This window comes from Lagenorhynchus albirostris, chromosome 10 (genome assembly GCF_949774975.1).
Source record: "Lagenorhynchus albirostris chromosome 10, mLagAlb1.1, whole genome shotgun sequence".
In the NCBI taxonomy this organism is placed as follows: Eukaryota; Metazoa; Chordata; class Mammalia; order Artiodactyla; family Delphinidae; genus Lagenorhynchus; species Lagenorhynchus albirostris.
Genome location: NC_083104.1, coordinates 10,096,521 through 10,168,609, shown reverse-complemented (window position 1 = coordinate 10,168,609; position 72,089 = coordinate 10,096,521). Strand labels below are relative to the sequence as shown.

Genomic DNA, 72,089 nt, shown 5'->3' with positions numbered 1-72,089 from the left:
ATTTTCTTTCTTTTTTATTAAATTTGTAAGTCATTGGAAAATATACAAGACCACACTTCTTTGCTCATATCCCGTTCATCTGTGAGAGAGGGTGAAAATAATGGCTCAAAATGTTTCCCATCTTTGTCAGAGTCATATATCCTATTGATTGCTTGTTTCCAACAAATGGTGATGAGCCATAAACTCTAAAGCCCTCTATGCCCCATCTCCTTAACATTCTCCTCATAACAACCAGAATCAGGTCCATTCTATCTGCTTTTGTGATTTTAATCATTAGTTTGTAACTTTAATACCATCCATTTTGCTATCAACACGGTATGTAAGGGTTTTTTTGGATGAAGAAAAATGAACATTTTGCATTTTAAAATTGCATTTAATAATTTAGAACCACCATGGGTTTCTGTTCTTAGAAACTGCAATCAGATCTCATATCAGCAGATTTGATTATTGAAAGCACAGAGTAAAAGTTGCGTTATAATGTATAAAAATGCTGATGAAGAGCAATGGAGTGCTGTGTGGTACAGCTTTGATTTACAGATCAACTAGGGTGGCCAGTTATTGATCATTACCTGTGAATTATTGATACCCTGAATTCAGTGAAATGGTGTCTTTTCAGCTTGTCTCAATTTACACTTCCTTCGAAGAATGCAGGTTTTGTTTGTAGGACTGTCTTTGTTTGACTTCCCTGAAACCTAATGGTTCACAGTACTTGGTAGAAGAGGATTCTATTGCATCTTGATATTTTAGGTAAATAAAAGTGTCTCCTTGGAAGGAAAGTCTTTCTGTTCAGTGTAGTAGTATTACCCCTTTGTATCAGATTCTTGTAGGGTCCTGGTTCTTTTAATATGAATTTGCCTTAATCATGTAACTACCTTTCCCACTTTTCTTGACCAAGTGACATTAGAGGTATTCTTTTCTTTTCTTTTCTTCCTTCCTTCCTCCCTCCCTCCTTCCTTCCTTCCTTCCTTCCTTCCTTCCTTCCTTCCTTCCTTCCTTCCTTCCTTCCTTCCTTCCTTCCTTCCTTCCTTTCTTTCTTTCTTTCTTTCTTTCTTTCTTTCTTTCTTTCTTTCCCTTTCTCCTCCCTCCCTTCCTTCCTCCTTCCCTCCCTCCCTCCCTTCCTCCCACCCTTCCTTCCTTTTCCTGTCTTTCTGTCTTTCTTTCTATCTTCTTTCTGATGTGAAAAAGTTGTCAAGTGACAATTAAAACCATCATTATTTCACCCCAAATCAGAACCTTGAAACCACTTTTGAGTATACACTCCCCTTTACTCTTCTTGTGCAATTAGTTATCAAGCTGTATTGATAGTTTTCCTTGATATCTCATCAGTCTTTTCCCCCTTATTCTAATTGTTGCTACCATAATTAAGCACTTGCAATAATCAGCTATTTTCACTATCTGCAGTCCTGGCTCTCTATAATACATGATGTTCTCCACTTATAAATTTCAAAGGTTCAGCCCCTGAAGTTGAATGCAAAATACTACAATCAGATTTTGATCTGATTTTTAGAGGAAATCTATGATTAGAAAAAAGTTAAAGATTCCTTCCGTAAATCATCTTCTGGCACATTGCTTTAAATTTTTAATGTTATTCTATACAAGTCTGTATGGATGTTCAGAGTGGACAGCTCATCTGTGCAATAGGATGTTTTATTCTAGATCAAAGAACAAAGATCAAAGATCAAAGTATGTGAGATATTTTAATGGTTATATTTAAACAGTTTCTTTTCTTTAAAGTTTTTGTTGTCTATTCAAAATCATCAGTGAACTCAAATGCCAATCAACAGGGGCTTGGTTGAATCAATAATGCTATATCTGCAAAGTAGAATACTATGTAACTATTAAAAGAGATAAATCTATCTGGCTTAACATAGAAAAATCCCCAAGATGGATTGTCAAATAAGAAAGCAAGCTATGAGGGATTTTAGAGTAGATACACAATTTAGTTGAGAAAATAAGTATGTGTTTACATATGTACATGTGTATGTACAGACAAAGTTTGGAAGGCTATGCCCTATTTTATTAAAACAGTTACCTCTTAGAAATAAATGTAAATAGATTTTTAAAAATTTATACATTTAATTACTGATTGAAATTTTCATTAGGAGCTTGTATCACTTTTATATGCAAAGTTGAAAGAAAAAAATGACATATACCATGAGCGTTTGTAACTATATAAGCAAGTCTAAAGTTAATATTCAAAGCTCCTCATAATTTAGCCTCTGCTGATATTTCCACCATTACTGTTCACTTTGTTAGGATCAGTTGCAGTTTGCTTCTGGTTTACTAACTCTGTTTTGGTCAAAGCAATCTCCCTTTTCCTGAATATGCCTCATGTGAATGTATAGTAATGTCTCTGAACAGCTCCATTCACAGGGATGAATCCTGGCCTCCTTTACATGCTGGCATGTGTTCTTCCATCATGTTTTCACATACCTAACACTCCTGCCTACCGATACCAAGAGCAGAATTGTCTGAAAGACAGGGATTGTGTACCACTGCCATTGTTTTCTCCAAATCCCTGTGCAACCTGTAATTTACATAATTTATTTAGATTGCCCCATATTTTCTTTTTTTTCCACATGTTTATTGGAGTATAAATGCTTTACAATGTTGTGTTAGTTTCTGCTGTACAACAAAGTGAATCATCTATATGTATACATATATCCCCATATCCCCTCCCTCTTGAGCCTCCCTCCCACCCTCCCTATCCCACCCCTCTAGGTCGTCACAAAACACCAAGCTGACCTCCTTGTGCTATGCAGCAGCTTCCTACTAGCCATCACTTTACGTTTGGTAGTGTATATATATGTCAGTGCTACTCTTTCACTTCATCCCAGCATCGCCTTCCCCCTCCCCTGTGCCCTCAAATCCGTTCTCTATGTCTACGTCTTTATTCCTGCCCTGCCACTAGGTTCATCAGTACAGCTTTTTAAAATTCCATATATATGTGTTAGCGTATGGTATTTGTTTTTCTCTTTCTGACTTGCTTCACTCTGCGTGACGGATTCTAGGTCCATCCACCTCACTACAAATAACTCAATTTCGTTCCTTTTTATGGTGGAGTAATATTCCATGTATATATATATGCGCCACATCTTCTGTATCCATTCATCTGTTGATGGACACTTAGGTTGCTTCCATATCCTGACTATTGTAAATAGAGCTGCAATGAACATTTTGGTACATGACTCTCTTTGAATTACGGCTTTCTCAGGGTATATACCCAGTAGTGGGATTGCTGGGTCATATGGTAGTTCTATTTTTAGTTTTTTAGGAACCTCCATACTGTTCTCCGTAGTGGCTGTATCAATTTACATTCCCACCAACAGTACAAGAGGATTCCCTTTTCTGCACACCCTCTCCAGCATTTATTGTTTGTAGATTTTTTGATGATGGCCGTTCTGACCAGTGTGATGTGATACCTCCTTGTGGTTTTGATTTGCATTTCTCTAGTGATTAGTGATGTTGAGCATTCTTTCATGTGTTTGTTGGCAATCTGTATATCTTCTTTGGAGAAATGTCTATTTAGGTCTTCTGCCTATTTTTGGACTGGGTTGCTTGTTTTTTTGATATTGAGCTGCATGAGTTATTTGTATGTTTTGGAGATTAATCCTTTGTCAGTTGCTTCATTTGCAAATATTTTCTCCCATTCTGAGGGTTGTCTTTTTGTCTTGTTTATGGTTTCCTTTGCTATGCAAAAGCTTTTAAGTTTCATTAGGCCCCATTTGTTTATTTTTGGTTTTACTTCCATTTCTCTAGGAGGTGAGTCAAAAGAGATCTTGCTGTGATTTGTGTCACAGAGTGTTCTGCCTATGTTTTCCTCTAAGAGTTTGATGGTGTCTGGCCTTACATTTAGGTTTTTAATCCATTTTGAGTTTATTTTTGTGTATGTTTTTTTTTTTTTTTTTTTTTTTTTTTGCGGTGTGCGGGCCTCTCACCGTTGTGGCCTCTCCCGTTGCAGAGCACAGGCTCCGGACACGCAGGCTCAGTGGCCATGGCACACAGGCCCAGCTGCTCCATAGCATGTGGGATCTTCCCGGACTGGGGCACGAACCTGTGTCCCCTGCATCGGCAGGCAGACTCTCAACCACTGCGCCACCAGGGAAGCCCATTGTGTATGGTTTTAGGGAGTGTTCTAATTTCATTCATTTACATGTAGGTTGTTTACCTGAGATGTTTCTTGTTTCTTAAGGTAGGATTATATTGATAGAAACTTCCCTCTTAGAACTGATTTTGCTGTATCCCATAGGTTTTGTGTCATCATGTTTTCATTGTCATTTGTTTCTAGGTATTTTTTTATTTCCTCTTTGATTTCTTCAGTGATATCTTGGTTATTTAGTAGTGCATTGTTTAGCATCCATGTGTCTGTATTTTTTGCACTTTTTTTCCTGCAATTGATATTTAGTCTCATAGCGTTGTGGTTGGAAAAGATACTTGATACAATTTGAATGTTCTTAAATTTACCAAGGCTCGATTTGTGACCCAAGATATGATCTATCCTGGAGAATGTTCCATGAGCACCTGAGAAGAATGTTTATTCTCTTGTTTTTGAATGGAATGTCCTATAAATATCAATTAAGTCCATCTTGTTTAATGTATCATTTAAAGCTTGCATTTCCTTATTTATTTTCATTTTGGATGATCTGTCCATTGGTGAAAGTGGAGTGTTAAAGTCCCCTACTATGAATGTATTACTGTCGATTTCCCCTTTTATGGCTGTTAGTATTTGCTTTATGTATTGAGGTGCTCCTTTGTTGGGTGCATAAATATTTACAATTGTTATATCTTTTACTTGGGTTGATCCCTTGATCATTATGTAGTGTCCTTCTTTGTCTCTTGTCTTTGTTTTAAAGTCTCTTTTGTCTCATATGAGAATTGCTATTCCAGCTTTCTTTTGATTTCCATTTGCATGGAATATCTTTTTCCATTCCCTCACTTTCAGTCTGTATGTGTCCCTAGGTCTGAAGTGGGTCTCTTGTAGACAGCATATATATGGGTCTTGTTTTTGTATCCATTCAGCCAGTCTGTGTCTTTTGGTTGAAACATTTAATCCATTTACATTTATGGTAATTATTGATATGTATATTGCTATTACAATTTTCTTAATTGATTTGGGTTTGTTTTTGTGGGTGTTTTTCTTCTTTTGTTTCTCCCATTTAGAGAAGTTCCTTTAGCATTTGTTGTAAAGCTGGTTTGCTGGTGCTGAATTCTCATAGCTTTTGCTGTTCTGTAAAGATTTTGATTTCTTCTTCAAATCTGAATGAGATCCTTGCTGGGTAGAGTAATCTTGGTTGTAGGTTTTTCCCTTTCATCACTTTAAATATGTCCTGCCATTCGCTTCTGGCTTGCAGAGTTTCTGCTGAAAGATCAGCTGTTAACCTTATGGGTATTCCCTTGTGTTTTATTTGTTGCTTTTCCATTGCTGCTTTTAATATTTTTCTTTGTATTTAATTTTTGATAGTTTGATTATTATGTGTCTTGGTGTGTTTCTCTTTGGGTTTGTCCTGTATGGGACGCTTTGCGCTTCCTGGACTTGATTGACTATTTCCTTTCCCTTGTTAGGGAAGTTTTTGACTATAATCTCTTCAAATATTTTCTCAGACCCTTTCTTTTTCTCTTCTTCTTCTGGGACCACTATAATTCGAATGTTGGTGCGTTTAATGTTGTCCCAGAGGTCTCTGAGACTGTTCTCAGTTCTTTTCATTTTTTTTTTCTTTATTCTGCTCCCTGGCAGTTGTTTTCACCATTTTATCTTCCAGCTCATTTATCCGTTCTTCTGCCTCAGTTATTCTGCTATTGATTCCTTCTATAGTATTTTTAATATCAGTTATTACATTGTTCATCACTGTTTGTTTGCTCTTTAGTTCCTTTAGATCCTTGTTAAATGTTTCTTGTTTTTTTCTCCATTCTGTTTCTGAGATTTGAGATCATCTTTACTGTCATTACTCTGAATTCCTTTTCAGGTAGGTTGCATATTTTGTCTTCATTTATTTGGTCTTGTAGGTTTTTACCTTGCTCATTCGTCTGTAACATATTTTTTTGTCGTTTCATTTTTTTTATTTTTGATGGGAGGGACTATATTCCTGTCTTACTGGTTGTTTGGCCTGAGGCTTCCTGCAATTGAGTTTGCAGGAAGTTAGGTAGAGCCAGACCTTGGTGCTGAGATGAGGACCTCCAGGAGGCCTCACCTCAATTAATATTTCCTGGCATCTGAGGTTCTTTGTTAGTCCAGCGGTTTGGACTTGGTGCTCCTACCATAGGAGCTCGGGCCTGACCTCCGGCCTGGGAACCAAGAACCCGCAAGCTGCATGGCATCATTAAAAAAAAAGAATAAAAAAGAATAAAAGGAGCAGTACAATAACAAAGAATAAAAATAAAATTAGAACATTAAAAAATGTATTAGGAAAAATAAAAATATAATTGAAACAACTGCAACTGCAACAAGGGAAAACAAAACCACACCATAAAAAAGAAAAAAAAGTGGTGGGGGGGAACAACCCAAAAGGAGCAGAACAATAACAAAGTATAGAGAATAAAATAAAATTAGAAAAATAAAAGGTTTATTAGAAAAAATAATTATATTAATGAATTAACAAGAAGAAGGTAAAACAGCACCCTGACCTAAAAGAAGAGAAAAGGAAAAAAAAAAAAAGGCCTTGGCTATTTGGGTGGAGTTTAGGTGGGGGGGTGGAGCTTAGGCAGGGGCAGGGTTTAGGGTTGCGCGGGGCCTAGCCAGGGTGGTGCCATTTGAGTGTGGGGCGGGGCCTAGGCTCAGGACCCACACAGCCAGAAAAGGCCTTGGGTGTGGGGCCTAGGCTGGGCAACATTCAAGTGTGGGGCACGGCCTCTGCCTAGGACCTACAAGGAATGGGAGAGGCAGCACATCCAAAGGGGTTCTCTGGAGTGTGGATTTCGGGAGTTTGGAGGTAGGGCCATGGGTGAGGGTGTGTATGCGGGGTTTAGGCCCAGGGTGTTTGGAGGGGGTCTCAGAAGGGGTCTCCGAGTGTAGAGGTGGGGCCCTGGGTGCAGGTGTAGGGGCAGGGCTTGGGCTCCACCTGGTAGGAGGGAGGCTCCCAGGGCAGAGGATTAGGCCTGGGAGCCCAACAGGCTCCCCGGTGCCTAAGTGGGCAGGGAAAGCGCTGGCTGTGTTCCTTTCTGTTCCTCTACGCCCTCCCCCATGGTCTCCCCCAGAGTCTCCGCAGTTGCTGCTGGACCCCTAACCGTGGGTTGGTCCCACTGAGTGTAGGAACTCCTCCCCTGCCCCAGCTGCCCCTCAGGGGTGCAGGTCCCAGAGGTCTGGCCTTTACTTTTGCTCCCCCTTTCCTCCCTCCCACTCCCTCAGGACCCACGCAGCTGGAGGGGGCTTAGGTGGGCAGAGGATCAGGTCCGGGATCTCATCAGGCTCCGGGGCCCAAGAGGGTAGGGGAAACCTAGCCACCCTCCCTTTTGATCCTCTGCCCTCCCAATGGTCCCCCAATTTCCCCCTCCAGGTGTAGAATCCCTTCTTCTCCCCCAGCTGCCCCTCAGGGGCACCGGTCCAGTCCCACCTCCACTTCTCCTCCCCACTCACTCTCCCCACGTCCCATGTCATACTCGGTTGCTGAAGGGTCCTCCTGTCCCCTTAGGCGTCCATGGTCCCCCACCGGTGCCTGGTAGGTGCCCTAATTGTGCCAAGATGCGAATTCCACGCCCTCCTAGTCTGCCATCTTGACTCCCCCATATTTTCTTTAGTGCTTTATAAGGGTAACTGTGTAATTAGCTATGAAAAATGAAACCACTGATATAAGTCAGTTCTGTATTCACTTTAATAACTGTTAGAACAAACTAGCTGTTAAAATATCTTACACACTGAAAGTGGTAATTGTTTTTTGATCTATGATTATGTATCTTTTGGTCAGAGCTGTCCACTCTGGCCATTCATGTAGCCCTGTTTGGAATAACTTTAAAATGCTTATCTCAGATTTCTAAGTGCTTAAGGCCAATGTCCCGTTTAAAAAACATTCTTCCATACAGGTCCAGTGACCCCTTTTCAGCACCTTACTTATCTTTCTATGCCTTAGTTCTTCATTTGGTGATAACAGTAGTTCCTACCTGATAGAGTTGTTATGTGATTATATGAGGTAATGATATTTCGAATGTGCTTAAAATAGTTGTTTGGCATGTATTAGTGATGTTTCATTTAATCATCACTTGGGACTTATCTTGAGAGCTTAGTAAAACACCATTCAAATATAGCACTTAAAACAGTGCCTGGCACACAGTAAGTATTCAGAATAATTTATGGAAATAATTCTTAATTTTTTTCTCCTCGTCTGGATCCTCCCCAGCCACATTTCACAAAAGTATCTTAGCACCTTCTATGCTTTTTTGTCTCAGGGCAGGGTTGTATTTCAGTGCTAACTTGCAGAAATTTCCTGGAAGATATATTCCTCTCCTGGGTTTTGATCTTTAAAGGCTGAACATCCTGAAGAGATGATACTAAGTGCCTATGTTTAGGGTTGGAATTTTGGAGGATGCACATTGATGGTGACAGGATTTTGGAAGGAATGGGAAGCAGTTTGAAGGTGAGCTTCTAGAGGCTCCTAGGCTCAGCATACATCCCCAGGTACATACATGGCGTAAAATCAAATAGCTTTTAGATTATAGACTTGCATAATGAGGATTTCCGCTGTGGCCATAGAAGACTGCAAGATGAAGCTCTTTCTCTAGAATGTCCTAAATTATGGGTGAACCCTGAAGGTGATACACCCAGCAATGGCAGAGATCAGAATTTCCTAACAGCCCAATAGGCTTTTGAGGCTGAATATAATTTGATTAAATGAAAATAAAATCATCGATCATTCTTGCATACCCTATAAAATGAGATTCACAGCCCTTAACCAGAGAAATTGGGTCCTTTTATAGGCTAACTTTGTCCCTGTCAAACTGGGGTATGCACCTCCTGATGATCCAGAAGGACAGTTGAGTATTTAATAATCTGAGCTCCAGGATCCATTACCCATCTAATAGCTGTTCTTTGGAGGAAATGCAAATGACTTTTTCCTAATCTTTATTCAAGAATGAGTCTTAAAAAGCTCTGGAAACATAAACAGCATGAGCTCCATCGAGAATAGTGCAGAACAAACACATTAAGCAGTAAACTAGAAGTAATCTGAAAGAGTGAACGGTGGTCATTTTGAAGTAAAAATTCTAAACCCAGTGGTGGATGGTAGGACAGATAATGACACATCTAGTCACCACAGACTCCCTAATAAAGCATAAACCTTAGCCTTGTTGCAAGGATGAAAGTAAGAATAATCTCCCTTAATGGGAGCAGCAGACCAGAGGTGTTTAATCACCTAAAATCACTGATGGTAAAATCACCTCATCGTGCTTATGGAGGCGAGGATCATTTACACACACTTCAAGTCACCCTTGACAAACAGGCTGTTTGTTGATTTCATTAAGTGCCGAACTTTTCTCACCCAGCTCGCCTCAGTATGCACACATTTCATTTCCATGCGTGTTCTGGGAGGACAGTCCATGTCATCTGCCAGCATTTCGGTCAACATATACATAATCAGATGCAGCCACCATGGAACATGGGCTGAGAAACAATCCATCCAGAGTTTAATGAGTAACATTAGCATGCTCTTAAAAGCACTAATAGCAAGTTTCATTACTGTTCATTTTAGTGTGGATGGCAGCTATCCAAAACCTAACTATGTACTAAATTCATTTTAGTAAAAGCAGAAAATAATAAATAAATGATTGTAATTACAAGTTACTTCCAGAAGTTAGACTTATATTAACATGACATTAACTCAGATAAGAAACACTTTCTTCTTTTTTTTTTTCCAGATTACAATTGTCTTTTAGGGAACCCTTTCTCTCCTACAGTGACTTTCAATCTAATATTGTCTTCAAATTAATTTTCATTATTTTATTATAAAAGTGACGTTATTATACTTTTTGGGATTTTGATCCTGAGGATCAGAAATTGTTCAGAAGGCATTTGGAGTTTTCTATAAATTTGTTTATTTGACTTTTGCAGTATCCACTCCACCTGCTTTCTTGTGTGCCTTCCTATACTTCTTCCCTTTCCAGTCTCTTCAGGATGTTCCCCAGATCCTTTACAGCTATGGTTCTGGATGTGATTTTAGTTCTGCAAGTCACACATTCTCACGGGGACATGGATTTGGAATTTTCTGGTGTAGATGGTGGCAGAGGTTCTCAGTTGCTGGAGTCACCAGCTTCAGCGGTGTTTTCTGATTTGAGAATCTGCTTCCTCACCATTGCAGAGGCAGTAGCTGTTGTGGTAGCCTGGTATGGCCAGAACCTCAGTCTAGGGTCTGTTGCTTCCCTTCTCTCTAATTATAAGCTTTTCTACTTCAGGTATCTAGGAAAGATTCTGTGCTCTACAGCTGAACTCTGAGTAAGTCTGCCTTGGTGCCTACTTCATAGATTGCAAACATTTTGGTGATTAAATGGGATACTTGCATATAGTTTCCTTAGCCAAATGCCTGGCACTGAGTGGATAATAAATATTAGCTTCTATTTTTCCCCTCATGATGCCTAGGGTGGTTCATTGTGAACCTACCTGATAGAAAAATTAAATCCTCGGTATACTTTTTAGTTACATGGTGGCTACATATGACACAGTAGAGAAAGACATAGAGACAGTGTGTTATAATGGTAGGGCCAGAGAGTGGTGAACAATATTTAGAGTAAAATGATCTAGGTTCAACTCTCAGACCTACTTATTGTTTGGCCTTGAGCAAAGTTTTCTGGGATTTATTTGTTCCATCTACAGTGGGAGATGAACTGGGTTATCTTTAATGTTTCTCAAGTTTTTAAAATTCTGAGACTTATATTCTAGCTTCATTTGCTTCTAATTTTCAGTAATGATTTGAAATAACAAGAATGTTCACTTCTTTAGATGACTCATTGTTTAAGGCGTATGATAGCAAACGATGAAGTTGTTTGTTGTTTTCTTTAAGACTTGCCTGATGCTTGCCATCATAAAAGGTGAATTAAGCAATGCAAGGAAGAAAAAAATAGAGGTGAGGATAGTACATTTAATGCATTTGGGAGGGTAAAGAAAAAAGTCCTCTTAGTTTAGTTTGTCTTATCAGTGACAAACTGAAACTGGTTTTTCATAGTAACGCCTGGTCATTGTTCTAAAAATATGAAACTTGAGGCCTGTTTGTTTTTGTGTTTTTGTTTTTTTACAGTTAGAAACCTTGATTGCAGTGCTACAATTTAGAAAATTTAGAAAAGGCACTCTGAGGAACTGAAAAATGTAGAAGAAAATAGAATCTCTTAAGGGTGTAGGAAGTAAATACAATCTCTGGCAGAGAAAAGCAGTTTTCACGAAAATATAATAGAGAAAGATAACTGAAGTTATTATAAATGCACCTAACTAAAAGGGAAAAATTAGTAGAGGAAAGGAAGTTATCTCCTAGTCTTAAGCTGTTTAAGGTCTTGGTGGTTGCCAGGAAAGATGCAAAATGCCATGTATTCTTTTTTTCTCTCTCTCAAAACTGCTTTAAAAATCCACGAAAAAATCAAGCCTGCCTTTTAGCTATTAAAATTGAATTTAAGAAAATGACATGGGTTCAGATTTGGATTGACATTATTGACTAGTCACTCTTCTTTTCATACAAATGATAGCAGTATCAGTGTTTGAATCTGGCCTATTTGGTTACAAGGAAGAATTCAGTCAGATTATTGCAGTGGACAAATGGTTGTTATAATTACATATGGACTCTCACTGGACCTGGAAGCTTAGGTGTAGAGAGAAATATTTTGCTCCCTCTCTGAGTCTTTGGTGCTCTGTGTCCATCTGCTGTATTCCCCATGCCAACCTCTGGAACTGATCTGCTGATGCTGGTTTTCTACATCTTCATTGTCCAGCTTGCCTATTTGCGTAGGTTACTTCTTCTAGATTATCTTTGTCCCCTTTCTACAGCACACATTTTTTTCTCTAACTTGTATTTTAATCTCATGTATAACATAGGAAGCCTTGCCTCTGTTGGGGTAAGGGAAGCATTTTCCTCTTTTCTCCTCAGAGTAACTCCTTCATTTGTAACTAATATGATTGAGGGATTTGGACCTGGGCTGCCAAGAATTTTACCACTCGTTCTTATTCTCATTCTCTTGTTCTTTCTGTTTCTCACTAGTTTCAGTTCAGAGGGAAAGAAAGAAATCCTTTTTTTTTTTTTGGCCGCACCGTGCCGCATGGGGGATCTTAGTTCCCCAACCAGGGATTGAACCCACAGTGGAAGTGCATAGTCTTAACTGCTGGACCACCAGGAAAGTCCTGAAAGAAGTCTTGATTTTAAATTCCAAGCTGTATTCTGGCTTTACCAGAATGACAGCTATTAAACTTTCCCTTTTGATTTCTATGTATATTGATCTACTGGTTCAAGATCCATAGGGCAGTGATTCTCAGCTGAAGTGATTTTGATAGGGGACATTTGACAATGTCAGAAAACATTTGTGATTGTCAGGACTGAAGAAGGAGATTCTACTGGCTTCAGTCATTAGAGTTCAAGGGTGCTGCCAAACATCATTCAATGCACCAGGTAACAACCCGCGTTAAAAATAACAATAATAAAGCTCAGTGGAGGCCAGTCTTGGCCAATGAACTTCTGAGTGTCGGAAGTGTGCTATATTAATGGCAGGATTTTCACTAACACCAGTAGAGCTTGCCTCTATGACTGGAGTTTGATAGTACTCGCTGCCACATGCATAAAAAAAAAAAAACAATAATAATACTGCTATATTTAAAATAGATAACCAACAAGGAGCTACTGCATAGCACCAGGAACTCTGCTCAGTACTCTGTAATAACTTATATGGGAAAAAAAATTTTGATAAAGAGTAGATACATGTATACATATAATTGAGTCACTTTCCTGTACACCTGAAGCTAACACAGCATTGTTAATCAACTATACTCCAATATAAAGTAAAAATTAAAAAAAAAATTCTAGCCCCAAATATCAGTAGTGCCAAAGTTGAAAAATTCTGCCATACGAGAAGTAAAGGGTTTGAGATTAATTATTGCCTTTATATTCAAAAACTATTTTATTACCATTTCTAACTATGTAATCTCTCAATTATACCCTTCCAGATTCCCAGGGAAAGATATGAATGGTGAAGCCTATTTTTGAACTAGGCTCCACAAAGCACAGACTTCTGCCAGTCCAAGGGTTCAAGTTCCTTAGTCCAACCCGAACAACTATGACTCACAAGGTATCAGCTATGATTATAAAATAAAACATGGACATGTTAGCTCTTGTCTCTAAAAAAGGTAGATAATTTTTTTAGAAGGAGATGTGATTAGGTAGAAATCATAAAACATGTTCAGAACAAAAAGTAAAATATAATTTCCTTAATACTTAATAACTTTTAATTGATGACAAAAATCAAGTGAGTCTTCTATCATGTATATTTTAAGCCAATATGATTCAGTAATATTGTTTTGGATATTCAGTTACAGTATTTGTGAGAACACTTAATTTTTATTAACTCTGAGAAAAAGGAAAAAACTAATTACACATTGGATTAATTTGTGAGTTTCCTATTCCTTAGGTACCCTGGGGGTCCATAATTCTTACTTCCAGGAACTCTTTGTTAGCCTTTTTTCCAGAAAAGAGTTTCAGACCAGGAATGCAGAGGCAAAGCAGAACACATTGTAGATGCTAATATTCACTAGAAGAGGAGCAAGGGAGCTGTTTTCGAGGGAGTGAGAAGGAGTGTTGTACACAGATTCTGTTATGACTTTAATGGAAACAGTGCGTGTCATTCCCACACAGCTTGCTGAGTACTTGCCCCTGAGAATATAGTGATTAGAATGAAAGATGTGCTGGGATTAAAACACTTTACTGTTTAGTTCTATTTGTTGGGAAACATTTACTGATTCTAGCCCTGGTTTCCCTTATGATATGATTAGGCAGAGAGGAGTCACTTTCCTGAGGAAACTGAGGTCACAGTGTTCTCTCACGATATAAAAGCTCATGAGGTATGTGGAAGAGCTGAGATCATGGATTTGGAAAGGATCGCCGTAGAGCTGTTAAAATAAAATTTTCCACAGATAACTTACTGATCTAGTTGACTTTTATTCAGTGATTCATGACTTGGGTACTGTTTAATCTAGCAGGTAGAAAGGAGCTCTGAAGAGCAGTACAAGGTGAGAGCTTTTTATAGACCAAAGTGAGCAGGGTCAAGGAAGATGTACTGGGCATTTGCTAATGGATTAAAGGAGAGTTCCTTTCCTTATATGGAACAGGGAGCTGGATAAGGGTTTGGTAAGCAGGCAAGCATGATTGCTTGGTTGACCTGGGCCTTCCTTTGCTTGGAGAGCCCAGGTAGGGAAACAGATAAATTCTGGTTTGCTGATGTGGGACTTAGCATGAGTGATTCCATCTTGGACCTAATCTGGTTACTTTGATAGAGTCCTTGGTCTATCACATAGTCTTTACTATGCAAATAGGGCCAGTCACTTCAGAATTTTGAGAATTGATCTCAGTATCTTTCTACTGAAGACAATAACTCTTCCAGCATTGTGGCAAGACATTTAAGAGCTTCCGTCACAGCTTCAGTGCAACTTAACCACTTAACCACTTCTGTGAATGCTGTCATGTTCTGGAATATTATCGTGCCTCAGTTTTCTCTTTTGTAAATTTGGGAAGATTATATCTGCTTCACAGGGTTTTTTGATAAAGAAATGAGTTACTAATAATGACTGCAAAGCACTTGTAACAGTGTCTGTCTCAAATGTTATTATCATTGTTAATGCACGTTGAGCTTTGAGCTCAGTGCTTGAAAACCTGGCAGTCATTCAGTCAATGGTAGCTAGTTTTTATACAATGCCCGGTATTATTATTGCTAGCAACAAAGAAAAATAACAATTTACAGCAAGGGAGAATTCAGTAAACGATCTATGAAGGTCTGTTGTAGCCTAAACCAACATATGCTTTGTGATAGTGATTAGGCTGGGTGGGAGCCATCAGTCAAGCCAGAAGGATGAGGCAAATGAGGAAACCTTTTCAGAAGACATGTGGATGATTCTAGGGAACTGGATGACATTTTGGTTGGGGGCATAGCTTCACAGTAATTGAACACTCCCCAAATACCATTTTTAAAGTAAACTTACCTTATTACTGTTAGTTGGAGGCATAAATTTCCACTCTGTGAATGCCCTGTACATTTGTGGATCCCATTGCAGGATTAAACAAAGTCAACAGAGTCCTTCCATCCCATTCATTTCTAATGCAACCTGTATTGCTACCATAAGCAGCAAAATAAATTTTTTTCCATTTACCTCTGACTCAAAAAGCAGAGGGAGAGGTATTTTGAGATAGTTTAGGTAGGGAAATGGAGATTTAGAGGTTAAGTGATGGGTTTAATGGCAGTGGTGCTTCATGTTAGTACAGTATTTCATTTTTCAAAGTATATCCTCAGAAATAATCTCCTTGGATCTATACAACTAAATAGAATATAAACAAGAATATAAGACTGTTATCTCCATATAACAAATTAGAAAGCTGACGTTTCTCTATCAGATGTATAATCAGGCTAAACTGGGACACTGATTCCAGCTCTCACTGTTATGTAGGGGAGCTTCTCTTGCTACCATTGTAAAGCCTACAGCATTTCCCCAGCATTGACTTTATTCTGATTTCTTTAAAAATAAACTCCTGGGCTTCCCTGGTGGCGCAGTGGTTGAGAGTCCGCCTGTCGATGCAGGGGACACGGATTCGTGCCCCGGTCCGGGAAGATCCCACGTGCCGCGGAGCGGCTGGATCCGTGAGCCATGGCCGCTGAGCCTGCACGTCCGGAGCCTGTGCTCCGCAACGGGAGAGGCCGCAACAGTGAGAGAGGCCCGCGTATCGCAAAAAAAAATATATAAATAAACTCCTGCTAGTCTTTCTTGAATTAGATGCTGATAGATCTAAGAAAATGAGTCTAATTCCTCTTCCCCATTAGCCCTAAAGCTAACATACCTGCAGATCTTCTAAGTTACTCTTTTCTGTAAATCAGACTTCCCTCAGTAGTCTGAACTTATCTATCACAAATTCTAAAACTTTCATCATACTTCAGAAAAATGTACTTTATCCACTTCCCTGAAGAAAGAAAAAAAGTATAATTCACTCAGCTAATATTGACTGATGGCAAACAGTATTAGAATCTTATTGTGTGTTTATGTACAGTCATGAACAAAAAAGATACAGTCCCTGAAATTAGGTAATTTGCTTATTAGGGCAGGGACATAGGTGAAATTCATGAAGTAATTTAAAATTTTATTCAGCAGTAAGTTGCCATGAAAAAAATAAAATAAAAAACAGTGTTCTTGAGTATTATATTACATTGAATGGAGCAAGAAGTTATCCCTGAGGAAATTGCCTTTGAAAGACAAAAAAGGAACCAGGCATTCAAAAATCTGGGACAAGAGAGAGCCAAATAAAGGAAAATGTTAGTGCAAAGATGGGAGCCAGGCTGGTGTGGTCAAAGGATCAAGAGGATTCCAATAAATAAGGACTAAGTTGAATAAGGGGGCAAATGAGAAGAATTGAAGTTAGGGACATAGGCAGGGACAGATATTATGGGGCCTTAGGATGCCCCATAAAAGGGATTTGGATTTTATTCTAAATCCTAGTGCTGTCTATTGGTTTTGAGTGTGGAGGGACTTGATCTGATATCATTTTTAAAAGAATACGCTGGCTGTTTTAAGAAAAATGAATTGTGGGGAGGCAAGAGTAGAGTCTGGGGACTAGTGAGAGGCTTCCAGTAAACCAAAAGAGATTATCATGTTCAAACAAGGACTTGCTGATGCATTGTCTTGTCTTAGAGTTGGGGCGGATGGTGATTGAAAGGGAAGAATTGGACACTTCCTAGTTGGGGATTTGAGTATCTGGGTGGACAACGCTGTCCTCACTTGAAGTAGGACGGACTTAGGGTGAGAGAAAAGGTCTTGGGGCTGGGGACAAATGGGTAGTTCTGGTTTTAAAAAAAATATGTCTGGAATTTATATTTTGTTTTAGATGTGTGCTCACTTATATGCAGTACAGGATAACAGTAGTTTCCCTTGAATTTGAGCCTTTATTTCGATTATATCAGCCTCAGGTTGTAGTTGTTTATTAAGCAGTCATGTGTAGAAAAAAATGTATTCAGTGAAAAACTATGCATCCTTTCTCTCTCTCCCTCTCTCTCTCCCTCCCTCTCTCTCTCTCTCTCTCTATATATATATATGTGTATATATATATATATATACACACACACACACACACACACATACATACACACACACACACACACATACTTTTTTTTAATGCAGCCTTCTTAGATTTCCCTTCTTGGTTACCAGATTCTAGCTCTGTTTATTGTCTCTGAGCTATTTTGCAACTCTTTGTAAGTTGCAGGTAACTAATATATATATATAAACTCTTCTCTGTGCAGTAGTGATTTTAATTGAGTACTTTTTTCTCTGGAAAACGGTTTTGTCCACATTTGCAATTAATTTCAACATTCCTTTACTCCATATGAATTTTTGTTCCGTTTCCCTTCATTCAGTTACAGCATCTGCCCGATTCCCTCATCTAAGTAAAGTAAAATCTTTAATGTGCATCCCTTTTTATATCTGTATGAGAATCATAGCTTTACTTTTTCCTAAAAATGATCTTTTAACACACTTCTCACCAATGGCTCATATTGCTCTCCTGGGCAGACGAACGCCCATACATTTTCACACAAACTACTGTAAAGTTGTGCTCCTGAATTCTGTATTTAATAATGTGACATTAACACATTTCATTTCATATGATGCCAGTTTCCCAGAAAAATTCTGGACTTTCATGTGAAATACCCAGAATCAGTTTTGCCGGTACAATTATGAATTCAAATGTCAAATGATTCATTTTATACCTCAGCACCAAGAACATTACATCTTCCTAGTGGAAGGGAGAATTTCTAATGATCGGTCTTTGAGCTTCCACAAGCCATTTAGTAAAATTTTAGACACTTTGTGTACATCAGAATTAGTTTGTCAATAATGAAAGATATCACTGAGTGTTTCTAAGCAAATTCATACATTGCCTCTATTCTCAGAAGTGTATACTTTAGTGACTAAGGTTCTGAGAGATTGTAATTCATTATTTTTTAGAGGAAACTTACTTGAAGTTATATTCTAAAACTGTGTTTTAAAAAAGATTAGCCCATGACTCATAAATCGGAGTGGTTCATTTTTTGTCTTGTCAAGGAAGAAGAAAACGTACTTCACTGACAAGGAAAAATAAACATTGCATCTTTGGCAAAGGTGTAGTTTAAATATTCAGAAAATTGTGATTCATAAGTCAAAAAAGGTAATGATATAATATCATTTCCAGAGCTGTATCTGTGCAAGCACTTTTTCTACTCATATAATATTAATTGATTTTAAGGTATCATTTGTGTAAGTTAATTATTAACATTGAAAATATAAATCATGAAGATTAAATGACACAATTTACAAAAAATAAATTCATCTAACGTTTATTTTGTAATACCTTTTAAAAAATATTATGCCAAGCTTGGCAAACTTTAACAAATGTTTAATTTCTTATAAATCATTTTTTGAATGTAACTATTTTAGAGGAATTATAGATGAAAACAGAGTTTTGGTTGACAAATTGAAAACTTCACAAAGAAAGAAGCATAGATTTATTTATTGATATAGCTAATATGTTTATGGCATCTGTGAGAGCCACGTATACAGGTAGACCATGAGATGGGTTGATGATTACCAATTTTGTTCTGACGTTATGAAAATAAAAACTCAAATGTTACACAAAACTTATTCTTTGAGTTGGGGTAGATGGTTATTGAAAAAGAATAATTAGATGCTTTCTAGTTTGGGGATTTCAGTAGCTGGGTAGACACTGTTGTCCTGACCTGAAATGGGAAAGACTTATGGTGAGGGGGAAGGTTTTGGAGCTGGGGTAAGAATGGATACTTCTGTTTGTAACAAACTTACTTCTAGAATTCACATTTTATTGTAGATGTGTTTTTACTTGCATGCAGTAGAGGGTGACTGTAGTCTTCCTGGGACTTGAGCCTTTATTTCTGTTATATCAGTCTCAGGTTCAGTTGTTTGTTTAGCAGTCATGTGTGGAAAAGAAAGATGTATTGCATGGAAAACTATGCATCTTCCTTAGATTACCATCTGTAAAATGCTTACTTTAAAAATCTTAGTTGAACTTACTTTTATCCATACTGGGCTGACATTTTTGGTATATTTTTAACAGTTCTGACAAAATATTTCATTTGTCATTGAGAGCTTATACACTGGACTTGGGGAAACGTGGGGACTGTCCTGATGAGGCCTCTTATTTACGTTTCCTCATTTGTGAAAGAGAAAGTATTTAGTTTCTGGAAACTTGGGGCTGCCTCCCCCGTCCTTATGTTAGACTACATTTTGAATTGGCCTTAGAGTTCCTTCAAATAAAGCAACAAGCAATAAATGGATATTTTCATACTTCTGTAAGCTCTCTTCTTGAAGGAGAGATCCCTTGTAGTATTCACCATTTTAGCTCCAGAACCTACATTGTTGATGGTTGAGGGTAGATCTCATAGAGGTGTCTTTGCCTTACTGGGGAGCCTTTGTATGGCTTATAGGGTACAATTCCAAGGTCAAAAGGAAAGTGACTGACCCTATCCCTAACATTTCTCAAGGACCCATGGTGATAGAGAATCACAACTCTCTTACCACATTTGGTACCCTAAGAGGTAGATTTCTCTTTATTCTGTATAAGAAATATTTTGAAAAGAAGCAAACATCATTTCTAATCAAAGAGATGTTTTTCAAAGGAATTCTTCAAAATGTACATGTTCTTTTCCTTTGGGACAGTACCTAAGATCTACTTTCTGGAAAGGTACACACATATCAAATCATGTGCTTCTTCCTTAAAAGGAAAAATTCATGTTTGGTCAATCCTCTTTACTTCCCATAAAGAAAAATTAACACATTTCTTAGAGTGTCCAGAGAGTCTCAAGCTAATAATGAGTATTTTATGGAAATTTTCTCATAATTGAAGATTAAAGATTGATGTTTAGTTTATGATTTTATTTCAATAATCTCCATATTTATTTTTAACCCATTGCACAAATAGGGGTAACATAAGTTGACTAAAGCAGTATAACAAAGATTTTATGTTTGATGGATTTGGGAAGAGGGAGGAATAAGAAGTTTTTTCACCCTTTTCTCACTTGTTCCCAGCAGTGATCTCAAGTTTCAGGACAGTCTGGATGGCAAATAGGCGAGTAGAGAAAAGTATGCTTTGTTTCTGTGGCGGTCTCAGAGCCAATGACTTCTCTGGGAGAGAGGTAGTTTATCCAGCGTAAACTTTTGAGACTGAAAACTTGGAGGGAAGCTGGTCCAAGATTTCTGCAGAATAAAACTTGGTGCTACTGCCAGAATAGAATAGATGTCTGGTTTGTGATATTAGTTATCTATTACATTCTTGGAAAGGCTAAATATCAGCTTCCCTGGTACCCAGCAAATGGCGATAGGTCAATTACTGCTGCTCTAAATGAATATTTTTAAGCAATTTTTTTCCCTTGGCATTATTTAAAGCATAAGTATTTAGATTTATTATTTTATTTATTGTTTCATCAGTGTATACATGTCAATCCCAATCGCCCAATTCATCACACCACCACCCCCACCCTCCTGCCACTTTCCCCCCTTGATGTCCATACGTTTGTTCTTGATATCTTTGTCTCAGCTTCTGCCCTGCAAACTGGTTCATCTGTACCATTTTTCTAGGTTCCACATATATGCATTAATATACGATATTTGTTTTTCTCTTTTTGATTTACTTCACTCTGTATGAGTCTCTAGATCATCCACATCTCAACAAATGACCCAATTACATTCCTTTTTATGGCTGAGTAATATTCCATTGTATATATGTACCACATCTTCTTTATCCATTCGTCTGTCAATGGGCATATTTAGGTTGCTTCCATGACCTGCCTATTGTAAATAGTGCTGCAATGAACATTGGGGTGCATGTGTCTTTTTGAATAATGGTTTTCTCTGGGTATATGCCCAGGAGTGGGATTGCTGCATCATATGCTAATTCTATTTTTAGTTTTTTAGGGAACCTCCATACTGTTCTCCATAGTGGCTGTATCAATTTACATTCCCAGCAACAGTGCAAGAGGGTTCCCTTTTCTCCACACCCTCTCCAGCATTGGTTGTTTGTAGATTTTCTGATGATGCCCATTCTAACTGGTGTGAGGTGATACCTCATTGTAGTTTTAATTTGCATTTCTCTAATAATTAGTGATGTTGAGCAGCTTTTCATGTGCTTCTTGGCCATCTGTATGTCTTCTTCGGAGAAATGTCTATTTAGGTCTTCTGCCCATTTTTGGATTGGGTTGTTTGTTTTTTAAATATTGATCTGCATGAGCTGTTTATATATTTTGGAGATTAATCCTTTGTCCGTTGATTCGTTTGCAAATATTTTCTCCCATTCTGAGGGTTGTCTTTTCGTCTTGTTTATGGTTTCCTTTGCTGGGCAAAAGCTTTTAAGTTTCATTAGGTCCCATTTGTTTATTTATTTTTTTTATTTCCATTACTCTAGGAGGTGGGTCAAAAAAGATCTTGCTGTCAAAGAGTGTTATGTCAAAGAGTGTTCTTCCTATGTTTTCCTCTAAGAGTTTTATAGTGTGTAGTCTTACATTTAGGTCTCGAATCCATTTTGAGTTTATTTTTGTGTATGGTGTTAGGGAGTGTTCTAATTTCATTCTTTTACATATACCTGTCCAGTTTTCCCAGCACCACTTATTGAAGAGACTGTCTTTTCTCCATTGTATATCCTTGCCTCCTTTGTCATAGATTAATTTACCATAGGAACGTGGGTTTATCTCTGGGCTTTCTATCCTTTTCCATTAATCTATATTTCTGTTTTTGTGCCAGTACCATATTGTCTTGATTACTGTAGGTTTGTAGTATTGTCTGAAGTCAGGGATTCTGATTCCTCCAGCTCCGTTTTTTTCCCTGAAGACTGCTTTAGCTATTCGGGGTCCTTTGTGTCTCCATACAAATTTTAAGATTTTTTGTTCTAGGTCCGTAAAATGCCATTGGTAATTTGTTAGGGATTGCATTGAATCTGTAGATTGCTTTGGGTAGTATAGTCATTTTCACAATATTGAATCTTCCAATCCAAGAACATGGTATATCTCTCCATTTGTTGGTATCATCTTTAATTTCTTTGATCAATGTCTTATAGTTTTCTGCATACAGGTCTTTCCTCTCCCTAGATAGGTTTATTCCTAGGTATTTTATTCTTTTTGTTGCAATGGTAAATGGGAGTGTTTCCTTAATTTCTCTTTCAGATTTTTCATCATTAGTATATAGGAATGCAAGAGATTTCTGTGCATTTATTTTGTATCCTGCAACTTTACCAAATTCATTGGTTACCTCTAGTAGTTTTCTGGTGGCATCTTTAGCATTCTCTATGTATAGTATCATGTCATCTGTAAACAGTGACAGTTTTACTTCTTCTTTTCCAATTTGTATTCCTTTTATTTCTTTTTCTTCTCTGATTGCTGTGGCTAGGACTTCCAAAACTATGTTGAGGTGAGAGTGGACACCCTTGTCTTGTTCCTGATCTTACTGGAAATGCTTTCAGTTTTTCACCATTGATAATGATGTTTGCTGTGGCTTTGTCATATATGGCCTTTATTATGTTGAGGTAGGTTCCCTCTATGCCCACTTTCTGGAGAGTTTTTGTCATAAATGGTGTTGAATTTTGTCAAAAGCTTTTTCTGCATCTATTGAGATGATCATACGGTTTTTCTTCTCAGTGTGTTAATATGGTATATCACATTGATTGATTTGCGTATATTGAAGTATCGTTGCATTCCTGGGGTAAATCCTACTTGGTCATGGTGTATGATCCTTTTAATGTGTTGTTGGATTCTGTTTGCTAGTATTTTGTTGAGGATTTTTGCATCTATATTCATCAGTGATATTGGTCTGTAATTTTCTTTTTTTGTAGTGTCTTTGTCTGGTTTTGTTATCAGGGTGATGGTGGCCTCATAGAATGAGTTTGGGAGTGTTCCCTCCTCCAAAATTTTTTGCAAGAGTTTGAGAAGGACGGGTGTTAGCTCTTCTCTAAATGTTTGATAGAATTCACCTGTGAAGCCATCTGGTCCTGGACTTTTGTTTGTTGGAAGATTTTTAATCACAGTTTCAATTTCATTACTTGTGATTGGTCTGTTCATATTTTCTATATGGTTCAGTCTTGGAAGGTTGTACCTTTCTAAGAATTTGTCCATTTCTTCCAGGTTGTCCATTTTATTGGCATAGAGTTGCTTGTAGTAGTCTCTTAGGATGCTTTGTATTTCTGCAGTGTCTGTTGTAACTTCTCCTTTTTCATTTCTAATTTTATTGATTTGAGTCCTCTCCCTCTTTTTCTTGATGAGTCTGGCTAATGGTTTATCAATTTTGTTTATCTTCTCAAAGAACCAGCTTTTAGTTTTATTGATCTTTGCTATTGTTTTCTTTGTTTCTATTTCATTAATTTCTGCTCTGATCTTTATGATTTCTTTCCTTCTGCTAACTTTGGGTTTTGTTTGTTCTTCTTTCTCTAGTTCCTTTAGGTGTAAGGTTAGATTGTTTATTTGAGATTTTTCTTGTTACTTGAGGTAGGCTTGTATAGATATAAACTTCGCTTTTAGAACTGCTTTTGCTGCATCCGATAGGTTTTGGATCATCTTGTTTTCGTTGTCATTTGTGTCTAGGTATTCTTTTTTTTTTTTGTAGTACGCGGGCCTCTCACTGCTGTGGCCTCTCCCATTGTGGAGCGCAGGCTCTGGACACGCAGGCTCAGCAGCCATGGCTCATGGGCCCAGCTGCTCCATGGCATGTGGGATCTTCCCGGACGGGAGCACGAACCAGTGTCCCCTGCATTGGCAGGTGGACTCTCAACCACTGCGCCACCAGGGAAGCCCAAATTTATTTATTTATTTATGCTTGCATTGGGTCTTCGTTGCTGCTCGCGGGCTTTTTTCTAGGCTTCATGGCATGTGGGATCCTCCCGGACCAGGGATCGAACCCGTGACCCCTGCATTAGCAGGTGGATTCTTAACCACTGCGCCACCATGGAAGCCCCATAGGTATTTTTTGATTTCCTCTTTGATTTCTTCAGTGATCTCTTGGTTATTTAGTAACGTATTGTTTAACCTCCATGTGTTTGTTTTTCCCCGTAATTCATTTCTAATCTCATAGCATTGTGGTTAGAAAAGATGCTTGATATGATTTCAGTTTTCTTAAATTTACTGAGACTTGATTTGTGACCCAATATGTGATCTATCCTGGAGAATGTTCTGTGCGCACTTGAGAAGAAAGTGTAATCTGCTGTTTTTGGATGGAACATCCTATAAATATCAATTAAATCTGTCTTGTCTATTGTGTCATTTAAAGCTTCTCTTTCCTTATTTATCTTCATTTTGGATGATTTGTCCATTGGTGTAAGTGAGGTGTTAAAGTCCCCCACTAGTGTGTTACTGTTGATTTCCTCTTTTATGGCTGTTAGCAGTTGCCTTATGTATTGCGGTGCTCCTATGTTGGGTGCATATATATTTATAATTGTTATATCTTCTTCTTGGATTGATCACTTGATCATTATGTAGTGTCCTTCCTTGTCCCTTGTAACACTCTTTATTTTAAAGTCTATTTTATCTGATATGAGTATTGCTTCTCCAGCTTTCCTTTGATTTCCATTTGCATGGAATATCTTTTCCATCCCCTCACTTTCAGTCTGTATGTGTCCCTATGTCTGAAGTGGTTCTCTTGTAGACAACATATATATGGGTCTTGTTTTTGTATCCATTCAGCAAGCCTGTGTCTTTTGGTTGGAGCATTTAATCCATTCACGTTTAAGGTAATTATCGATATGTATGTTCCTATGACCATTTTCTTATTTGTGTTAGGTTTGTTTTTGTAGGTCCTTTTCTTCTCTTGTGTTTCCCACTTATAGAAGTTCCTGTAGCATTTGTTGTAGAGCTGGTTTGGTGGTGCTGAATTCTCTTAGATTTTGCTTTTCTGTAAAGCTTTTGATTTCTCCATCGAATCTGAATGAGATCCTTGCCAGGTAGAGTAATCTTGGTTGTAGGTTCTTCCCTTTCATCCCTTTTAAGTATATCATGTCACTCCCTTGTGGCTTGTAGAGTTTCTGATGTGAAATTAGGTGTTCATCTTATGGGAGTTCCCTTGTATGTTATTTGTTGTTTTTCCCTTGTTGCTTTCAATAAGTTTTCAATGTCTTTAATTTTTGCCAGTTTGATTACTATGTGTCTCAGCCTGTTTCTCCTTGGTTTTATCCTGTATGGGACTCTCTGCTCTTCCTGGACTTGGGTGGCTATTTCCTTTCCTGTGTTAGGGAAGTGTTCGACTATAATCTCTTCAAATATTTTCTCTGGTCCTTTCTGTCTCTCTTCTCCTTCTGGGACCCCTATAATGCGAATGTTGTTGCGTTTAATGTTGCCCCAGTGGTATCTTAGGCTGTCTTCATTTCTTTTCATTCTTTTTTCTTTATTCTGTTCCGCAGCAGTGAATTCCACCATTCTGTCTTCCAGGTCACTTATCCATTCTTCTGCCTCAGTTATTCTGCTATTGATTGTTTCTAGTGTAGTTTGCATTTCAGTTATTGTATTGTTCATCTCTGTTTGTTTGTTCTTTAATTCTTTTAGGTTTTCATTAAACATTTCTTGCATCTTCTCTATCTTTGCCTCCATTTTTTTCCAAGGTCCTGGATCATCTTCACTATAATTATTCTGAATTCTTTTTCTGGAAGGTTGCCTATCTCCACTTCATCTAGTTTTTTTTCCTGGGGGTTTAACTTGTTCCTTCATCTGGTACATAGCCCTCTGCCTTTTCATCTTGTCTCTCTTTCTGTGAATGTGGTTTTTGTTCCACAGGGTGCAGGATTGTAGTTCTTCTTGCTTCCGCTGTGTGCCCTCTGGTGGATAAGGCTATCTAAGTAGCTTGTGCTAGTTTCCTGATGGGAGGGACTGGTGGTGGGTAGAGCTAGCTGTTGCTCTGGTTGGCAGAGCTCAGTAAAACTTTAATGTGCTTGTCTGCTATTGGGTGGGGCTGGGTTCCCTCCCTGTTGGTTGTTTGGCCTGAGGCAACCCAACACTAGAGCCTGCCTGGACTCTTTGATGGGGCTGATGGCGGACTCTGGGAGGGCTCACGCCATGGAGTACTTCCCATAACTTCTGCTGCCAGTGTCCTTGTCCTCACGGTGAGCCACAGCCACCCCCTGCCTCTGCAGGAGACCCCCCCAACACTAGTAGGTAGGTCTGGTTCAGTCTCCTCTGGGGTCACTGCTCCTTCCCCTGGGTCCCAATGCACACACTACTTTGTGTGTGCCCTCCAAGAGTGGAGTCTCTGTTTCCCCCAGTCCTGTCGAAGTCCTCTAATCAAATCCCTCTAGCCTTCAAAATCTGATTCTCTAGGAATTCCTCCTCCCATTGCCGGACCCTCAGGTTGGGAAGCCTGATGTGGGGCTCAGAACCTTCACTCCATTGGGTGGACTTTTGTGGTATAGTTCTCCAGTTTGTGAGTCACCCACCCAGCAGTTATGGGATTTGATTTTATTGTGATTGCACCCCTCCTACCATCTCATTGTGGCTTCTCCTTTGTCTGTGGTTGTGGCGTATCCTTTTTGGTGAGTTCCAGTGTCTTCCTGTCGATGATTGTTCAGCAGTTAGTTGTGATTGTGGTGTTCTGGCAAGAGGGAGTCCTGATCCCTTACTTGAAACACCTATCTTTCCAAAGATTATGACAAGAAGAAGGGTCAAATAAATAATAACGTTTTTTCACTTTAATGATAGCTTAGAAACTCCACTTCCTTTTGCACCACCCTGGTCTCGCAGCTCCCGCCCCTGCTCCTCGGACCTATTTATTTTTTTAATACATCTTATTTGGAGTATAGTTGCTTTACAATGCTATGTTAGTTTCTGTTGTACAACAAAGTGAATCAGCCGTATGCATACATATATCCCCACATCCCCTCCCTCTTGAGCCTCCCTCCCACTCTCCCTGTCCCACCCCTCTAGGTCTTTGCAAAGCACCGAGCTGATATCCCTGTGCTATGTGGCTGCCTCCCACTAGCTATCTATTTTACATTTGGTAGTGTATATATGTCCATGCCACTCTCTCACTTCATCCCAGCTTACCCTTCCCCCTCCCCGTGTCCTCAAGTCCATTCTCCATGTCTACATTTTTACTCCTGCCCAGCCACTAGGTTCATCAGTACCTTTTGTTTTTTGTTTTTTAGATTCCATATATATGTGTTATAGCATACGATATTTGTTTTTCTCTTTCTGACTTACTTCACTCCGTATGACAGACTCTAGGTCTATCCACCTCACTACAAATAACTCAATTTAGTTTCTTTTTATGGCTGAGTAATATTCCATTTTATATGTGTGCTACATCTTCTTTATCCATTCATCCGTCAGTGGACATTTAGGTTGCTTCCATGTCCTGGCTATTATAAATAGTGCTGCAGTGAACATTGTGGTACATGTCTCTTTTTGAATTATGGTTTTCTCAGGGTATGTGCCCAATAGTGGGATTGCTGGGTCATATGGTAGTTCTAATTTTAGTTTTTTAAGGAAACTCCATACTCTTGTCCATAGTGGTTGTATCAATTTACATTCCCACCAACAGTGTAGGAGGATTCCCTTTGCACCACACGCTTTCCAGCATTTATTGTTTCTAGATACTTTGATGGTGGCCATTCTGACCGGTGTGAGGTGATACCTCATTGTAGTTTTGATTTGCATTTCTCTAATAATTAGTGATACTGAGCATCTTTTCACGTGCCTCTTGGCTATCTGTATGTCTTCTTTTGTGAAATGTCTATTTAGGTCTTCCACCCACTTTTTAATTGGGTTGTTTGTTTTTGGATATTGATCTCCATGAGCTGTTTGTATATTTTGGAGATTAATCATTTAGATTTATAACTAGAACCAATATATACTTATGGACGACTTGTAAATATGAAAAATAATGATTTTGACTGTGTATCCTAAATATAGAAAATACCTAATGAATATATTTAAAAGTAATTTTAATCTTCATAGCAATGATGTGGCCCAGGGTTAATTTTAGCAAGGAGAAAATTAGACAATGAGTTATATACAAAGAGTATTGAAGAAATTGTAGAATATCCATTTTTCCTTTAAGATCGGTATACTTTTAATCAGCTTGTGTTAGCATAGGAGACAGAGACCAAAAAAAAGCAAAGAATAATTATCAAAAGTATATATACCTAGTCTTTAAATTTCAACTGGATTAAGAAAAATTGTATTCCTCTAGTAATTTCCCAAATGGCAACTCCAGAAGTTTTTGGAAAATCCCAGTGTATTATAGGCACAGTTATTTTTCAGAGTAAATTAAATCTAGAAACCTTGGCTTATTAAACCCAGACTTTTCAGATTTTGTAACCTGTTATTTTACTCATTTTTTGGAGCAGGGGAAGTAGAAAGACTCTCATACCAAAATTCACCGAAATTTCTTGACCAGCTAAACTGGTATTGAAAGTAAAATCATGCATTTTTAGAAGTATTTATTTTTAATCTTTAAAAAACCATTTCAATGGAACTTTACTATTATTTAAAGAAGAAAAAATCAGTATGATTTTTGGCATTATTTTCAAATTTGGATTTATGAAACTGTTTAGCAATGCTGTGAAACAAATTCTTTTTTCTGTATTTTTTTGAAAAATATCTTTTAAATAATGAATCAAAAATTTTTTGGCTGGAATTTGTTACTATAATTCCATAAAAGGACATCAGTTGATCATGCTTTTCTTCTGAGGTTGGGGAAAATTTACCTCTTCTACTTCATACTCCTGTGATAGGAGCATTTAACATTTAAATGCTCTTTTAACTGATCTGGCATATTACAGGTTACAGGGTATGAGAGGAAAATTAAGTTTACATATATACCATATATATAGCAGATTTTCATTAATAATACATATTTATTTCAAAAGTAATGGTAATAGTAAGTAATAATAAGGAATCGATGATCAGACAAGAGTATGTTAACCATGAAACAATCTCAAAATGATTTTTTGGTAAATAATATGGTTTGACGTATGAGAAGTGGTATGTGTTGAAACATGAAATTCTTCAAGCATTCTTTGATGATGATAGCATTCCTTAGGAATTTTTAAAAAATATTTTATGTACACCGAAAATACCAGTTTCATATTTTATCACTGTTAGAAAAAAAGGCTTTCCAGTAGTTTTCCTTTCGGTTGTAATTTTTTCCAGGGGCAGAAACTGTGACAGATTATCCTTTTCCACAAAAGTGAAGCTAGTCCACCATTCTGTGTTCAATCAAAGGTACAGTTCATCTGTAAAGTGTTGTCATTGTGTGTTTCATGTAGAGAAAGAAACTAATATGTCATAAATGTGCTGCAGTTATTTTCCATTCTTGTTTCAGCAGCAATAAAAGGAGAGAGAGTTACACATTTATTTACTTGTCAGGCTGGACAAAATTCTTCAGAAAGAAAAATTATATGCTACCTTAACCACTTCAGCAATTTTTGCAATGTAAAAGGAAAAAAAAGATTGATTTCCGTTTAGCCAGTTTTTTTTTGTTGTTCTGTGGGTAACACTATTTTTTTTTCCTAGACATTTCTCTCACTCAAAATTAAGGGGTTATTTTAGAACCATTTTACAGTGTTTCTTGAAAAGCTAAAGTTCTCTAGGAGACTGTCTGTTCTGTACTTGAATATGTAAGTACTAACCATGTCTGAAGGTATTGAGATAATAGATACATTCTGTTTACGTGCTTTGTAGTGAGTTATTGTTCTTAAGCCTGTAAGATGCAGCTACAAAGAAGATGTAAATGGAGAATTCACTCAGTAAGCCAGAAAGAGTGTTACCAAACTAGACCTTTGGGTCCACTTGCCCACACACAGTAAACCCAAGCTCTTGTGAGGGAAAGTGCAGCCTTTATTGAAAGGCCAAGTAAGGACCTGAACTCTCCCATGGATTTCAGGGAAGGGTTTTTAAAGGCAAGATGAGGGAGATAGTTGCAGGGTGCCTGGTAAGCTCTTGCATAATTTTCTGATTGGTTGATGGTGAGTTAACAGGATGGTGTCAAGGGATTAACATCATCAGTCCTCAGGCCCCAGCTGGTCTGGGACCTACGTGCTTATAGACATCGTGCAGTTAGTTTCTTTTGTCTAGTGGGGGTTTTAGTATATGCAAAACAACTCAAGAGTATATGTCAGATGCTGTTATCCATGTCCTTCAGGGAGGAACTAAAGATTCTGTGACTGTACATTGTTACCATTTCTCCTGGTCCAACTACTATTTTTTGTTACTACGTGTTCACATTCTTTCAACCATTAATTCTTGAGCCAGCCTTTTATGACTCAGTGGAGGCCTGGGGGAATAAAGATTTTCTACAAACAAGAGGCAGGCAGAGGACATGTGGCCGGGGTCGGGGTGGTGGGGACGTTTGTCCTGGGAAGGCCCCATAAGGTCCTGCTCAGTTATAAGAGGAAAGAGAATTCTCTTTTTAGGCATTTATTAAGTATAACACTGTGTTCACTTTTTAAAATCTAATAATTGGCATCATTTGGAGAATAATACACTAATTCTAGAGGCAGAACAAAGAAAAGGTACATTGCCTCCCTTTTAAAATATTTACTTCTCTGATTAAGTAAAATCCAAAGAAAAACAAAATGTAGATATGGGATACAATATCTTTCATAACCAGCAGTGGTGATAAGACTTTCCAAAGAAGGATTCATCTAGTTCAGTGAAGCTCCATGAGCCTATGAGGAAGAGCCCTTTTCTGCAACTTGCATTTTTAGATATTTTCAACATCCTATGGAGTGTGGGTTCCTGGTGTTATCATATGTCAGGCCTTATTAATCAGATCATTTTATACAGATTGCCATCTGCAAACACATCTGTAAGTGGGTCAACGTTGTTCTGATTAAATTACCATGACTATTTTTCTTTCTATGTCTTTCCTTTTTAAACATGGGATGTGAAGACTCAGATTCATACTAGTGTAACATTTATCATCCACATGTGCCAATTTTCTTCTTTGAGGCAAAGCATGACAAATCATTTAAGTGTTCACATTAGTAGTGCTAATCCTCTATGTCAGGAGTAGTCAAACTATGATCTGTCGGCCAAATGAAGGCTGCAGTTTATTTTTCTATAGCCTGTAGGCTAAGAATTGTTTTTACATTTTTACAAGGTTGTTACCCCCCCAAAAAAGAATCTGTGATGGCGACCTTATGCCATGCAAAGCGTAAAATATTTGCTATTTACTATCTGGCCATTTAAGAAAAAAAAATTGGCAGACCCCTGTTATATCTGAAGGCATTTATATATGCAAACATACAAAATGTTCCTCTTTTGTTAAATCTCTCATTTTCAGCTCTTACATTTTTTCCTTAGTCTTGCAGCCTATTACCCTTCTTTTGTTTCATATGCCATAGACACTAGAGAAGAGTGTGTTGTTGCTCATGTGTGTAATCAAATGAATTTAAATACAATTAACAGGGCTTCCCTGGTGGCACAGTGGTTGAGAGTCCGCCTGCAGATGCAGGGGACACGGGTTCGTGTCCCGGTCCGGGAAGATCCCACATGCCGGAGCGGCTGGGTCCGTGAGCCATGGCCGCTGAGCCTGCGCATCCGGAGCCTGTGCTCTGCAACAGGAGAGGCCACAACAGTGAGAGGCCCGCATATCGCAAAAAAAACCCCAAAAAACAAAAAAACAATCCTTTGTTTTTCACCCCTCTAGTGATGTAGTTAATTTAGTAATATTTGATTTATTTCATTCGTTTTACCCAGAAAATATTAATAAACTATATATGTGTACAGCAAATAAGGTACAACCCCTGACCTCACATGCTTATAGTTTGTGAAGACAGAAAATTAAATAGGCATCACAATCCCTTATCATAATATTCAGTACTGCTACCTAACGTAGAGCAGGTCATAGTAGAGAGACAAAATCAAATGGTGAATACTGTGGAAGGCATTTGGAGAACTTGAACTCTGCATTCTGAAGGCCTACTTGAAATTGTCCAAATGTAGGAGAATATAGGGAGAGGAAGTTTATGTAAGGTTCCAGGGTTGTAGAGAAATGGTCCATTCTAGAGTGAAAATGATACAGTGCATGATTGGAAAGCTGGATATTTATAACCAAATTTCTAGCTTCATAGCGCCATAAACAGGGACACTGTGATTGTCCCAATATTTTCAAGAAAAAGTAAATAATTTTCTAGTAGTTGTAGCCTATTATTGACTTAAAAAAAAAGAAAAGAGAAAGATGGTGACAAAACATATATTTTCATGACAGCAAATCATTAGACCTTTTGAGATACCTGTCTAACTAGAAAGCAGTTTTTCCATTAGAAAATAAAGCTCACTGGCAGTGTCATTTTGGACTTATAAGCAGTGTCAGTTTTCTCCTCTTATGGAGTAAATGGTCAGCCATGCAGGTGTTATCAGCAGTAACGAGGCACTTCAGACTAGGGGACGTAGAGACTGAAGAGTGGGGTTTCATTTTATTTTTTCCAGTACATACAATTTTATTAACTTGAAAATTAAAGCTAAGTAGTTGGTTTCACATTGCTTACTCTTAGCTGTGCTGTAGCCATTAGCCAAATATGACTATTAAAATTCAATTAACTTAAACTGATTTGAAAACTCAGTTTCTTAGTCACACCAGCCACACTTCAGATGGTCAACAGCTACATGTGGCTAGTGGCTACTGTATTGGGCAATGAAGATTTGGACATTTCCATCATCATAGAGTGTTATCTTGGAAAGGACTGGCAGTTGCATTAATTACAGTAAAGTCATTTCTGTTAAGTTCTCTAAATAGATGTTATTTGTCATATACCCATTCAGACAAGTTTTTCTTTTGTTATTGTACTTAAAGGGTTCAATCTTTGAATTTCAGTTCTTTTTGTCTTAGCTAGATATGAATTCCTTCAAAGTTTTCTTCTTCACATGGGATCCACACCATACAAAGCATTTGCAACCATATTTACTTCTCAATACTTAGATTTTAAATGTTTTCGTTGAAGTTAACATAAAGAAAACATATGAAGTTAACATAAAGAAAACATATGAAGTTAACATAAAGAAAAGCGCCTATAGCTCAGTAAATCATCTCAAAGTGAACCCATACATGGACCCTAACTAAAGTCAAGAAACAGAATATCCTTTGCTATAATTGTATTTATTGAGTAATTAATGTTTTTGAAAGAGTAAATTTTTAGGTTCTTTCTGTTTTTTTTATGTGATTAAATTTAAAGTTTCACTGAGTAAATTTTGGTTTATTCAAGAAATATTTAGACAGTTTTTTAATTATCAGTTTTTCTCTCATTTTCTTCCTTCATGATGCTCGTAATGTTGGCCTCCTTTGTTAATTATATTAATTCTCACTTCCTTAGCCATAGTTTAGAGATGGGTATGGAGCTGAGGGGAGTGTAGACAAAGGCCAAATAATAAAATATTGAAGTTATCATATTCTACAGTTTAATTCTTTGACTGTTGGTTTTTACTAGCATTCCGTATTCTGAAAATCTGAACCACACATCTAAATGATAAAACCACACACTAAGTGAGAATGGCCAAGATATATTATTAAGTTTTTTAGAGTAACCTTTTCTTTGAAGTATAATAGTCATGCAGAAATGTAATCCAACATCAGAGACGTTGCATGTCATTAAAAATATTCTTCCACAATTTAAAAAGCTGCAAGGTATTCCATCCCACAGATGTACCATGATTTAGCTTTCTAACTCCTGTTGCAGGTTTCTGGCTTTTTACCTAGTCGTCTTACCCTTCTTTCCATAATTCTGCAAAAATGAATTTATCTGTGTTTAATATCTTTGTGCCAATTTCCAATTTTTCCTTAGAATAAAATTCCTAGAGGTGGAATTTCTGAGTCAAAAGGCATGTGCATTTTTTGTTTGCTTGTTTGTTTTTTGCGATACACGGGCCTCTCACTGTTGTGGCCTCTCCTGTTGCGGAGCACAGGCTCTGGACGCGCAGGCTCAGCGGCCATGGCTCACGGGCCCAGCCGCTACGCGGCATGTGGGATCTTCCTGGACCGGGGCACGAACCCGTGGCCCCTGCATCGGCAGGCGGACTCTCAACCACTGTGCCACCAGGGAAGCCCAGGCGTGTGCATTTTTAAAAATAAAATTTAAAAAATTTTAGAATAGTTTTAGGCTTACAGAAATGTTACAGAGGTACTATGAGTAGTTCCTATATACCCCATACCCAGTTTGCCTGATTATTAACATCTCATTAGTATAACACATTTGTCACAATAAATGAACCAAAACTGAGACATTAATATTATCTAAAGTGCATACTTAATTCACATTTCTTTAATTTTTACCTCATGTCCTTTTTCTGTCCCAGGATGCCACCCAGGACACCACATTACATTTAGTTTTCATGACCCCTTAGGCTCCTCTTGGCTGTGCAGTGTTCTCAGACTTTCCTTGTCTTTGATGACCTTGACAATTTGAGGAATATTGGTCAGGCATTCTATAGGATATCCCTCAGTTGGGGTTTATCTGATTTTTTTTTAATGGAGATTTAAATGACATATAACGTATTATTTTTAGATGTATAACATAATGATTTGATATATGTATATATTGCAAAATGATTACCACTAAGTTTAGTTAACATCCGTCACCACACATTGTTACAAATTTTTTTTCTTCTGATGACAGCTTTTAAGATCTACTCTCTTAACAACTTTCTAATATACAATATAGTATTGTTAGCAGTAGTTACCATGTTGTCCTTTACATACCCAAACTCAATCTTAATAATTGGAATTTTGTACCTTTAGACCCCCTTCACCTGTTGCCCCCTCCCCATTCTGATATCTGGCAACTATCAATCTGTTCTTTCTGTTTTTTTTTTTTTGGCGGTACACAGGGCTCTCACCGCCGTGGCCTCTCCCGTTGTGGAGCACAGGCTCCGGACTCACAGGCTCAGCGGCCATGGCTCATGGGCCCAGCCTCTCCGTGGCATGTGGGATCTTCCCGGACCGGGGCACGAACCCGCGTCCCCTGCATCGGCAGGCGGACTCTTAACCACTGCGCCACCAGGGAAGCCCCCTAATAAACCATATCTAAAATAAAATTTCACTGAATCAGTTTGAGAAGTAGGCCAGTCTTCATTTTAGGTGTTTAACAGCAATGGTAGTTTGATAATTTGAGTGAAAATTAATTTCCACAGGTATTCATCACAGTTTTACTTACTATAGATGAAGGATTCTTAATTGAGTATTCATAGACACGTAGGATGAGCTTTAAATTATTTGACTCCCTGAAATAGTATGCAAATCCTGAGGTTGTGTATATATTGGAATGGTCCATACCTTGATCATATAGATTAATTTAATTAATTTCTGAATTTGTTCTTCCTTCTCTATCCCTGCCACCACTTCCCTAATTCAGGGCTTCATCATGTCTTACACAAATTGGTTTGTTGTACTTGGGCGCGGGGGGACATGGCTTGTCCCACTAAAGTCTTCTTTTATATAACCATTAAAGAGCTCTAGCAGCTATGGAAAATACATGGTAAAGATGAATATAAGCATTAATTTGATTATCTTGTCAATTCCCTGTAGTGGTTCGCGTCTGAACTATAACTGGTGAACAAGTTTTGCTGTCATCTGCTCCAGGTGGAAAAATTCATCCTTTGTCTCTCTTTACTTTGAACTCAGTGTTTTCCAGCTCTTTGGCATGTTCTTTCTTATCCCTGACCCCCTAGATGTCTCTATTAATACTATATAATTTGACTAAGGCATTCCCTTCTTTTCTTCAGGAATCCTTCACAGGCTGTTAGTTTGCTTCATGCCTCTCTAACTCATACCTGGGAATATCCCTATCATTATAATTACCATAGCATGTGTGTGCAACTTTAGTGTGTGTGTATATCATGTTTCACTTGACATTGATCTTCTTGAAAGTAGGGCCTATGTTATTAATTTTTATATTCCTGGAGTCAGGCACAAGACCTGGGACACCAAATGTGCTCAATAAATATATGGCAAATGAGTGAATGAATGACTGAATGAAGATGGATTTTCAGGTCTGCTCATTAATTTAAAATAATGAATTTCAACTAGAACTTGTTCTTATAATATACACATTAAAGTCCTGATAATTTTAATTCTAATAATATGACTTCTGAAATTATAATACATTTAACTTGGTGAACTTTTTATGGTAAGAACATGCAAGTCTCACAGTCATATGTGTCTGGACCCCTTTACACCAGCATTTGAAGAGATCAGAAAGGTCATCATTTCACAACTGAGGAATGGGTGGGGGGTGTTAAATTCAGTGGGTAGGTGTGAAGCAGCATGGTATTATATCACCCCAATTTACCAGTACTGTATATCGGAATCAAAGACATTGGACCGCTTTGATCCTTACATTTCCCCTCTTTAAAGTGAAATGATGATGACCAGTTCACAGAGAACTCCTTTCATCGTTTTGGTATATTCCCTACCACACTTTCTCCGATGTAGTTTTTTGTTTGAATTAATGGGGAAGAAAAGGAAAGGAAAGTAAGAGAGAGAAAAAAAGGAGAGAATAAGTTAAAACTACAAAACTTATAAAAGTAGTAGAATCTAATATTTATTGTTATCTTTTACTGTTTGTGCTTTTTAAGTGTGGTATTTGGCGACTACATAGTGTTCCTTAATGAGAATGCACCATATGTGTTTAACAGCATCCCCATTTTGGGACAGTAGGAAAGTTTCCATTTTTAGCCACGTACGTGTAATACGGCCTTGAGGGTGGAGCTTTGCCTGTATGTTTGGAATCACTGCCATACTGTTGGCTCTGAGGGATGGAAGGCTCTCCTGTAGATACTCCAAAACTCTGCACCTGTGTGCCTTGCTGCAGCAGTGTGTCGGTCCCTCTTCACCAGCAACTCTCTGACAGTCCATTACAGTTGAGAGTAGCCATCTTTCAAGAGAATGGAAACTGTCTCATCCCCCTTCATACACTACTTGGACCTTCTTCTTCTGCTCATGAGGCACTTTGGAGAACTTGACTCTCTCTTGATCCCTTCAGAGGGATCCAGTGTGTGTGGTGGCATTTCTGACATCTGAGAGGGAAACAGCTGTATTTGAAAATATGAAGTTAGTAGATGAGCAAGATGCTCTTTGGGAAAGAAGAACGAATGTTTTCTTTGAGAAGTTGAGCAGTCACTGTAACGTACAGTAGACGATTCATGTCTCTGTGTAAATTGAATTGTGATTATCTTTCCCATACACTCAAAGCCTTATTTATTTTGAGTACATTATATAGATGCTGCTATCCACAGGATGCAGAGAGGATGCTATGTAATGTGTCAGCCTCGACACTGCAATAGAAAGAACTCATTTGCTTACCGTGTTATACATATTGGTCTGCATTTCCCCAGGCTGTGAATTACTCCCTTCCAGGGAATTTCTACCTTGGAAGGATCATTAGCTCTTTGAGTGTACCAGCAAACCAGGTAGCAGATTCACCTTTTGTGAACTAAAATTCTAAATCCAGAAAAGACGATGAGAGTTCTGAAGTCCACCTCCCTATCTTTGTAAGAGGATCATCTCAGTAAGGAATGATTAAGGTTGTGATTTTTAAGGAGGCATTCCTAGATTCAATTCCTTCCTCCATAAGGTTTAAAATTCCTCTATGCCCCAGTTTTCTCATAGGTAAATAATATCTACCATATAGTTTATTATGAGGATTAAATGATAGATAGAACTTAGATACTAATAAGAACTCAATAGGGAATTCCCTGGCAGTCCAGTGGTTAGGACTCTGTGCTTCTACTGCAAGGGCCACAGGTTCAATCCCTGGTCTGGGAACTAAGATCCCGCATGCTGTGTGGTGTGGCCAAAAAAAAACCAAAAAAACAAACCCACAAACTCAATAAAAGCTAGCTATCATATTATTAGTCTTATTATTATTGTCATTATTAATTTGATGAGCTTCAGAAAAAATTGTGCACCTGTCTTCATGCCATTGAGACCTGACTGTCCCTCTAAAACCTGATACTCTCTGAAATAATAACCAACCCCAGGTAAACCCAGTCAGTGGAGAAGAATTACGGCCATTTTCTTTTTTTTTTTTTTAACTTTAAAAAAAGAGCATTACAGATAACCCCAGTTGTACAGATTTTTTCTTGTGTCATTCCAGTTAAGCTCTTAGGAGCACAGAGTTTTAGGTCTCTAGTCTTTTAAAGTAGTAAATTGTTTAAGCAAGAAAATAGCTGCATTGATAGGATCCTGATTAGCTTATTGGCATTTGGCTTTGTGGATGCAAATGCTGAGCAAAGATTTAGGATGCAAAGATTTAGGAAAGCGGTGTTTAAGACCAGCTCTGCCTCTTAGCGTTGTGACTGTGGACTACTCAGTGCCTCTACTTTTCAGATTCTTATCCAAATTATGGGACTTGGTAATCTCTGAGATACCTAGAAGAGCTAATATCCTGTGATTGAGTCAGAAAGGAATCATGCATTAAAGAATGGGGAATGAATTCTGCTCCCAGTTCCTCAGGTAAACTATTATCATGGTATAATAAATTGTTGGGAAAATTATTCTAATTTTACTTGCCTTTGGATAGATACAGCCATTGACGCATTTCAGGTGAGAATAGGTTGTCTGGACAGCACCACAAAACCACTGCTGGGCTGGATTAAGTTCCTGACATAACAAGCTGATATAAAAGGTTATCAGAAGTGAGTTAGCCACACAGAGAATTGGCAGGTGTAGCCACTATCAGCAAAGCTTTGTTTGTCAACAGTGTTCCTAAAGGACTCACCTTCTCAGCAATGCCACTGTCCCTGCAAAGTCATTCTCTCTGTAGCTTTGAGAAACTCACTTCTTGGTACAGCCAAACCTTTTCTATACAATGTGTCTGCCATCTTTTGAGAAGAGCAGCTTACACCATAACGTGCCATGTTCATTTCTGTGACTTCATAGTATTTGGCACTTTCTGGGTCTTGAAACAAACACAGTGTCAGCAAACTCATTTCTTCATCCAGGAGGAAAGGGCCAAGTTGTTGTTGCCCAGTTGTTGCTGGTGGACGGAGGCTCTGTTTCCAGGTTTTCAGGGTCCTGGTATACCTGTGTTTACCTTGGAAACTAAGACATGCTGGGGTTTTTTGTTTTTATTTTTGTTTTTTTATCAGGGGTATAGTTGCTTTACAATGTTGTGCTAGCTCCTGCGGCACAGTGAAGTGAACCCGCCACATGTATACACATATTCCCCTCCCTTTTGGATTTCCCTCCCATCCAGGTCACCACAGAGCACCAAGTAGAGTTCCCCTTGCTATACAGCAGATCCTCACTAGTTTTCTATTTCATGCTGGCTTTATCTCAGAAATCACTCTTATCCCTGTACCTCTTGGTTCACCTGTGAGTGAAGACTAGAAGCTTCTTTTTATCTGACCTCTTGTTTAAAGAAGAAGAGTATTTTGATGTTCTATTGACACACTGATTACGGTGGAGTAGTGTCTGACTCAGCAATTAGGGTTTAGTCAGCACTTACGGCAAAAACCATGTATAGTAAAAAAAATGCCTTTAGAAATCCGTTAAGTTTGACATAAAGTGCAGCGTAAATAGATTTGTGTACAATTCTATGAAGTAAAATACATATGTGAAAAATGCATATATTTAAACTAGAACCACACTGCACACACTGCAAGCTGATTACTCTGAGAGAGGTTCCCAGGGACCGACACCCCTTGTAGGCACAGTTAATTTGTGTCTCCCTGTTCACTACCCTCCTGGTTATATTTAGTGCATGGAAGGGCAGGCAGACTCACTCAGGCTACTTAAATTCCTGTTCCTCTCCTTCTCTCTTTATCTCCCTAGATGTGTACAATTAGAATATTATAAGCTAAATACCCAAATGATGTGGCTCCTCTACAGCTAGGGTTAGCTCTATATTCATAGAGAGGAAAGATGATTTAAAAGATGTTTCAGTAATAGGCTGCTGCAGAGAATCAGTTTAAATTACTTTTTTTTTTTTTTGCGGTACGCGGGCCTCTCACTGTTGTGGCCTCTCCCGCTGCGGAGCACAGGCTCCGGACGCGCAGGCTCAGCGGCCATGGCTCACGGGCCCAGCCGCTCCGCGGCATGTGGGATCTTCCCGGACCGGGGCATGAACCCGTGTCCCCTGCATCAGCAGGCGGACTCTCAACCACTGCGCCACCAGGGAAGCCCTAAATTACTTTTTGATGCATCAAAGAACACTTACTGAGCACCTGTGTTACGGACTCAGTGTTTTGTGTGCCCCCTCGAAATGCATATATTGAAACCCTAACCCCCAGTGTGATGGTTGGAGGGCCTTTGGGATGTAGCTAGGTTTAGGGTGATGCCCTCATGATGAGATTCGTGTCCTCATAAGAAGAGACAGGAGAGTCAACTCCCTCCCCACAAGCACACACGGAGGAAAGGCTATGTACGCACAAGCTGGAAGGAGGCCCTCTGTAGCCAGGAATCAGCTCTCACCAGACACTGAATCTGCTGGCACTTTGATCTTGGACTTTGCAGCCTTCAGAACTGTGAGAAATAAATGTCTGTTGTTTAAGACACCTGGCCTGTGGCATTTTGTTATGGCAGCCTGAGCTGACTAAAACAACTTACTGTCCTCTTGATCTAGATTTTTTAAATCAGGGAAAGGATGCCGTTGCCTGCTTGTGAATGTAAACGTGATACATAATAGAGATGACATTACACATCACTGAAGAAAAAAATGGACTGGTAAATAACTAACCTGGAAGTACTATGTTATCCATATAGAAAAAAAAATCTATACCATTCAAATATAAAAAAAAAATCTGTTGCATTTAGGTTAAATACCTAATTATGTAAATAAAATATTAAAATTAAAAAAAATGTAAGATGATTTCTTATAAACTTAAAATAAGAATGAGTTTCTTTAATGAAATGTAAAATTCGAACCTTGAATAAAAGAGTTGACATATTGATCCACATAAAAATATCCTGTTCAATAAAAATCACTATAAACAGCCAAGTCACAAACTGGGAGTAGATGTTTGCAACACATGTAAACAATGTAGGATCAATATTTCATAGTTATAAAGAATTTCTATAAATTAGCAGGACAGTAACTAATAGGAAAATGGACAAGTGAGGATCGAAGCAGGCAATTTCTAGAAGGGACCGTACTGGACTGATGGGTAAAGAATTGATAAGATGTTCAACTTCACTAGAAATTGGTGAAATATATGAGAAACAACGAGATCTAGGAAATCGTTAAAATATTTTAAATTCTTACAATACCAAATGTTGGTAAGGGTGTTTAGAAAGGGACATTTTTAGACCCTATTGTCTTTTGCATAGCTTGATAAGCCTAATTTGCAGAACAATTGTGTAGTATCTAGTAAGTAAAATTGTACCCATTTTTAACCTAGCAGTTCTGTTACTAGCTGTGACTTTAGAAAAATTCCCTAGTATATGAGCAGGGAAACATATACAGACTTAATTATGGAATCATTTGCATTAAAAAATTAAATACAGTACGTAATGTTTATTACAAGGTCTTTCTTTTACTTGTTCTTTCATGTATTTATTTATTCAGTTTACATGGTCTATACATAAAATCACTTTAAAACCTCTAAATTATCTCATGTCCATTAAATGGAAACAATAATGCTAGGCCTATTTAAATTACAAGAAAAAATGACTCTATACCAAGACAGTGTTTTAAAAAAACAAGGTCAAAGAAAATAGTCTTGGGGGAGGGGCATTCCTGAGCTGGTGGCTGGATCCCGGGAGCTGCTGGGCGAAAGAAAGAAAAAGATGCTTTCAGACAGGAGTGGTTTGATTAGAGCCCAGTGACACAGCTAAAGGGAATTAATCATAATTACATGTCTCAACATAGTAAATCTCAAATGCAGTGTCGAGAGAAAAAAAAAGCATATGCCATGGCAAAAAGACAAAAAGACTAACAGCATTTATCGGGTGTTATTCTATGTTGAGCATGTTGTAAATACAGTTTATATAAAGTTTAAAGTAACAGGGAAAATATTGCAAATATTGTTTAGGGAGAAATATTTTGTAAAAGAATAATATGGACAGTAATGATAATCACCAAAGTCATTAGAGGGAGTGCCTGGGAAAGGGCTGGTGGGGGGAGGACGTGGGAGATTGAGCAGCAGTTCACAGAAAGCTTTAGCTATATCTCTATATCTGTGAAGATCTCGTCCATTAAAAACAAAAATTTTGAGGCAAATTTGGCAAACTGAATCTGTGTTGTGGTGAATATACATTACTTTTTCCCCTAGGTAACTTTTAGTCTATTTGAAATATTCTAAATGTTTAGAAATTTTAAAATTGCCATTGCAGTTATTTTTTCAGTGTGTTTAACTTAGCAGCTTTGTGAAATGTATGGCAACACAGGGTAAATTGCCCTATACTTAATATCTCCAGTGGTAACAAGGCATAATTTAGAAATTTCACCTAGAATTCACTTCTGTAAACTCTGCAGTAACGAAGTAGTTAAGTTCAGGACTTCTATATTGATCAGCACTGCTTTGAATAGAATTCAGAGATTAGTGCTAGAGGAATACACACCTGTGGGAAGGCAGAGTGAACTAAGAGGACTCAGATCACTTATGGATTCACTGCATATTTACATTTTTGTATGTTTACAGTGGAAAAAAGTTAAGTTGCACAATGAAAGCATTAAGAAATATGCTTAAAACTTTCTGCTCAACAAAAACTGCTATAAACAAATTTAGTCAACTCACACACTGATTTTAAAATCAGTAAATCTGAAGACATTGCCTCCATTTTCTTGAGTTTAGTTAGGACACTTCTGGCTGCTTAATATGAATTTTCAGATTTAAATTGGAGTAAAGAGAATGAATGAAGAATATGTATAAAAAATTAATAGGTATCTTTAAAATTTTTTCTATTAGTTTTCTTTGGTTACATTTAGATATCATGCCAAAAAAAAGCAAATACTAAGAATGGAAAACAAAGATTTTTCAGCTGAGAAGATTTATGACTTTATTATCAAATATGTAGTCAGTCATTCAAGCAACAGTTAGTTATTGAGTATCTGCTCTGTGCCAGGTACAGTTCGAAGTGCTGAGGAAGGAGCAGAGAACAAAGTAAATGAGAAACCCCTGCCCTCATTTTATTTATGCTCGAAGGAGGAGGGGGTAGAACTTACTTTCTCATCATCTAGTGCCCGTATACAAGGACACCTACTAAATGGTAATTGAGAATCTTTGTGGTTTTGGGAAGGAAAGGGGTGGGGGTGTGCACTGAATGGGATTTCTTGGATAACAGTAATTACAGAAGGAAAACACGCACTGGCTTCTCCTATTATATAAATGAGAACGTTTATAGTAATTTTCTGAGAATGGCATTCTCAAATGTTTTAAGTGCAGAAGGAGAATAAATGGTCGAGTCTGCTTTTCAGCTGTGCTATGACTGCCTGTTTTACTCTTTTTCCTTCCCAGCTCTACTGAGCTTATTACTTAATTGATGGGTTTTTCGTTTTCTTTTTTTTTCCCTGAAAATTATTGTCTTTATTCAGTAAGGAGTTCAAGTGAAATGTAAAGTACTCTTTTATTCAACTAGCTCTTTACTTTCTTGTTAAGACCTTCTGTGTGTGTCAGGCACAGTCCCAGGCTCTGTGTGTTCAGAAATGCACAGCTCGTCCTCCAGGGGGTCTGTGGTCTGACAGGCCAAATGCCAGTGCCAGTTGTCGTGCAGCATGGCAGGTGATCTTAAGGAGGGATAGACATAGTTCTGAGTGAGCAGTCCTGCCTGAGGTTCAGAAGCTGTGTAGCTGGAAGTTACACAGCTTCAAAATGAGTGATTTGGTTTGCCAGATGTGAAGTGTGAGGTGGGCTTCCCAGCAACTTCACAACCCCGTGACTCCCATCAGTCACTCAGTGCATTCATTGCCTCAACATGCCGTAGCTTCTGTATGTCATTCATTTGGTCATTCATTTATCCGTTGATTTATGCCATCAAATTTAGTATATGTATTATACTCCTTTTGTGGGCCATTTGCTGAGCAGTAGTGAAATGTGTAAGAAAGATGCTGCATTTACCTTCATTTTATATGTCAACACCAATGGCTAGAGTTATTGGCATGTAAGCATTCTAATCCAAAGATTTTTGAATTCAAAATATTGGGTTGGCCAGAAAGTTCCTTTGGGTTTTTCGTAACATCCACGGAAAAACCCGAAGGAACTTTTGGCCAACCCAGCGTGTGAGTTATTATAGTCAGATGGGTAACATGATTTGGTTTTGAATAGAAGTACTTAGTTATATTCTACAGTGAACAAGAGCATTTAGAGGTTATATAATGCGTCTGATCATAGTATCGAACCTGATCAGAAAAACAAAGAAAACAGAATTCTTCTGGAGCTTGCTTTATATACTTGTTTCCACACAATCCAAATAATTCCCATTCACTACAATTCTGGGAGAACACAAGAGCACACAGCAATTTTAGGTAGGTTATCTTGTTGGTTCTGACAGCATCCCTATGGATCATGAATATAGACTCCATGACTTGTCCAGAAACATAGGACTAGTATGTGGTAGAACTCTAACTTGATTCTAGTGTTCACTTCACCATGCCCATGAGAAAACTCTGAAATTCCTACATGCCTCTCATACTTTTTTTTTCTTCTGATATATCTTTTTATAGTTTTAAAGTAACTTTTTTTACCGTACTTAGATTTCCTTTAACAAGAAGGCAAATATTTTTTTTAAGTAAAGTGAGTAAAACAGTGGGGTAATGTAGCTACCAATATAAAAATGTTTACATTTTTAAAATATGGTAGATTTAGGGAACTGTGAACATAGCCATTTGTGTGTGTGTGTGTGTGTGTGTGTGTATATATAGAAATATAGCTTCAATAAATTAGATTTAATCACAAATACAAAATTATATTTTTAAACATATTGATATTTCACTTCATCATATGATATAACCACGTGCTGAAGATGAATTTGGAATTTCAAAGACACACGCAAAAGTATAATCCATCAATGGTCCTCATTCTTCTTGGTGAATCCTTCCCTTTTAGGATATTTCTTTTCACTGAAATGACTGGACATAAGGCATGTCAATGCAAAACATAAGTGAAGAATTTAGAGAAGCTAACTTTTACCAGGGGAATAGATGGGAAGTAGAGATTAAGGAAGCAGGGAGCCATTGAAAAATGTTGGGTGGAATTGAGAGGGGCTTAATGTAGCTTAAGGGAGATGGGCTTTCAAGAGAGCTCCGAAGTCGGACGAGTGGAAACAAGAAAGTGATAGAGAGCTATAAGGAAGGGTCAGCAACTGTTTAGTAACTGTGTGCCTCTGCAAGACCCCAGTGTCTGGTGTTGTGGACTCAGTGGATTTCTCAAGATTCTTGAGGTCTGGAAAAACGTTCTCGTCGGGTGAGAAGAAAAGAAGATCTAAAAAAGATAAAGCAAGTCTGAGAGGTGGAGTAGAAATTGAAATTTAGGACTATTGTTGTCAGTGGCACACTATGAGCAACTTTTAAAAGGCTTGTTAGGGTAAAAATGCACTTTTTGGCTTTTTAAGAAAGCATACTATGAAGAAAGAAATAATTGATCATATACTCAGAGCTAAGCATAACTATTGGCTTGCTGTCCCTACCATAACAACCAAAAATTGAGGGGAAGGGAGAGCAAAGATGCTGATCTTGTGAGCTTCAGATTGCCACAGCAGCCAGCAAACAACGATTGGACCGTGGCTCAGTATTTCAAGCAAACAGTCTTGACTGTTTTACCAGCATAGTCCCAGGATCTTCACTTTAAGCCAATGTTCTTTGCCCTAAGAGAGCGTCACGGAAAGCATTTGTTTCTTTGTGACTGAAGAACAATTAATTTAGTTCAACTCACTTTGTTGAGCATGTACTATGTGAAAAAAACGTACCTAGTCCATAAATCCTAGTTCTCCACAACCATAACCACTGGAGGCTGCTGTTTCAACACACCAGTAGAGGCAGTGAATCTCTAGAAGCAAAACAATCTAGGCCAAAACAAATTAGTTAAGGATGTCTGAGGGTAAGTGGTCTTTTTTTTAATTGATATAAAATTTATATCCAGTGAAATGCACAGTTGAGTACTCTCTTCCACATGATTTTTTTTCCACCTTGAATTCTGTGAAACCAGTTTGCCCTGGACTTTCTCCTACATCTTTGGCTATTCCAGCCCTGTCTCATCATAGTTACCTATCACTTCACTAAATGTTGATATTCCAATGTCTGACTTCTTTTCTCAGGTTACATATTCTCTTTATACTGTGTTGCTTTCAATAATCTCATCAGCACCATATCTACAAATCTAGACCCTATTTCCCATCTGCTCCATTCGTACATATCAAACAAGCAATGGGACCTCTTTGCTTAGTGGTCCCATAAGAACTTTAAATTTGTCATGTGCAAAAATGAACTTATTGCCTCTCACTACAAACATGCTTTTAATTATGTTTTTATTATTGGCACTAATGAAAACACACTATTCAAAACAATTCAAGCAATCGAGCACTTTTGTGTGATAAGGGATGTGTCAAACATTATAAATCAGGTAACCCTCTTTTGGGAGAACTGATAGTTTAGCCATTTATTCACGCCAAACCTGGCCATCATTCTGGAGGTTTCCTCCTTCCTCATTGCACCCACCCAAAATTTCACCTCTCCCTCGTCATCGTGGTCCTTGCTTCTTCCTCTGGAATCTGTCAAATCTGTTTCTTTCTTCAATCACTGTACTTGTCAAAAATCTTTCTACTTTCTTTCCAGACTTCCACACAGGGGGTATTGTTGCAACAGATTCAGACTCTGTTCCTTAGGCATAGAGGTAACGGAGGGATGAATTCTGATTGGAGATTTACTCATCAACCATGTATTGAGTTTCTGTTAGGCATAAAATAAGTCGATTAAAGTAGCAGAACAGAATTAGTCCGAGTGGAGCGAGCGAGCTGAGTGGTTGTGTAGTCGAGTCCCGGAGACTGGTAGCGCTTGCAGCATGGCTGACCAGCTGACTGAAGAGCAGATGGCAGAATTCAAAGAAGCTTTTTCACTATTTGACAAGGATGGTGATGGAACTATAACAACAAAGGAGTTGGGAACTGTAATGAGGTCTCTTGGGCAGAATCCCACAGAAGCAGAGTTACAGGACATGATTAATGAGGTGGATGCTGATGGTAATGGCACAATTGACTTCCTGGAATTTCTGACAATCATGGCAAGAAAGATGAAAGACAGAGACAGTGAAGAAGAAATTAGAGAAGCATTCCTTGCGTTTGATAAGGGTGGTAATGGCTATATTAGTGCAGCAGAGCTCCGCCATGTGATGACAAACCTTGGAGAGAAGTTAACAGACGAAGAGGTTGATGAAATGATCAGGGAAGCAGATATTGATGGTGATGGTCAAGTAAACTATGAAGAGTTTGTACAAATGATGACAGCAAAGTGAAGACATTGTACAGAATGTGTTAAATTTCTTGTACAAAATTGTTTATTTGCCTTTTCTTTGTTTGTAACTTACCTATAAAAGGATTCCTCCTATTTTCAAAAAAAATATGCATGTATGGTAATTAGGACTTCATTCCTCCATGTTTTCTTCCCTTATCTTACTGTCATTGTCCTGAAACCTTATTTTAGAAAAATTGATCAAGTAACATGTTGCATGTGGCTAACTCTGGATATATCTAATAAGCCCTTCTGCACCTCTAAACTTAGATGAAGTTGGTCAAATGAGGGAACGTCTGGGTGATGCCTTTTTCTTTAAGTAGTTTTCTTTAGGAACTGTCAGCATGTTGTTGTTGAAGTATGGAGTTGTAACTCTGCGTGGACTATGGGCAGTCAACAATATGTACTTAAAAGTTGCACTATTGCAAAACGGGTGTTTTATCCAGGTACTCGTACACTATTTTTTTGTACTGCTGGTCCTGTAACAGAAATATTTTCTTTTATTGTTACTTGCTTTTTAAACTTTGTTTTAGCCACTTAAAGAAAATCTGCTTATGGCACAATTTGCCTCAAATCCATTCCAAGTTGTATATTTGTTTTCCAATAAAAAAATTACAATTAAAAAATAAATAAAGTAGCAGAACATAAATGTAATTGAATAATAAAGTAGATAACTCATTATGGGAATATCTTCTAAATAATGCCTATTTAATCCATAAATTTTTTCTCTTGTCAACTCATTCTATGCTAATCTTCTAAATAGATTTTTATTTGAATACCCACTTCTGATTCACCTTGAATCCTATCTTAGGTTTAGACTCCCCTGAGACTGTTGTTTTCAAGGGTTTATGCTATTTTGGGAGACATTTTCTAGGCTGCCTTTTCCAGCTGCTGTTGTTTTATCTCTGTCATTCTCTGGTGGTACCTGCCTGCCCACAGGCTCAAATTGCTGCACTTGAAAATCTGTTCACCCTACTTAGTGTAAATTAAAGGGGTTGCTTTATTTGGCTTTCAAGCCTACTGCATCACAGAAATCTTAGTTAACAGCAGGGTTTGAGGACACCTAGTTAAATTTCCCAACCAGTGGTGCTGGGATTGCTCTGAGCTCTGACATGCTGTCTTGCTGTTAGCTCACATGACAAAAGAGGCAAAAAATAGCTGAACGATACAGCTGGGAAACACGTAGATCACCCAGCTTTAAAAGGGACTCAAAATAAGTCACATGCTTTCTCTGCTCTTCTCTTTCCCCATTCGTTCATTTCCAGTGTTTCTCATCTCATATCATTATGGACAGTGGTTAGCTTAGTACCTCCCTCTGCACACACTCATGGAAGGGACAGGATTTTTACTCTTTCCCATTGGCGAGAAGGCCTCTGATCCCCTTGTGTCTTCTGCTCCTCACATGCTTTTTACTATTGGAAGAGGAATGAGTAATACCAGTGAGAATGATTCAGTGGTCTGTCTAAAGCGAAAGTTGAGGTCCTCACTCTCTTCTTCCTCCCGCCCCCTCTCCGTGGTACCCAAGTACCTAAGGGTAGACTTGATTCAGCCTCATGTCCTCTCCTGCTAACAGAGGCAGCTCAGAGTCTTCCAGGCCCTCAGATCTACTTCCAGAAAGGAATCCCAGGATTCTGGATTTGAGGGTAAAGAAAAAGTAACAAGCCCAATTTTGTCCATACTCCAAGGTACATTGTTAAATCCAGCTCTACAAGTAATGAAAGTCCTGTTTTGAAAATGGGGCACCCTCTTCCTGTTATTTGTTGTTTCACTTAGGTTGGGATTTCAGGGGAGCCTAAGCATCACTCCTTCCCTCTAGATTATGAACCAGTTTGGGCCTGTGGTCAGGTAAGCAGTGGGAGAGAAAGAAAGAGAGAGAGGCACAGAGGGAGAGAGGGGGAGAGAGAGAGAGACAGGTCAGTCAACTGAGGTAAAAATTACTTCATGCAACATTACATCAACCACATTAAACCATTTCCAGTTGGGACCCAATGACGCCATGTCCTCAATGGTTTATATTTATTTAATATGCATTTGCCTGGAAAATAATAATTCCATGACAAGCATAGTGCCAGACACAAGAGTTTCAACAATGAACACAGGAATGCATTCCTTAGTTTAATGGGGCTTATATATTTACAATCTAAAAGGAAGGATACATAAGTAATGTAGAATGAGCTTTATAATCAGCCAGGCCAGAAATCAGATTGTGATTCCATAAATGATTAACTGGGATAAAATACATTTAGTCGGTTATTTTCTTAATTTTTTATTATGATAGGTAGCCATGGACATTTTATGAGTATTGTTTCCTATTATAGAGTCAGAGCAGAATAGTAAGAAGTGAACTGGATTAGGAATCGAAAGACTTGAGTGCTCATTAAGGTCCATGAACAACTTGCCTTTTGCCTCTGTGAAGGTCATTAATTTTTCTATAGCTCTCTTTCCTGTCTGCATTTTGGAGAAATCCACAGTACTGTGGTGAAGATTTTGGGAGACTGTGAAGGTAAAGAATCAAACCTTGGTACATCCTAGCTCTGTAGTGAATGCCAGTTCCTCTTCCTTCTCTCCCCAGCCCAGTGTACTCTTTAGTCCTCTCCAATCTTACCACAACTAGCATTGGACTCTGGACTTTTCAGGAGGCAGGGGAGGGGTGGGGTAGAAGATAGAGATTATTCTGTAAGTGTCTTTATACAAGTTGCCAGTGGGGGCAAAATAGAACCATCCTTCCAGAGGGAAATCTCATGACATCTTCTACTTACGTTCATATACGTGGCAGTGTTTTCACATCTTTAGCTTCTAAGATCAGAAAATATAAGCTTTGCCTAGATTTTTAAGATACTTTTCAAACTCTAACTCATATTTAAACTAAATATACCAAGTTTTCACAGAATGGGGGGAATGTAAGTTCATAAGCAAACTATTTGTTATTCTAAAAAAAAGAAGACATTTCTAACATACAAGTTGCTGACATTTGCCAGTTTATTTGCAAAATACCAGTGTAGCAAGAGGGAATTTGTCTATGAATGTTCCACATAATGTTCACATACTGAATTCCTTGTGTTAAGCAACTCTAAAACATGCTTTCAAGTTTTAGGATCCCAAAGTTTCACCTGTTTTAACACACATTTCTTGATCCCCAGTGTGGAGAAAGAAATGAATCTATTTTGTTTGGAATTATTCATGATGCTCACTCAATTCATAATTCAAAGAGCCTGTTGAGAAACCTACACTTTCAGATATAATAGAACTTTATTGCAAGGTATTTCATCAGTTACATTATGAAGATAGATACTTGTTCAGATTATCCATAGCACTCTTTTAAAATAATAGTTACTGAGATTAGTTTATATTCCAGAACTTGTTCTAGGGTCTGTAATATAATTCAGTCTTCCCAGTAGTCCTCACTTCTGAAGTTGAGGGAATTACCACTTAATGAGTTAAGTTGATTGACCCAAGGTCACATGTATAAAATAGCAGAAAGAAGATAAAAAATCCTAAATTTCAAATTTTTTTCTTCCTACCACATCATGTTGGTAAGTACTTAGAACAGTGGACCCCCTACAGTAAGTTACTCCTAGAGGTCAAATTAAGTGTAAAAAATAATTCAACAGAACTACATACAGCTTACGGTAGTCGCATCTCTTCTCTTTCCAGATGCTCATTGATTCATTCTAAGAACTCTCTCAGCCCCTACTGTGTGCCGGGAGACAAAGCATGCACTTGAGACACAGATAAGCAATACTATGTTTGATCTTTAGCGCTCAGCATTCTTGCCCAACTGCTGGATGAACAGATACCTTCCAATAATAAATCACGTAGCATTAGTAAAAATAAGGAGATGACTTCTTGCTGTTTTAAATCACATTTTTGTTCGAGGGATACTTTAAGAAAGTTTGTTTCTTACAGTGAAGAGTGCTTATGATTCAGTAACTACTTGATCCTCTCTTCAATATCTTCGTCAAAATCAAGCAAAACAAAATTTACTCAGAAACTTTCAAAGTCATTGTGGAATGACCCCATTTTTATCAATCTAACCATCTCTTTATCTCTCTCTCCTTATCTATCCACCACCCATGCATTCATTCACCCCCCATCTATCCGTAAATACATGCAATATGTAAATAGATTTATTTCCTTATTTGCATAAGCAAGATCTGAAATGATGTAAACAATATTAGTAATTTTTTTTAAGTAGAGGGATTTTGTTTTTTCTACTTTTTTGTATTTTTATTGTTATGATTTTTTTTATTTAAGCAATTTTTACCAAAAAAGTGCTTTTAAAAAAAATACAATAGCATTCTGTATGGCCTAAGCATTCTCAAGTAGAAAGGTTAGGTGTGCTTTGAGACACTCTCTAAAGTGGACCACTCTACTTTCTGTAGGGCAGAAGGCTCTTTGAATTGGGGATGACATCTCTTCTCTTGGTTTCAGTTAGTCACCTTTCATATGTCATGATACCCATCTTGTTGAATTTTTATATACATGCACTAAAGCCCTGGCTTGGAAGTGAAATACAAACCCTGATCATAATCATCGTCTTATTTGTGTGTGTTGCAGACATACAGAGAAACAGTTTTATTATTAACAAGGCTGGTTTCCACCAAGGATACAGATTTTGAAATCTGATCTATGTTAAAGGATTTTTCGAAAGGATTTCTTGTTCTTAGGATTCACTGAAAAAATCTTAGTAGGGCTTCAAAATGGGGAGGCCAGCAGAGGATTTAGAGGGTTTTGATCTCTTGGCTCGCTTAGCTTAAGGCAGGTATTTCAAGGTGGGAAACTAATTAGGATAGGGCAAAGTTCATAATATAATAGTTTATCAGTGGTGATCATAGCATGATGAGAGTCTTGAAGTGAGTTTGACAAATGAGCTGTTTGCCCACATGAGGAATCTAAAGTAGGAGACGTTTTTGCCAAGGTGAGCAAACTGTTCAGATATATAGGTTTGTAGGAATTTACTAATGCAAACAGGGAAGATATCTGTTGTTTTACAATCTGAACATTTCTGGGCAATGTGCCAGGAACAAATGATTAACTCTGTTGACGGAGGTGTCCTCAGTTCACAGTCATGTGAGTTAAGCTGTGTGGATGCAGGTGGTCCCAATTCTCATACCTCTGTAATTTTCCTGCTTCCCAATCCAACAGAAGATTTCTTTTTTCTCTTGGGAGGTGACTCTTTCCTTTGTAACAAATTTGTTATATTCGAGTATAACTAGAGTATAACTACACTTAGCTGTGTCTTCTTAGAGGATAGGGGTAATGCTTAATTTTTATTTTTATCTCCACCCTTTAGACCAAAGCTTAACCTTATGCATAGATGGTTCTTCAAAAATTTTCTGTTGCATTTAAATTTGGTTACTTGCTTTGCTTCCCTGTGAGCCCCTTGTCTCTGGTTATCTCATATTCCTAATCTAGTCTTCCTTTAGTAGAACAAGTGTTTCTTGAGCATCTATTTTATGCCAAACATTGTGTGAATTCACATGTTCTTAAGCTTGAATTCCATTTGAGTCACTCTGAGAGTTTTAAAAATAAAATATTAAGGAGCTTTAAAAAAAATGCTAGCCAGGCCAGCTCCCAGGGTTTCTGATTTAATTGATTTGAGACATGGCGTAGGCATCAGCGTTTTTTAAATCTCTATTTTAATTTTCAGCCAAACTTGAGTGCCACATGATAGTTAGAGGAATCAGTGATGAAAAATGCACATGTGGTTTCAGAGAGCTTGGTGGAGGAAGAAATATTTTACACGAATACTCAGGGTAATAATTGTTTGGAGAAAATTACAGCAAGTACTTTAAAGGAAGAGTTTAGGAGAGAACTTACAGCATGGTTACCTAAATTTCCTAAGGGGTCAGAAGAGGATATCCTGGGAAAGAGACATTTAGGGTGAGACTTGAAGGATGAGTAGAAAGTAACCAAGTGGTAAAGGAAAGGAAGAAAGAAGGCATGCCTTGGGACTGAAAAGATCGTGATGAGTGAAAGGATCAGAGAGAAGGCCAGTGTGGGGAAGTCCAGTGAATGCAGAGCTCGTCGTAGTGTAATGATTGCGGTGAACTAAGCAGGGGCTAACTAACTCTATCGGGGCTTGTAGGGCAGTGAGTGATTTCTGACTTTATTCTAAGGGTAATGGGAAGCCATTTAAGGTAGAGACTTGATCCAAAATGTATTTTAGAAAGCTCCCACTAGCAGCAGATGTTGAAGGAATGTATCTGCAGGAGGGGAGATGGGCTCTGTAAACTAGGATGAATGGAGACTGTCGAAGGCAGAGGGGAATGATAGGTTTGGACAGGAGAGGTTGACGTGGTGATGGGGAAAAATGTAAAGATTTGAGATATTCTTTGGTGGTACAATCAATAGGACTTTTCAATGGCTTGAGTATAGCTATTTGTTAATAATTGGACTGATAGTGAATACCGCTGATTCTACCAGCACTCGCATTCTATAATTATATCACTTTAGTTTATTCAAAGAATCTTGAGTCACACACATTAAAGCATGACATAGGTTCATTTAAAGTTCTTGAGCACTCCAAATATTTCAGGCACTGGGTCATTAAGTCAATACAATTTTTTTTTGATGTTTTAGGGGAAGAAAGGAGCTTGAGAAACTATAACTCCTTATGAATATCTGAGAAAATTCAAAACTGTTTTTTTAAATCCAGTACCAAGAAAGCTGTCTCTTTTTCTATGTTCACATATTGAAAGTGAGCTGACCAGTGTGAGCATGCTAGAATGCTCTGCCTGAGTGATCCAGCCTTCAGAGAGTTTAGATTAATGAAGATCATTTTGCTACAGATTAACCTCCTTGGTTGAAGTGCTTTATGTTTCAGAAGGAAGCATAATGAAAAGGCCATCCTTCAATTTGTAGTAAGTATAAAATTCACTCTTTTCCCTGATATATTAATGTTCACACGTCTGTAGTGAACAAGATGATATTTAGTAAAACAAGTTAATATTTAACATAGAAACAATTTAGATTCACTCTGGACTCCCAAGAAGATTCATTACTTATATGTTTAAGTATCTTTACTTATTATTGTAACATCATATACATTTCCTGAAGCAAATTTTGAAATAGTATTTGGAAATCTTGCAGAGGTTGTCAAAGCTATATAGCTGCTGGCTAATATTGATTGCTTTACAAACTTTTACGAATTCCTACTCAAACATTTCACTAACTCTATTGTGGCCCAAGATTTCTGATACTCTATAAAGCTACTCTATTTTCTAAAACAAATTCTAGTCAGATTTGTAATTGCTAAGTCAGAAATGGAATTGAAATTCAGACAATAGCTATAATGATGAATATGTGTCATTATACATTTGTCAAAACCTATAGAGTGTACAACACTAAGAGTGAACCCTAATGTAAACTGTGGACTTTGTGGTGAAAATGATGTATCAGTGTAAGTTCCTCAACGGTAACAAATGTATCACTCTGGTAAGGGATATTGAACAAGGCTGTGCGAATGGCAGAGTGGTATATGGGAAATTTCTGTACTCTCTGCTCACTTTTGGTATGAACCTAAAACTGCTCTAAAAAATAAAAGTCTATTAAAAATATAGGTGAGCTTCCCTGGTGGCGCAGTGGTTAGGAATCCTCCTGCCAATGCAGGGGACACGGGTTTGAGCCCTGGTCTGGGAAGATCCCACATGCCGCGGAGCAACTAAACTTGTGCACCACAGCTACTGAGCCTGCACTCTAGAGCCCACCAGCCACAACTACTGAGCCCACTTGCCACAACTACTGAAGCCTGCACACCTAGAGCCTGTGCTCTGCAACAAGAGAAGCCACTGCAATGAGAAGCCTATGAACCACAACGAAGAGTAGCCCCTGCTCGCTGCAGCTAGAGAAAGCCTGCGCAGCAACAAAGACCCAATGCAGCCAAAAATAAATAAGTAAAAATAATGAAGTTCCCTTAAAAAAATAAGTAAAATATAAAAATGCAGGCACTATTACAATTCACATACTGTATGGAAAACTATGCTAATGAGATAGAAGTCTGGATGAGGAAAAACATTACAGAATACAGGTGTCCCAGTGGAAGAGTCACAGGGTCATCTGATCATTATGCTTTGGTATTGAAGCCTGGTATAACTGTGTGTTATGATACTCCTAGTCCAGGGCACGTTGCTTATTTTTGTCTTGGCACTGAATTTGTGTCAAGAAATGCACAATACTTTTAACCCCCTTGGAGGTACACTATGCAGTAGAACTATGTTATGACCAGTAGGAGAAGGTAGCATGGTGAATGTGTTTTCTGTGTGTGTGTACTGTGTGTGTGTGTGTGTGTGTGTGTGTATAAGGGGGGGGATGGAGAGGAGGGGAAGAGGGGAAGGGAGGGAGGGGGGGAGATTGATTTTGTAAAGATTAAGAGACAATAGACTCATGATTCAGTTTTCATTTCAAATCTCAGCTCTGCTGTTTTCTGCCCTGCTTCCTCAAGCAAAATGAGCTAAATTCACTTTAACTTTAAAATTGTGATAATATCACTACCTCTCGTATTGTGGTGAGGATTAAATGATAAAGTGCTTATATTTGACTTAGCACAGTGGGTGTCACAGATCAGTGCTGCTCACTGTGTGACCTTTGGTAAGTTCCGTAACTGCTTGGGGTCTCCAGTTCTTCATCAGAAAAGAAGGTCATTGCACAAAACTATGGGTTGTAAAATCCAGCTGTAAAATGCCATATGCTTTTCTTTGCTAACTGCACCTCAAGGGAAACAGTCCTGTGACCTATTTTCTCATTAATGCCATTTAGTGAACCACAGGACTAAATATTTTACTAAACTGGAGAAATCAAAACATCATTTTTTTTACAGGTAGGTTTCCATTTTCCCTCTGAAAACCCGGCAGATGTTGGAATATTGAGAACATAGAGAAGACAGTTTCCGTTACATTTCCTGCATGGTAGTAGAGGGAGAACTTATTCTGCTCTTACACAGATATTTGTGCAAGTGTTGTCGGCCAAATTCTAAAACCACACATGGCCCAGGACTAAGATTGCCAGATAAAGTTCAGTAGCACACTCCAGCATATTTGAATTTTAGCTAAACAAGTGATTTTTTTTAGTATAAATATTTTCCAAATATTGCATGGGACAGTCACTAAAAATTATTCTTCGCTTATCTGAAATTCAGATATGACTGGGAATTTTGTGTCTTTATTTGCTACATCTGATGACCTTATATCAACAAAATTCACATGGCTATTATTTTAAACTTCTACCAGAAGGAAAAGAACCACAAGTATCTTCAAATCTTTCCTCTCCTCCATATTCCCACAGCCACTTGGTTCAGGGTCTGCTGTGGACTAAATGTTCTTGCCCCCCCACAGTTCACATGTTGAAGCCATAGTGCCCAGTGCAATAATATTTGGAGGTGGGGCCTTGGGAGGTAATTAGGTTTAGTTGAGGTCATGATTTGGGTTTGTCATGAGAGATTAGTGTCCTTTTAAGAAGAGAGTCTCTCTCTCTCCTCCATGTGAATGTACATTGAAAAGGCAGCCCTCTTCAAGACAGTAAGAAGGTTCTCAGCAGGAACCACATCCTCCAGCCTATTGATCTTGAATTTCCTGCCTTCACTACTATGAAGGATAAATGTCTGTTGTTTAAGCCACCCAGTTATGGTATTTTGTGACAGCAGCCTAAGCCAACTAATGTTCACTGAATTGTCTCTAAGGCTAAAATGCTCAGTAGTTTCCTAATCTCGTTAGTTTCATTCTTCCATTTGGTTTGATGGAACTTTCTAATAAAACATGCTACGAGGATGAATTTTATCAAACTTGTATAAAATCATATCACTGTGCTGCTTAATATCCTTCAATCCTTCCTCCTCATCTTCCAAATTCATTACTGGCGCATAAAGGTTGTAAATGGTTATGGGAGGCCATCACTTTTCAGAGGTTTACGAGGTAGTCTTTGAAATGACAAGGTTTTTATCCAGGGTCTGCCAGTTCCTACCAGCTATCTGTGTTAACCTCTCTGTGCCTTAGTTTCCTCACTTGTGAAAGGAAACATAACACTACCCAGTGTGTGTCTGTTGTGGTGTCTGAATGGATGAAATATATTGGTAGGTTGGAAATACTGAGCAAGAACTTGGCACAGAGTAAAGTCTTAAGAAATATTAGCTGCAATGTAATTTTCATATTTTAATAATGTCATATAATGTCATTTCCATAATGACTTGGCCCCTTCCTCCCCTCCTACCACAAGGCTGTACTTTAAAAGTTCATCTATCTTCTATGCCTGCATTCCTGGAGCAAGTATGCATCTGCGATACCTCTCATCCTTTGCCAATGCTGTTTTCTCTGCTTGGGATGCCTTTTCCCCTAGAATTCACTTTTCCAGGCAGCTCAAATATCATTTCTTTAGGAAATCTATCCTTGACTTACCATGAATAGTAGTTCCTATCTAAGCTGACAGTGCCTGAAATGTCTTACTAACCTCTAAACTTATATATGAGGTAACTAATTTATTAAGTGCTTCCTTGAAAATGTTCATTTCAGCAAGTCATCAGCAGAGTAGAAAATCCTTTGTCATGTGAGTTCCTTAGAGGGAGCGCCTGAGTCAGGGATTTGGGTGCACTATGATTATGGAGAATGTGCTTTTTCTGAACCACTTAAGAGTGAGGAAAGCAGGATAGGGAAGAAATAGATGAGAACTGATGTGGTCTTACATACAGTCTTGCTTTAGTCTAGGGGCGAGGGGATATTCTGGAACATAGCTTGTACTGGAGTTGTCCCACCTGGAGGTGGGAGTCTTGTTTAACCTGACAAAAGGCATCTCTCCTACTTGGCCAAGGACAGTTCTCCACAGAAGGTTACAGATTTGAACATGACTTGCAGGTCTTCTGGAGGATGAGTGCACTTGTCTGAAAAGAGTATCTGCACAGGCACCAGATGTCTGCTGGTGTCTTTTAACTGGAGAGGACTTACAACCCTTCAGTTTAATACCTTTGTTTTTCTGCTGAAAAACAAACGATTAAGTGATCTGTCCATATCCAATTGTAAATTAATATCTGTAATTAGAACCTAGGTCTTCTATTTTCGAAGCAGGAGCTCTTTGCATTACAGAAAAGATCATTTACTTCTCTGTATTTTCTGTTATTGAATGGGACTGCATACCCATTTATTCACTGCAGTGACTGGTGACTTTACTGAGATTCTGGGTCGCCAAGGCATGCTCGCTGACCTATTTGGAAGGGACAGCCTATGACCATGACAAAGAAACTCAGCTACCTGATTTAAATGAGAGTCAAGCTCACAGTACACATGAAAGGTAGTTTTAACTTGTTATTCTAAGGTTAACACCAACCACGTTAATGAGATCCAAATTGCATTTGTTGAGTCAGAGAATAAAGTGGTGTTTAGGTGAAAAGAAAATTGTTAAAACTGACAAAGAGAGCTAATGATAATGGGATGCTTAATGGTGTGATGGAGGAGAGAGACAGCTGGAACACTCTCTTAATGGAAGTTCAAATAATTTTTGCTGAACTTTCTCCTAACTCTTTTGCTCTTGCATTATGTATGTTTTATCACACTAAAACTCTGAGCATAGTGTCTAAGCCTGTATTTTGAGATATGCCTTCAGACACTCTTTAATTAGTTTTGAGGTTTTGTTATGCATAAGATCATTTTCCTCTTTAAAATAAACACAGGTAGGGCTTCCCTGGTGGCGCAGTGGTTGAGAGTCCGCCTGCCGATGCAGGGCACACGGGTTCGTGCCCCGGTCCGGGAAGATCCCACATGGCGCGGAGTGGCTGGGCCCGTGAGCTATGGCTGCTGAGCCTGCGCGTCCGGAGCCTGTGCTCCGCAACGGGAGAGGCCACAACAGTGAGAGGCCCGTGTACCGCAAAAAAAATAAATAAATAAATAAATAAATAAATAAAAATAAACACGGGTAGTACTTATCAGAATGTACAGATGGGAATGATATTAGTGGAAGATAATAGTAGAAATGACAAATCCTAATTGTTCAGCAAATTGTTAGATTCATTGAAATAAAAAGAAAAATCACTTTCATAAATCCTTGCATCGGTGGGAGAAAATATCCAAAACCAAGCAATATAATATTCTGTAGAACGTAATTTGTCTTATTGTATCTCTCTTTTTTCGTAAAATAGCACGACCTATTGCTTTTCTCAGGCACCACTACCTCACCCCCATAAATTTATTCTTCCGACTGTGTGTCTTTCAGTAAACCAACCTTCTAGTGCTATTTAAATATTCCAGAATCAGGGGTGGGCTGAACTTCTGGCTGTGTCACACTGTAGCTTATTAGCTGTATGACCTTGCAACTTCTCTGACCCTCAGTTTCCCTTTTATACATACATAGATAAAATCTCCATCTCAGTATTATAATAAGGACTAAGTGGGTTAGTTCATGTACTGGTCTTAGTACATGGTAAATTTTTATTATTTTGAAAGAAATAATTATTAGTATTGATTTAATTGTAAAATATAAAATAATACTAGTATTAGGAAAAATGATTAAATTCTGCTTTAATCTTGGAGAAGGAAAAACTGTCTAATTTTGACTCAAAATGAAAAACAATAAGAAAAGAGATGACATTACACTTGAAAAAAAGAACGTTTAGTTGACAAAAATTAGCATGAACAAAGTTAAAACAAACAAGCAAATAAAAAATGACGAACTAGAAAAAATAATTGTGGTCAGGGAATACCTGTATTCCACATGCATCACTTCCTTTCCTCCATGCTTCTTCCTACCACCCACGTGCTTCTCTCTTCCCTCTTCTGTCTGCCTGGAACAGTCGTGTACATTATATTCTTCTCTTTGTAAAGTGACTTGTGTCAACCTCTTTTCTCACCTGGATATCCTCCTTCCCCCCAGAATAAACTAAATTGGTAGGTGTTTTATAACTAGCATGCCCTTTGCCCTTGACTCAAAAAGTTTCCATAAATTTGGACAGTCTGTGTTAGAACTCCTAATTATCAAGGATGTGTGTCTTTCCTCTGGTCTGGATCCATCCTTGCATAGAAATAAGACAATGGTTGGAGGAAAAGGGAAACAAACCTTCAGTACTTCTCCTAGAAGCCATGAGAATCCATACACCTTCAGAAATGGAATTTCCTCAAGTAAAAACCTAGACCCAAGTAGCTCCCATGTTGGGTTCTAACAACTGTTTCCTTGATCTTGGTTGCTCATCTGTCATCTTCCTGCTTCATGGGGTAACATGAATTAGGGGTTCAGCTTAAACACTGCTCAAATAGCACTTGTATCCATTTCATTTTAGTTTTTTATTTTTCACTTGGTCCCCTCATTTTAAATCTGCATTTATATTCATATTCCAGCATGACTGTTCCTTGAAATAATCATATGCTGACTTTGTCTCCAAGATCGAACACATGCTGTTCACCTGATCACGTGGGATTTTGGTTGCCCAAGTACCAAAGATGGCAGAGAATAAAGAACCTAGCCTCTAAAACATAATTAGTATCAGCCTGTCAAATTTCCAGTAAGATGCTTAGGGAGAATAGAGAGGAAAATAACATTTACTAACCAACTATTTGGTAAACACTGTTAGGCAAATAAAATTACATTTTAGTGCATAGAAAACTTTATGAGAATACATTTTTGTTTACAATTTCCAGGTCTAAAAAAGTCACAGAGATTAATTTGTTTGATTATTTAAATCAAATATTTTTTGAGTTCCTATCATGTGCTAGTTGCTCTTCTAGTTGATGGGGATACACCAGAGAACTAAACAGATGAAGCTCTCTTAATTCTGTAGAGTTTATAATATAGTGGAGAGAGGCCCAGTAAACATAATATTTACATATATATTAATATCGTGTGGTATGTAAAGGTGATATGTGCTAAGAAAAGAAAAAGAAAACTTAGAGCAGCCCAGGTAAGGGAATGGGGTGGGACCACGTTGCAGTATTAAGTACGGTGGTCGGGGGAGACGTCAGTGGCAGGTATATGAGCAGTAAGCAAACACTTGAAGAAGATGTGGGGTTAGCCCTGCATTGGTCTGGGGACGACTGTTACAGGCAGAGTCCATTAGGGAAGAACTCGTGCGTTTGGGCATGGCCGAGGAGGCATGGACGAGGAGGAGGGTTCTGAGAGTAGACTATGGAGTGAGGGCGAGAATAACAGCAGGGGCAATGATTAGAAATCAGTTAGGTAAATTCTCCATGTCACACGGCAAGAAGATAGCAGAATTGGAATTCAGATCAAGATTTTCCTGACTCCCAAACTCCAGCTCTTGCACAAGGTTGGATCATAAATTCATTGTTCTTCTTTTGTGCCGAGAAGTTTTGTGTTTCAAGGTTTATAGTGTTTGAGGTGGGGAAGGATGGGGATACTCCTCTCAAGACTGAACCTGCCCCTGGATTCCTTTTCTCTTACCTTCCAACTGCCCTCTCCTTTCTCTGGTTTTGAGATTCTGAGATTCTGAGAAAGGGCCGTAGACATCTCTGGAGTTGCTTTTATCTTCACGTATTGAACTGTATAACAATCGAATTGATTTTGTGGAGCCAAACGCAAAGGTTTTTCCCAGTGAGAGAAAAATGAGCTGACTGGTATCTGGGTCACTTCCTTTATTGATATCCTTAACGTTACAAAATAGTTTAAAGATGGGTGTAGATGGAATTCAGAAGGAAAGCATGAAACAATTGACTTCAGCAGAACATCTCTAATTATGGCTTTAATTATTATGTAATGGAGTTCTGACTGATTTCTAATATAGCATAGATGTGGGAGTTTCCTAATAAGATATATTCAGTACAGGAATTCTTAATATTCATTGGCATTTAAGATAATATGTAGTTCTCAATCTCTTTGTAACTCACAGGCCCACGGTCCACAAATTAAGGACCATTCCCAAGAGATAGTTCTGGAGAGTTCATAAATGTCCTGTGTTGTTTGTGTATGAGCTCCGTGAGATTTGCATGTTTGTGTATACTCAGTGTTTTGGGGGATAAGGTTCACAGATTTCCTTGGCTTCTTGACCCCAAATAAGATAAAAATCACAGATCAAATAGTTTACTTATGACTCACTGCTTTGTGAAATATAGTATTTTAGATTTTTGTAGTACCTCACAATTTACAAAACATTGATATATATTTTACCTCATTGTTCAGAGAATCCTGTTCAGATATCACTTGCTGAAGTCTTTTGGAGTGGGGCAAATTATAAGTAACATAAGAAAAACTTGACTACTTGGAAGTTTTGTTGAGACCAAAGTGTTTATGTCAGTATGATTAAATTTCCTGAAATAGAAAACCAGACTCAAACTAGTTTAAACATTGAAGAGAATTAGGTCAGATAATTGAAATGTACAAAGATAAGGCTGCTTTTTAGGTGTGGCTTGATCCAGAAGTTTATTGTGTCATTAGGGCTCCAGCTCAGCAGTTCTTTTGTCTTTGCTGCCTCAGTGGGTCAGCGTTGTGCTCAGGCTGGCTCCTCTGATGTCCGTAGCAATTCTACACATCATGTTGTCTCCGCACAGTGAAGAGGAGGAGAACTTCTTGATTGTAGTGTTTCCGGGACAGCCCTGAGATCCACTCTGTCGGGCTAGCACATTCGTTCACATGCCATCTACCAAACTCAGTCATTATGACCAGAGAGCACTGCATGTGCTCATGGACTTGACTAAGTCACACACTCTCTTGGAGGAGCTGAGAGTAGTCATTTCCCTGGGGCCTTGTGGGCACCAGGATAGAGAATTAGTGGTCTTAGGAGGGGGAAAAAGGTATGGAAACTGGGAAAGTAGGAAGGTGGTCACTACACTGAGGCCAAAGGCACATGGAAAACACAGTGTCAACAGCAAGGATGTAGGAAAAAAATCCAGTGACATAAATAGTAGTGAGGCCATGTAAAATGGGAAAACAGAAACCGGGAGAGGTGGAATAGCAGCCTGAGTGCACACAACTAGTAAGAGGAGCAACTGGGGCTGAAACCCAGAAATTCTAACCCCACACCTGTTGCTCTCTCTACTATGTACTGTTACTTCCACAGAGAACCACGTGCTTAGACTGGATAGTCTGCAGAGCAGCCTCGGCTGTGACCTTGGGAATAAGCCAAGGGGTTATGTATGGCATAGAAATGGCAGCTGCTAATTTTAGTTTCAGTTCCAGATATGGGGAGAGTTCAGAGAATGGTGTAGTTTTCACTTGCAGGACACAGTAATGCTTTGCACTTCTCAGAGTTTTTTCAGCTGAGACTGTCAAAGGTCCCTGTAGAGTTGAATCATCTCCTAGTCGATAATTGAGGAGCCAGAGGCAAAGCGATCAGAATAAGCCAATCCACCCCTAGGGCTACCCAGATGGCCTTGGTCTCCAATGCGTGGTTTATGTTTGTTTTCTACTGTAAATAAGTACATGCACACAGGAGCCTGAGACTCCAAAGACCAGGGGTGTCCCTGGGAACCACTGATTAACTTTTCTGTGGCTGGAGGAAGAAAAGGGAAAAGCTCAATCGCAAAGTAAATTTTTACTAACGTGATATTATTGAAAAGCACCCGTGATTCATGCCTGATGAGTTCTGCACTGGCTCTGGAAGACTATGACCTTAGGCTTTTTCCTTCCCTGTAAAATGAGGTGTCTGGATTAAATCACCAGAGAGGGCCTTTTCAGCTTTAGTATCTTACGTTCTTTGTTTGGGATCTCTACCCCCATCTAGGCAACCGAGGTATGGAACAAATGATGATTGAAACCATTAGATGGCATTAGGTCAGTGCTCCTCATATGTAATGTGCAAATATTGTCAAAATGAAAGATTCATTGTCTGATTCATTGGAGTTGGAGGGGAGCCCAAGAGTCTGCATACCTAACAAACTCCCCTTTGATACCAGTGCTGCCCATTCCCAGTTCATACTTTGCACACTAAGAGTAGAAATGTTTAGAGTTCAGTATGTTTCCAACGAAATCCATCCAGGGAAGGGAACAGATGAGGAAGGGGATGGAAGAAGTGGTGACTCTGTCAATTCAAAATCATAGCAGTCACAAGTCCAGTGAGAGTCAGGACCTATAGCTTAAAAAGTAAAACAATACTCTGGTAAAAGCATAAGTCCAAACAAACACATCTGTAGGATTTAGTTAAATGAATTATGGATGCCTTCATGGCTGCTTGTAGTTACAGCTTACGAGGAGAACCACATCTGGTTCTCCTTTAATCCACACAACTCCATTTGAGAAATACGAGGTAGGTTTTAAAGGTTTCCTGCACTGGATGCACAAGGGCATTGGGCGTCAGAGGTTTTCTTTTTTAAGTGGCTTAGGGTTGCATTGCCAGTTAGAAATGTATTGGAACTTCCACCAGGATCCCTAATTCCTGGTATAGGACTGTTTGTATTACAGGGCATGTTCCTCAAACCAAGTCATTTCCTCTATGACCTACATTTTTTTCCCTTTTCTTTTTCTTTTTGCTTTGATGGAATCATTATATTCCTACAATGAAATATAAATTACTTTCTTTTAAGTAATAACCCTGGTGATCCTGAAGCTCTTTGTGTGGGTACCCTTCATTTATCTTTCATTGTAATTTCAGTAACGAGCATAAAAATATCTGAACAAAAAATTGTGTGGAAATACCAGCATAAGATCTAGAAGTGACTCCTTTCACAAGCCGTCTTTATTTACCCCTATTCTTGTTCCCTGGGTCATTGACACCCTCACAGTTAACCGAGTTACAATCCATGCTTCATATGTTCCCTCTTGCATAAGTCTCAATAATAATAATTAGAGCTTAAAATAAATTCATATCCTAGAATGAGTGACCTGTCCTTTATTCACCAGAATGAAGTATGGTTCAAGATTCTCAATTTCTTCATCACCATTTTTATTCTGCACATCCATTTTGTTCTCTGCAGTGGTTTATCGACCCCTGTCAGGTTGAAAAGAAGCAGATAGGACAAGTAGCCACCCAGGAGCTGGGCAGCATGTGCTGTGTGAATGCCACCTGGCTCTGGGGGAGCAGTGGGCTGCCAGCCTGGGCATTGCTTTCTCCCTTGTCTCAGCAGATTGCACACGTACGTGAGGTTACGTATTGGCTTATAAGAACATCACTCTATCCCCTTAATTTGGAAGAGCACTGGGAGGAAGATCATTCTGTTGGCCATTTTCAGGTATCCTGGTTACCTGTTCCAAGTCAGTTTGATTCCAGGGGAGTAATTTTTGGTCATTAAAAACCATTAATTGTCACAAGTCACAGGAAGATGGTTGGTAGTTCTCAACTAGCTGAACTCCTTAAGCACATGTATATTATGTAGCCCAACCCTTAACAACAACAGTAAGAGTAATGGTAATGATAGCAACTAACATTTGTTGAGTTCTTACAATATCCAGTTGTATGGTTAAAAGTATTATCTCAGTTAGTCTTCTCAGTGAAACTATAAATCAGCCATTGTCATTCTTCTTCATCACATTATTATTGTTTCTTGTCTGTTGTTGGAAAATATGTAGCCTCAGGGAGATTAAGTAACTTATCAAGAGTTAGTGATTAATTGGGTGTGAAGCCAAGATTAAAACTCAGCTCTGGAAATCACACTCTTAACTCCTGTATTTGGGGTTTATTGGCTTAAGCTTAGCATTGCTCATTCTATTAAACATCCTTCCTCATTACAGGTATTCCCTGAGTGCAGAGGGCCTGACTGTCCTGTCCCATGTAGTGGCACCAGGACTTAGAATAGTGCCTACCACATGGGAAGGACTTAAATGTATAACTGGAGACAGAGACAGAGACAGAGAGAGACAGAGATAAAGGGAAGAAACAGAGCAAGAAAGGAAATAAGAAAACATGTGAAGCCTTGAAGGGCAGGTTAAATTGTTTGTTTGTTGTTTTTGTTTTATCTGAAGGAAGCCACTGAAGGGAGGGAAGAAAGAGGACGTGATAATTATAATGTTTGAGAAAAATCCAAATTAATCTGACAGTACTGTAGGCACAACTTCTTGCAACATTAGTTTTAATGCAAAATAACATCAATAAAATATTTATTTAAAATCTTTCATCTTAATTGGGAAGATATTTCAGAACACTTTATGTGTGTATTAAATTATATATATATAAATCAAGACATTTTGATTAACTGATTTTTAAGAGTATATAAATGAATTTATATCTTCAGTAGTTGCAATCCTTCTTTTAAATATATAATTAGGATGAGAACTAAATAAAGCTGCCATAAAAGTACTCTATACAAATGACCATAAAGTACTTATATCATTTGACTTAATAGCCTCTACAAATGCTTTCTCTTATTTTTCTTTACTCCTTTCTCTCACTCTCTTTCTCTATTTCTCTTTTTTGTAAATGTTTCTAGTGTCAGTGTAAAAGATGCTGAAGAAAAAAAAACGTTAAATATAGTATTTATTAATAGTATTTATAGTATAATATTGTTAAATATAGTATTTAACAATACATGTTGTGTTTTAGTAATTTATAATTGCTTCTCACCTCCCTGTTCCTCTTTCCTCTCACCTCTGAAATTCCAAGAACCTATCTGGGAAAGAAGTAGTAGATTTACCATCACCCAAAGCAAAGAGCAGTGGGCCTGTCTAAAATGATTCAGGAGCTTAGAGAAGGGAAGGGAGATAAAGAATGCATGCTTATGTATAAAACCCTTCTCTTCCTTATACTGTAAAATGAATCTTTTATGTTGGTAAATTCACCAGAGAGGGTGATAGTATCTTAGCTTCTCTCCATCTGGGAACGTGATATCCAGCTGTGTTTTCATGACAGACTTTGATCACAGCAAACATTCCAATTGCCCTAAAGGTTTAGATGTAATGGGATTTGATCTATGTCAATTTTTCATAATGTAGTCAATATTGAATTTTTAATCCCTCCCTCCTAAAAACATTGGGATGTACTCCACTCTACCTTGCTTCCTCGTGGGTCACTGCTTTGACACAGTTATAGAGGAAATACTCATCATGTTTTTATCAATGTGGATCTATCTTCTGTTTTGATTCCCAACCAAGTGAAACTTGTCAACAATAAGCATATAGCTAAATTAAATTTTTAAAGGCCTCCCAAAATCATATGTATTAGATTGTGATTCTGAGTTACAAGTCACAAAGTCAGCCTGAGATAATTCATAAAAAAAATGAAGAACTAGATTTAGCTGGTGAGCTTGAGCTCAGAGGATGCCTAGACCTGCTAACTCAGGACAGAGTGAGTCAGGGCCCCATTATTCAACAACCTAACAATCTAATCGGATGCATTCTATGAAATGTTCAGCTTCTGACCTGAATATTTGCTTGTTTGTGTGGTGCAAGTTTGAAGGGCCATAGATGCCACTTCTCAAGCCTGAGACTCCCTGAGGGCTCTAAAAACCTCCTTTGAATCACCGTTTGCTTGCACTGCTGCAGATAACATTGCAATCAGGGAAGAAATTCTTTGTTTCATCTTGAGCAGGAAGGTCAAAACATCCATCAGTTAAAATCAACAGATGCAGTAACTCCTTTACATTTGCCATTAGGTGTCATACCTCTATTTGTAAACACACACACACACACACACACACACACACACACACACACACACACATTTTTCTTAAAAGCCTTTTCTATGCAGCTCTTTCAGTAGTGCTTTCAAATGAAATTTGCTGGGTTGCTTACATGTGGCCATTTTTTAGAGTCAGAATTGCCAGCGATATACTAATTAATTATAGTGTATTTTATGTAGCACATTAACTTGTTCCATAAATTCATGCGATCTCTTCTTTTGTCAGAATTTTTGCCTCAGTCATGTAGGAGAATAAAATATGTACAGAATCACATGGTAACAAAGTTAGCTGCTTTTTGTAAAGAATTTTAAGATTCTTCATTGTGGATTTAATTATATGAATTCTGTTTGTCTTGACAACCCTAAAATTTGATGGAGGTGAGGGAGAAAAGCTGATTCTATGTGGTTTTCCCTACCCAGCTTACATGTCATGTTTACTGACACTCAATTTTAAATACTCAGAACAATTTACAGACTGGAAAGTGTTTTTGAAAAATGTTATTATGAATTTATTAAGGTCAGGAGAAGATGGCATATACCTATTTCTTCCTGCTTCTCCCCTAAATTAAAAATTTTAAGTACAACTGAATACAGTTATAAATGGTGGAAACAGTGTAAGAGGCAACCAAAGGAGATTTCTGAAATGCGGTAAGAAGGGAAGCTGATTAGGAGCCTCAGGAATAAATGATAAACACAGCCACGGAGTGTCTTATAACCCCCATTCAACAGAAGAAGGGAACCTGGGTTCAGCAATTTCTGACCCCCAGTCTAGCAACAGATGGCAGCACAAGTAGGCACATTTCTCACACAGACTGAACCAGAGCCCCATGGAAAGCAGAACTGGCAGAACTGGCAAGAGGATCTATTTGGAGATCCACTAACAATAAGCAAGCCATAAAACACTCTCCTTCCCACCAAACCCGAAGCTCCCTCCTCCACAGAGAGATGCTGAAGCTGTTGATGGCACTGCACGATAGACCACGATAAGCAGGCTGATTGGAGAAGCCTCCTTGTCACTTTCTCCCGGTGACACCAGAGAAAGTGTGGGGCACATCCCATCACCTGGTCTAGGAAGTTCTCTCCATATCCCGCAAGGCATGGTGATCCTAACACGGGGAACTCCCAACAGGGATGCCTCCTGCAGGCCCAAGACTTCCTACCTGCACTGGGAGATGCCAGTGCAGTCATACAGAAGTGGCAGGAGGGACTCAGCCATGCAAGGTGTCAAACCCACAAGGTCTCCTTTTCACTTTGGGATTGAAACTCACCTCTTCCACCCATAGCAGAGATACTGGGGCAGCTGTAGATGGGGGAGCACTGATTGAAGAATCCAACCACGAATGGGCATCTGGCTAGGGAATTTCTTCTCTTTGCTAACTTTTCCTTCACCAGGGGACACCTAGTTGTCCCACCTGAGTAAATCTCTTAGATTCCTCCTTAGGAAATACCAGCAAGAGCCAGTGGGAGCCCCAGGGCATCAGACTAAAATAATACCACAAAAGATCTGAAAATTAGGATATTAAGGAACCCAGCCCACAAAGCACACTAGGAGCAGCATTTTATATCTAAACAGGGGGGCTACCTGCTCAAATGAAAGACTTAAATAGGGTCCAGACTGTGCTGCACAATAGGAAATACGTCCAGGGTACAAGTGAAAATTCACCCATCATACCAAGAACTAAGAAAATGACAATTTGAATGAGAAAAGACAATCAACTGACAGACATCAAACTGAAATGAATCAGATGTTGAAATTATCTGATGAGGATTTAAAGCAGAATCATGAAAATCCTAAACAACCAGTTGCAAACTCTCTGGAAACAAATGAAAAAAATAGAAGATCTCACCAAAAACATAAAAGTTATTTTTAAAAGAAACAAAAGTAGATTATACAAAGGAAAAAATACAATATCAGAAATAAAAACCTCACTGGGTAGACTCAGTAGTGGAGTGGAGAAAACAGAGGAATCAGTAAACATGAGGACAAATCAATATTATTCACCCAAATAAAACAAACAAACAAATAACCCAGTTAAAACAATGGGCAGAAGAACTGAACAGACATTTTTCCAAAGAGGAAATGCGATGGCCAACAGGCACAGGATAAGATGCTCGACCTCGCTAATCATCAGGGGAATGCAAATCAAAACCACGATGAGATATCACCTCGTACCTGTCAAAATGGCTGTCATCAAAAAGACCACAAATAGCAAATGTTGCCAAGGATGTGGAGAAAAGGGAACCCTCATACACCGTTGGTGGGAATGTAAATTGATGCAGCCACTGTGGAAAAGAGTATGGAGGTTTCTCAAAAAAAACTAAAAATAGAACCACCATATGACCCAGCAATTCCACTGCTGGTATATATCCAACAAATACTGAAACATTAATTTAAAAAGTTATATGCACCCCAGTGTTCACAGCATCATTATTTACAATTGCCAAGATATGGAATCATCATAAGTGTTAATCAAAAGATGAATGGTTAAAAAAGATGTGTATATACCTACAGTGGAATACTACTCAACCATAGAAAAGAATGAAATTTTGCCATTTGCAGCAACATGGGTGGACTTGGAGGGTATTAGGCTAAGTGAAATAAGTCAGACAGTGAAAGACAAATACTATATGATATCACTTATATATGGGATCTAAAAAATACAATAAACTAGTGAATATAACAAAAAAGAAGCAGACTTACAGATAGAACAAACTAGTGGTTACCAGTGGGGAGAAGGAAGTGGGGAGGGGCAATATAGGGGTAGGGAATTAAGAAGTACTAACTATTATGTAACACAAGCTACAAGGATATATTGTACAACCTGGGGAATATAGCCAGTATTTTATAATAGCTATACATGGAATATAACCTTTAAACATTGTGAATCACTATATTGTACACCTGTAACTTATATAATATTGTACATCAACTGTACTTGAATAAAAAATTTTTGAAAAATGAAAAACGTAAAACAGACATAAAGAAGCAGAAGCAGAGGAAGAGGAAGAAGAATAAAAATGGAAAAGAAGAAGCACAATCAATATAATCCACGATGTCAACACACTGAAGAAGAAAAATCATACAATCCTATTAGTTGACACAGTAAAAGCATTTGACAAAATTAACATCCATTCATGTTAAAGACTCCCAGAAAGTTAGGAATAGAGGGGAATTATCTCAACTTGATTAAGAGCAGCTGTAAAACACCTACACTAACATTATACTTCATGGTGAAAGACTGACTGTGCTTCCCTTAAGACTGGGAACAAGGTAAAGATTTCCTTTCTCACCACTCTTCTTCAGTATAGTGCCAGAGGTTCTAGCCACTGCAGTAAGGCATGCAGATCAAAAAAGGAGATAAAAAATGCCCCTGTTTCCAGACGATGCTATTGTCTACATAGAATATAACCTGCCAAAAAAAAACCTCCTAGAATTAATAAGTAAGTTCAGCAAGGTTTTAGGATACAAGATGAACACATAAAAATCATATTTCTGTATATAAACAATGAACATGAGGAAATTGAAATAAAAAATACAATACTATCTACATTCACCCCAAGAATAAGGAAATGCTTAGGTGTATCTCAAAACATGTGCAGGTTCTGTATGCTGGTTATTACAAAATGTTGCTAAAAGGAATCAAAGAAGACCTAAACAAATGGAGAGACATTCTCTGTTCAAGAATGGGAAGACTCAACATAGGAAAAATGTCAGTTATCCCAAAGTTTATCTATAGGCTTAATGAAATTCCAACATTTTTTAAAAATAAGAATGGACAAGCTTGTTCTAAAGTATATATGGAAAGGTACAGGTCCTAGAATGGCTAAGACATTCTTGAAAAAGAAGAAGAAAGTGGGAAGAATCACTCTACTTGGTATTTAGTGCTATTATATAACTACAGTATTCAAGACAGTGTAGTATTGGCAGAGGGATTGATGGATGTATCAATAGAACAGAATAGAGAATCCAAAAATAGTCCCACACAAATATGCCCAAGTGATTTTTGACAGATCAGTGAAGGATGGATAGCCTTTGAAATGGTGTTAGTGTAATTACACATTTATAGACA

At 38.2% G+C, this 72,089-nt stretch overlaps 1 protein-coding gene and 1 non-coding gene across 2 annotated transcripts; both read left to right on the top strand.

Annotated features, from left to right (window-relative positions):
* The first annotated feature begins 12,585 nt into the window (after nt 1-12,585).
* On the top strand, nt 12,586-12,732 carry LOC132528291 (small nucleolar RNA SNORA62/SNORA6 family). The gene has a single exon (XR_009543173.1). It is a non-coding gene; the product is annotated as a small nucleolar RNA SNORA62/SNORA6 family (small nucleolar RNA).
* Nucleotides 12,733-47,048: 34,316 nt separating this feature from the next.
* LOC132527838 (calmodulin-1-like) lies at nt 47,049-48,116 on the top strand. The gene has a single exon (XM_060163877.1). It carries the CDS (start codon nt 47,104-47,106, stop codon nt 47,551-47,553), a length of 450 nt encoding a protein of 149 aa, XP_060019860.1. The 5' UTR covers nt 47,049-47,103; the 3' UTR covers nt 47,554-48,116.
* Nucleotides 48,117-72,089: the final 23,973 nt, after the last annotated feature.

Excerpts from the sequence above, each read along its gene's own strand:
- LOC132527838 (XM_060163877.1), top strand. The coding sequence starts at position 47,104 with ATGGCTGACCAGCTGACTGAAGAGCAGATGGCAGAATTCAAAGAAGCT.